This window comes from Apium graveolens, chromosome 8, assembly GCF_009905375.1.
Source record: "Apium graveolens cultivar Ventura chromosome 8, ASM990537v1, whole genome shotgun sequence".
In the NCBI taxonomy this organism is placed as follows: Eukaryota; Viridiplantae; Streptophyta; class Magnoliopsida; order Apiales; family Apiaceae; genus Apium; species Apium graveolens.
In genome coordinates, this window is record NC_133654.1 from 30124043 (window position 1) to 30196131 (window position 72089).

The 72089-nt window shown below is 37.2% G+C and overlaps 2 long non-coding RNA genes and 1 other non-coding gene across 5 annotated transcripts; 2 read left to right on the forward strand and 1 right to left on the reverse strand.

The window, feature by feature from the left end:
* Window positions 1-11678: 11678 nt before the first annotated feature.
* Window positions 11679-41635, forward strand: LOC141676611 (uncharacterized). Of its 3 annotated transcripts, none has more exons than XR_012557091.1 (8): window positions 11679-12128; window positions 19678-20197; window positions 20270-22206; window positions 28149-28220; window positions 40717-40821; window positions 40915-41032; window positions 41121-41198; window positions 41546-41635. It is a non-coding gene; the product is annotated as an uncharacterized LOC141676611 (long non-coding RNA). The 3 variants fall into 3 exon arrangements; XR_012557092.1 differs by lacking the exon at window positions 11679-12128 and having other exon boundaries at window positions 19112-20197; window positions 20270-20318; window positions 20577-22206; XR_012557090.1 differs by lacking the exon at window positions 11679-12128 and having other exon boundaries at window positions 19112-20197.
* A 2119-nt stretch (window positions 41636-43754) lies between these two features.
* On the reverse strand, window positions 43755-43861 carry LOC141681144 (small nucleolar RNA R71). The gene has a single exon (XR_012558586.1). It is a non-coding gene; the product is annotated as a small nucleolar RNA R71 (small nucleolar RNA).
* Window positions 43862-48036: 4175 nt separating this feature from the next.
* Window positions 48037-49919, forward strand: LOC141678762 (uncharacterized). The gene is made up of 4 exons (XR_012557901.1): window positions 48037-48106; window positions 48201-48335; window positions 48446-49431; window positions 49572-49919. It is a non-coding gene; the product is annotated as an uncharacterized LOC141678762 (long non-coding RNA).
* Window positions 49920-72089: the final 22170 nt, after the last annotated feature.

A 72089-nucleotide genomic window follows, 5' to 3' on the forward strand; every position in this document is an offset into this window, starting at 1 on the left:
TAAGTCCTCGAATGAATATTCAAAATAATATTCATTAAATAGAATAAACAGAGTCGTAAGTCCTCGAATGAATATTCAAAGTAATATTCATTAAATAAAATAAACGGAGTCATAAGTCCTCGAATGAATATTCAAAATAATATTCATTAAATAAAATAAACAGAGTCGTAAGTGCTCAAATGAATATTCAAGTAATATTCATTAAATAAAATAAACGGAGTCATAAGTCCTCGAATGAATATTCTAAATAATATTCATTAAATAAAATAAACGGAGTCATAAGTCCTCGAATGAATATTCAACTAATAATATTCATTAAATGAAATAAACGGAGTCATAAGTCCTCGAATGAATATTCAACTAATATTCATTAAATGAAATAAACGGAGTCATAAGTCCTCGAATGAATATTCAACTAATATTCATTAAATGAAATAAATGGAGTCATAAGTCCTCGAATGAATATTCAACTAATATTCATTAAATGAAATAAACGGAGTCATAAGTCCTCGAATGAATATTCAACTAATATTCATTATTTAAAATAAAGTTATCGAATAAACCTTATTCGATTAATATTTTTGAAAACTATATCTATATATATATATAAATAAATAAATATATATATATATATATATAATATACTCGGGAACATCGACTCCTGGTTTAGAAAATATCCACATTTGGGTCCCCTATACTAAGGGTATACGCAACTACTGCTTATCTTTAGCATAGGTATTATGCAGTTTATAAGCAATGAATCAACAATTAGATATCAAGATTATGAAACAGGCATGCATATAAATATCATATCACATGCTCCAATATATCGCAAGACTTTGCTAATAATAATCATGCACTTATCACAAGATAATGCATATACATATATACATCACAACAACAGTATAACGGGTAGAAAACTTGCCTGAGTGCTCCGGGGTAGACTTAAGCTTAGAGTGGGTCCGGTAACCTATGAACAACAACATTAGCCGGAATTAAACCACGGTCACTTAAGAAACTAGACTTTAACCAATTGAACCCTAACGTTTGCTTATGGTCATTTCTAAGCTTAACAAATCACATAAGTCATTTGAGTCACTCGGCTCCACCATTTTTAATAAATTAACCGTTACGAATTTTAAGGCGACGCTTTCGCGAATACCCTACCAACTGCCTAGTCCACTTTACATAATTGTTTCATACTCCAATTAGTCATTTAAGGGTCTTAACCAAGGTTTCAAAGTAAGGCGAGGAGTAATGGTTCGTTCGTGAAACGCCGTTACTTAAAACGGTCGTTTCTCCTAAACCGTACATCGGATTCAAGCGAACCACATATCAAAACGAAGCTCGTAACATGAACTATCTAAACATGGCAAAGGTTAGAATCTTTCAGCGAGTTCAAAGGTCCTAAAGTTAAGAACAGAACAGTTAAGGAAAATCGGGCATTATGACGTTTATGTTTACGCGATTTCCAATGTTTAAACCACTCCAAACAACCACCATTCAACTCACAACCAACAATACAACCAACCCTCATCCAAACCTTACTACATCAGTCCCCAAACCTCAAGATTTTCCAATTTATACAACCCCACACATGAACTACTATCTATACTTAAGTTTCATTAACTATAAATAAGATTTCAACATCCAAATCACTACAAATCCAATCCAAACTCTAAACACACAAGCATCATGCTTCTCATTTACTGTAACCATCAAAACCATCATAATACTCAAAGTAAAGTTAGGGTTTGGAGGTGTTATACCTTCCTTGGAGTGATTAGAGTAGCTAGGAAGTCTTAGGGAGCCTCCTACAAGCTTGATCTTTCCAAAAGAAATCAAGAACACAAAGTTAGGTTTTGAAGTTTCTAAAAGTCAGATTGAAAGAACTGTCAAAACGAGGGTCTTACCATGCTTATTTGGACGAGACTTGTGAACAAGAGTTGTAGGCAATCTCAATACCTTTCCAAAGAGCTATAGAACATACTATTTGAGTGAGTATTGAAGGAGATATGGTAGTTTGAAGTTGCTGCTCTGGTTTTGGCCGAGAGCTTTTTGAAGGAAATGAAAGTCAACTTGTATTTTGTGTTTTTGATTTGTTTTGGCTTGGTTACTTTGTTTTCTTTTGTTAATTATCCTTTTACCATGGTAAAAAATGAATGGCTTAAAATCAACCAACCAATCCCTCCATTTGTCATGCTTATGTCACCATGCCTATGTCATCCATTTGCCACATGTCTCTTCCTTGTGGTTTAATGATGTCACAATCCTTGGCTTCTTGTACAAACTTGTCTCTTGGTCGCTTATTTGTTTTACCAGTTCGCTTAACTTTCATTCTCGTTCGTCGTTTGAGGGATCATATCCGGGATCTTATTACTTGGGTTCCCCTAAACCTTTCTCAATATTTTGTATTCCTTTTATGATCCTCTCTTATAATCCTTGAATTTAAATCTTTTTAATCATGTTACCTTATACTCAATTCTTTCGGTATCTGGTGGATTTTCGGGAAAAATCAAAGTGTTCGAATTTGGATTCTGACAATCTTTACATACACTTATTTACTTTATGGAGTACTAATACGATCTTAGAATTTCCATAACAGTACTCCTATATAGCGTGTTCTGATAATTTTCCTTAATCAGCATCATCAGCAAAAGTTACTATTCATCCGTGTTTTAAAAATTTCCAAAAATTGGGGTTATTACAATCATGAAAAATCTAGCATAGTAAATATTTTTACCCCTCTTATTTAACTCACCTAACTTAAACCCCAACTCAAATAAAACAAGATCACTAAAGTTAAAGAACTTATCAGTTACAAGCATGTAAAGCATGTTAAGCATAGAGATATTGACAGAATCAAAATTACTGATTTTACCAGAAAAGACCTTGGTAACTACATCACACAGATAACTCCATTCCTTTCTAAGACCCAACCTCCTAATTTCACTTAATTTAGAAGTAGAGAGTGCATATTTCATGGAGTTAAGCATGTTAACAATGTCAGTGTCTGTGTATGGTGAAGTTACAGTGTTATCAGGAATTTTGAAACATGTTTTAACAACATCACTATTAATACAGAATTCCTTAATCTGCTCTGCGGAGGGACAGGTTATCTCGTTGGCAGAGGGACCAGCATATGACTACTCTGAGACAGTATCGGGATGAGTGGTATGCTTTTCTTGATGCCTAGATAGAGCCCGTTGGAGAGGGGCAATACTTGAGCATTAACTAGTATATGTACTGGTATAGGACCCCTAGTAAGCTGAGGATTGCTCGTTTTGTGGGTGGGGATCCCCGCGAGATAGTACCGCTGGACTGGTATTCTCTGTAGGACATGGTTGATGCGGTATGTTTTAGAGTTTAGTTTAATATTTGAATTATGTATCCATTTATTTCATTGTTGCATTTTTATAGGGTGTTTAGGTAGATGATTAATAGTTGTTAATGATTTGTGTAGCTTGACTATTGTATGAGGACATTGCATGCTATTCACAACCATGATCCCCCTAACTGGTTCTATGAGTGTATTCCTGAGTTTCTGATTCATTATGATTGAGTCAACACTAAGTGGACGGGTCCTGCATTCAGTAGACCCAGTTTTGATAAACCCTCACGTGCACATGATATGCATATTGATCCAAGTGCTCCTCCTTCACCTGAGAAACGTACACGTGAGGTGCGTTTCATTTATGTCATTCCAAAATCCAGTCTACTATATTGAATATGAATGTGTGTATGATCGTTATCTTATCATATTATTGCAGGAGTTTGCTTCTGATTCTCATGATTCACCTACACAGGCAGCCAGTAAACGTCCTCATCCGGTACTTACTCGAGTAAGTTATTCGAGTAGTCTACTACACCGAATGATATGTAGTTTGATCGAGTTATTGACATCTAATGTAGGATGAGACTGTAGTCCCTAACGCCGCGGCTATCCCTGTACATGTCTCTCATCCTGTTCAGATTGAGGTACTTATTCATATTCGAGCATGTTATTCGTGTAGTCTAACTCTTTAGTTTAGAGATGTATATAATGTTTGATACTCAATGCATTTGTAGGTTGCTACTACTGTTCTCCCTGCTTCACAGTCGACCCCCCATCCTCTCCCCCCTGTTGTTCAGTCTGAGGTACTACTCTTTAGTTTTAGAACTTTCCTTTTTCTTACTATTATGTGTCTTATACATATTCGAGTAGTCTACTCTTTAGTTAGCATAGTTAAGTAGTTAGCATAGTTGAGTAGTTAGCATATTCGAGTAGTCTACTCTTTAGTTTTAGAAATGTATGTAATGTTTGATACTCAGTACATTTGTAGGTTGATGCTACTACTGCTACCCATGTTACTCCTACTACCGAGCGCACTTTTGGGAGTTCTCCTGTTACTCCTGCTACTGAGTTGACTCCACTTGCAGGTGGCATGGTGAAATTCGGTAGTCGTAGTGGTGTTATTCCTGATAGTTTGAGGATGATTCTTTATGTACATATGTTGAATCATTCCATTTTTTATGTTTGATTCTTGTAGTACATATTTTGATACATTTTAATAGGCTTAAAGTTTTTTTGTCATGAATATGTGTTTGATTTGATGCTTTTGAAATGTATTTACAGATGGACACTGATGAAGACAAGTTGAAGGATAAACTGAGGCGGGGTGGTCCTGGGAGGCGTGCTGATATGACGAGGCCATTAAAAAATAAGAAGGTTTTTTGGCTATACAAGCACTAGTGGGGTAATAAGAATGATTTTATTTGGAGAGATCACAGAGGCACTGCTGAGCTTACTTGGGATTTTGTCCAGACCTTAAAGCCGAAATGTGATGTAGACAACAATGTTGTGGATGCCTATATAGAGTTGTTGAAGGTTAGGGAGTCCATCTCGGGTCTGGAGCCCATGGCTAAGAAGTTCTTCTTTAACTTCATCTTTTTCATGCAACTGCTGTTAAAAGATTATTACAAGAACTTGAAGGTAAAACAAAAAGTACTTTTTAGTTCATGCGTTAGTAAGTTAATGATAATTGATAACTAAAAAGTAAGTTAACTCTTTATTGATAAAGCGAGTTATTAAGTTAATGATAATTCATAACTTTAAAAAGTAAGAAATGATAATCGATGATAATTGATAACTCTTTGATTTTATATTTCATTTGATCTTTTATAATTGTTTCAATGTTGCAGGCCCATCCCGAAGCTGAACTCTCAGATGTGCAGTTGGGCGGTCTGCATAGTTTATATGATTCATATGCAGTCCAGCGCATTGGGCCACGATTATTGGATTATGACTTTGCTTTCTACCCTTGCTGCAATGATGCTCACTGGTTTTTGTTCATTCTGAACATTTAACAACAGAATCTCCTTTTAATTGATCCTCTAGCTGAATGGGGGGATAGTCATAAGAGTATTTACTCTCGCTATATATATGCCATGGTATTCTATGTTCTTCGTAATTACTTTGCTATTCAATTTACATACACTTGTCATTGTTGGTTACTAATTATATGAAACCTTTGTAGGAGTGCATAATGCCAGCTATGTTGCATTACTTGGATCCTTCCAGATTTGATGGACATAAGATGAAGGTTCATTTCATACAGGAACGGCCGAGGCAGACCAATACCCATGATTGTGGTGTGTACGTGTGCAAGTACATGGATGCTATACTTAATGGCATATCGTTGAGAGATGCTGTTTGTGAGCCTGGATTGGGTATTTGGACATTCCGGTATCGCATAGCTTGGGAGCTTTCAAAAGGGCTCACTAGACGGATAAGTGACTATGGGATTTCGCAGAGGAATAGGGGACTATAGTTTATGTTGGATTGTACATATTTTGGATTTGTTTCAGTGTTTTCTTTGTTATTAATTAACATTGTGTTTACTGGATTGATGTTGCGTTTAGATTTGATGTTGATTGGTTGAGTTTGATTTACATCATGATTGTGGTTGCTTTGATTGGTTGTTGGTTGGTTGATTTAGATTTAGTTGAAACAGGTTGGTAAGTTATAAAATTAAACGGAATCATGCCATTTTTTTCTTAAACTATGTAAATCACCCGTAATGTCGATGTTAGCAGTATAAAGGTCTGTGACCAGCTTTCTGCAGACGACACCTTTCGATCAATAAACAATTTTAACAATACTACATTCATACATTTCAGTTACCATATTCGGTTTTTTATTTTTTTCATTAAAACTAATATTTTATTTATTTTTCCGATTATATATATAATTTATTTTAAAAAAATTTAACGCATTATACAATTGATAATAAATGGAAAAATTATTTATAAAAAAATATTTAATTCATCATAACTTTATTAAACAGTACAAATGTGTTATTATACATAATTTTGACATATTTAAAATTTAAATTAAAAATTTTGATTAGAATTCACTCAAGAAAGGTTTAGAAAAATAAGTATGATTGTTTATTGATCGAAAGGTGTCATCTTCGAAAGACGACACCTTTCGATCAATAAATAATTTTAACAATACTACATTCATAAAATAAATGGTTTCTAACTCCGTTATTATCGAAACAAAATTAATTCATAAAGATCTTGACGCATGTAAGCATTGCGGCAGTCACCTCCAACAATGTTTTAATGCATGTGGTCTCACGCAATGAATTAATGTGCACCCCGCAATGAACTAATGCAGGGTATCGGGTGGTTACTACAAGCATCCGGGGTTGGTACCAAAACCCTAATAGTAATAATTGAATAAAACATATACTTGCTGATATTGCTGAGAGACAAAACAGATAGTATGGGGTTGGGGATATACACAAAGGACAGTAAATATACACACAGCACACAGAAATCAGCTTAAATAGTATTCTCGGCTCTTTGGCCCTTGCTGCAATAACAGAATTAACGGCCAAAGTAATGGGGCAGCAGGCCAGCAGCACAGCATGAGCAGAGCAGCATTCCACTCTTTATGCAGTTTATTATTTTTTTTGCAACTTTTGACATTTTCTTTGAAATTCGATTTTAAATTCCGATTTCCGGTTAACCGAATTATTTATTTCGGTTTAAAACCGAATGCATTTCGGTTCGGTTTTTGGTAGGATTTTTTCCACTATTTCGGTTTTGGTTAACCGAAAAAAAAATCGGTTTCGGTTAACCGAATGCACACCCTTAATTAAGTGGATTGATTTTTTATTTTCTATACATTTTATTTATAATTTATATTTTTTAAGCGATAATTTGTAAATTTTAGTTGCAAAAATCAAAATATGCATCTTTTAGGATAAATGAAGATCATTATCTATATTTTAGAATAATTCGTAATTTGTAAATTTTTTGTTTGCTTAGTACGTAATAGTTCTTAAGAATGTGTAGTAGTTTTTAGGAATGAAGCTTGATTTATGTAATGGGTCACAATTAATTATGAATGAAGCTAACTTATTTAGTAGAGTAGTAAACTTAATTGGGAGTGGAGATGCTTAGTACGTAGTAGTTCTTAAACATGTGTAGTAGTTCTTAGGAATGAAACTTGATTTATGTAATGGTTCTTAATTAATTATGAATGAAGATAACTTATTTAGTACGTAAATCTAAAATTATGTTCGATGCGTTACTGTAATTGTAATTATATAAATTTTCATATATCAAGATTTAACGATCTAAGGCCTATACGAACGCTTTTGTTTTAAGGTGTTAGAATTGAGCAAGGGAGTGAAGGTTATGGCTTCAAATTTTGTTTGGGTAAATATTATTTACAACAAATTCTCATCCGCGCAATTGTTTTGATGGAAGCTTTCAGTGCTGGCAATCGTTGGTTCATCTCCTCTAGTCTGCAGCCTCTTTCGTCGATATATAGCATAAGCCATGTTTCTTGATTTCCTTTAGAATGTCTCTAGCAGCAATAAGTTTGTCCAACTCAAATCCCCTTGTCATAATAAAATCGATATAATTATTTTTCCTTAGATAATGGTATGGACTTGTAGAACTAGAGTATAAAATTCTTACAGTCACTCAACTTTTATGTTATTAATTTCATAATATTTTACCATGTGAATGATTTAGACATGACTTTTTATTAATTTTACATTTAAATAATTTAAATTTAAGGTTAAGTAAAACGATACATAAAAGAGAAGAGTCCACCATAAAACAATACACGAAATAAGGCACCATTGTTTGGTCTTAACCTTACACTTACGCATATAAATCATGGGTAGGCCTTTTATATCTAATAATAATGGATGGGGCATCTATCGCTAGGGGACAATTTTTTTAAAATAATGTTAAGGAATAACTTAGAAATGAAAATAATGTTGAGGAATAACTTTAAAAAAATCAAAAACTAATCTTTTTATTTGAAGTAAAAAATGAAATAAAAATAGGCATAATTTAATTAGCAAATAAAAAAAGAAGAAGCATAATTAGTAAATAGAAAAAGGAAATTGATATGTTGAACTCTTTGAAGAACATAAAGTTGTTATCCGACTATAACAATTACTTATCGAATATCGTTAACTATTATGGATAAGTTATAGTGAATTATGCAAAACAGAGTGTTTCAAAATTGAAGTTGAACGATTGAATATTTTGGTTATATTATCAATTAACAAGAAAATGCTAAGAAATTCTAATATTGAAGGCTTGGTTAATGATTTTGCTAGCAGATATGCGAGGAAACTAATTTTTAAGTTATGAAAAATTAGTATTTAATGAAAGCAAAGTTCTTAATTTTATTATGAATATCATTTAACAGGGCAAAAAAAATTAATGGGGCATGGGGTATCTTAAAATTCAAGGCCGATCATGTGGGGGAGCATATTAAATTGTGTGTATGTGGTGTTGATTAGAGAAAATGGAGAAATATAAGCAATGTCATGAATTTCAATAGCAATATGTTTCACCACAATTCACAAACCCTCAAAGAATAATGTATAAATACATGTATTACAATTAATCGCATGCATTTAGATTTAAGATTAAGAAATATTAAATTGGTGAGGGATCGATCGATCAAGATGGGTTCGAATAATAAGACAATTGTTGTTGGGGGTGCTAGTAATATTTTATTTTATTTTATTATTTTTTTTTTATCGTAGGTAAACCGCAGCCGCTATCCTTCGGGTGCGTACTGGGTAAACCCTACGGGCTCACGTAATAGCCTGCAAACCACGTGAACCAAGGTAAACCGCATTTAAGCGACATGCTGTGACTCAGGAGGTATAATCATAAATTCTCCTCCCGTGGGATTCGAACCGAACCTGTGACCAAGAGGATATTTTTCCTCTCTTTAACCAGCTGAGTCAACCCTTGCGGGCGGGTTCCAGTAATATTGTGTCTAGTTACGATGGGATCATTTGTTAGTGTCGTGAATGCTAAATTTGACTGCATGCAAGTGTGCCATGATGCCTGCCAAGAAGCCAAGAATGCAGGCAAGTACAAGGCTAATCCTGCCTTATTCGATACTTGTAATAATGCCTGTTCTCTTAGGGATGAGCAAAACCGAACCGAAAACCGAAACCGAACCGAAAACCGCACAAAATTGAATCGAAAAAAAATGAAATTGATTAAAAACCGAACCGAATAAAAAACCGCACCGATATTTTGGTTGTGGTTCGGTTTTTAAATTTTTACGAACCGAATAGAAACCGAACCAAACCGTACTAATATTTATAATATATATTATTATATATATAATAATATAATATATTTATATTTGAATTTAAATATTTTTAACTAATTATACAATGTAAATGCTAAAAATATAATATTATAGTACATCAATACATAATAGACAAACATAATTGAATCGTATTAGTACTGAATACTAATCAATTATATGTTTTGTTTTTATGATAAAGTGAATAAATTGAATGTACTTTCTTTTCATTTTCGTGTTCTTTTTACATACTCACGAGTCATGTATAATCATGTGTACTTGCAACTATAATAAAACATGTGAGTAATTTTAAGTGACCACTAATTTATTTTTAGTTCCTTGTTTTATAAATCTGCGATTGAATTTGATGATAAATATATTCAATTTTCAATTTATGTAAGACGACGAGTATAATAAAATAATAATAATTTTAAAACCGAAACCAAACCATTAAAAAACCGAACCACACTTTTTAAAACCGAACTGAACCGATTAATTTTGGTTCGGTTTTGATTTCTATTTTTTAAAACTGCACACAAGTGGTTATGGTGCGGTTTGGGGCTCAAACCGCACCAAACCGCACCATACTCATGCCTGGTCCTGCTGAGTGCGCAGAGGCCATAGAAAGTAAATACCTGCATGCTACATGCACCTCCTAAATTTTAAATTTGTTTATGTATATCATATTTAGATTTTTGAACTGAAATGTCTTGTTTGAGAATTTTAGTCGCTCCATAATTTTTTTTATAATAAAGTTTAGTATTTTTATTCATGCAATTTAGATTTTATTCGAATACAATTTTTAATTTGTATAATATTGTTAGCAGTAGAATAAAATATTTTTAAAATAGGAAGTTTAAAAACTAGTATTGCTTAAATTTTAATCTTTACTAAATTTAAATATCTAAATTAAATTGATCATAAATATTTGTGTAAATAATATTGGAAGAATAATAAATGCAGACATAAAAAATTGATGGATGTCATAACTAAAGAGAGAGACCGAGAGACTAAAATAAGTTAGAGAAGAAAATATATTAGTAAAAGATAATGTAAAAAATTTAATAAGAATATGAGAAATAAGTAATGTTGATGTTGTCTTTAGAATTTGATACTAAATTATTCATGATATTAACCTTACCTTAATTATATTAAGGTTTGGAGAGCTTGACAAATGATCGTTATATTTGTTAATTAATAATGTTGTATGATAAAATGTTTATAAAAATAATTATAGGAATCTATATATTCTTAAAGTTTGCTACCACTCAGTCGGCCAAATTTAGTTTTCCCACAGGTCAACCCTTTTACTCATTTTTAATTTATTTTAATTAGCTTTAAAGCATTTTTAGCAATATTACAAATTAAAAAATATTGAAAAACATAACCAAATCACAATCATATCAGTAACTGATCCATGATTAACGTTAATTATCCCAACAATATTTCAAAATCACGTGTACTAGTTATTTTCTCTCTGATGAGCCCTACTTCCACGGATCCTTTGTTTGCTCCTCTCTGACGAAGAACCTATTCTCATGTAAATCAGAAAATCACTGCTCATCTTCTTTGATCGATCCGATATCATTATGGATTTAAACAATGGCTTGCCTTCGAATAAAGAACGTGTCTTATTCTGCACAGAAGCGGATGCATAGTCCAGAACATAGTCCTAGCCATGATAACACTACTAGAAAAAGTAGAATAGACATCGCCTCAAAGACATCGATTGTTTTTTGCGCCGATGTAAAAGGTGTTTTAGACATCGGTTTTGAGCAACCGATGTCTTTTCATTTTATAAACATCAGTGTTTTAGCTGAACCGATGTTATATGTCTGTTTTAAAAATATTTATCAGCGCACCTTCCCCGTTTCCCCTCTTAGCAAATATTTCATTCCCTCCATGTTTCCCCTATGTTTTTTGCCTTGGCCAAATTCCCCCCCCCCCCTCTTTTTTCACACACATTTCCCCCTCTTTTCAATTAAAAATAAAACAAAAAATATAAAAAAAACAAAAACAAAAACAAAAAACTCAAAAACATCTCTCTTCACTCTATCCTCTCTCTGAAGAACACCCACAACACCTCTTTTCTCTCTAATCCTGATTACGCTCTCTCTTTCTTCGCTCTCACCTCTCTCTGAAGAACACCCACAGTAATTTCGTTAATCTCTACCCAGTTTCACTCCCCAAATCTGCATCGTAATTTTTATCCGATTTCGTCCTCTTGCCGGAATTTCATTACAATGTTCATTTGGAATGATATTGTCCATCTCTACTCTTTTATAATTACGATCTCTCTCTCTCCCTTGATGTTATATTAATGTTTATATGTTTGTGCGTGCGCGTATTTGATTTCGATATTGTTGATTTTGCAAGATTTTCGTGACGTTGATGGCAAATAAGAAAGTAATATAGAGGAAAAGAGCCTCTGGATCTGTATTTGTTGTTGCGATTCTTGTACCTTTTTCGATATTAGCTAAGTTGAAGTTAAAGATTGAATTTGGTAAGTTTTGAACCATAATTTTAGAATTGGGGGTTTCAGTTTGAAACCCTAAGTTGTACGCTCTTTAATTTAGAATTGTAAATTGTTGATTTTTCAGTTGGATTAATGTTCAATTTATTCGATGATTTGACTTTTGTATTGGGTATTGAATGACATGATCATACATCTCTGTTAGAAAAAATGGATTTTTAGATCATAGTTTTATTATGTTCTTGATAATAATCCTAAAATCTAATGATTGGAAGTTGTTCCATGATATTTGCATTTATACTTTCATGTATGGTTTTAAGAATTTTTTTTAATGAAATTCATAGAGAAATAGAGTTGAAACTAGTAGCTTGTAAAAGCTTGAAATGGAGAATGTGTCATTTGTCCCACATTGAAAATAAATAAAGTGAAGATTTTATTTATTTGTGATTTAATTTTTTAATTAGAATTAATTTATCAGTCGGGCTGGGTTATTGTCTCTGTTGGGCTTGGACACTTTGTAAGTGGGCTGAGTCAGATTCAATGAATCTGGACATGTAACTGATAAATAAAGATTCATAATTAAAAAAAATTAAAACTGATTTAATGTGTGGATTAAATACAAAAGCTGTTACATTTTATTTAAATTCAAAATCAGCAGTTTTGATTTATGTATTAAATGAGCAGTTTTGATTTCTGATATTAATGTATATTAAAGTCTATTAATGTCAAGGTTGTAAGTTATACTTAGCCTCTACTATAAATAGAGGGCCTAAGTTGTTGATGAAATACACCACACAACATTCTCCTCTTTTCTCCTTCTCTGCATTTTCTCTCCCAGAAACACAAGTTCGAAGTGCTGTAGGTTGGTTTTTCCGGCGACTGAGGTGCTGGTCGAGGTGGAGGTTTTGTTGCTGCTGTTAACATCAACTCCGAGTTGTTTTATCCAGGTGGAGATATTGCACGCATCCCAAACGCAGTAGGTAGGGGGAAATATTCTCTTCAAGAGCAGCCAGGACTTCGAGGAAGGCCTGGTGACTCAGCTGTGATCATATTTTCTTGATTTTTTGTATTTGTGTACCATTATTTTCAGACACTGTTGAAAGCTATGGTTTCGGGTACATCTTCTTTTCTCTCTTCGTTATTTCAGTTACTGATTTTGTTTACATGCATGCTTTATTTTGTTGACTATGGTCTTGGCCTGAACTTGCTAAATTCTTTATACACTTGCCTCTATGTTGCAATATTTGTTAGTGAAATTTTACAACATTCTTGAAGAGAATATTAGTTATTTAGAATTTAGCATAATGGTTAACGAAAGTGAGGTTATCGTTGGTGGTGGTAGCAGTTCGGGTGCAACTGCTGGGGCCATTGATTGGACCACCTATAGTTTCCCACAAGTTGTTGAACTAACCGGTTTATCGGAGAAATTCAACGGTGGCATTGGCTTTTCTCGCTGGCAGAAAAGGATGAAGTTGTGGCTGACTATAAAGGGTCTGTGGCCGGTTGTGGAATATGAGAAACCATTAGTGGATCAAGAGAAGGCTGACAGAGTTAAGGCTTTTGCGAAGTGGTCTGAGAAGGATGGAGTGGCTAGGGCGGCCATTCTGGCGGCACTAACAAACACTTTGTTTGATGTTTATTCTTCTAATGCCTACTCTGCAAAACTCTTATGGGAGAAGCTGGACCAGACACATAATACTGACTCACAAGGTCTAGAAAAGTATTTTGTGGCAAGGTTTCTCGAGTTCAAGCTGGTGGACAATAAGTCCATGACTGAGCAGGTGCATGAGTTCGAGATGATAGTGCATGCTTTGAAGGAGTCTGGAATGAATCTCCCGGAGAAGTTCAAGGTGATGAGTGTGATTGAAAAGCTCCCGAAGTCTTGGGAAGAGTTCTCTCTCTCCCTGAAAAGACAGAAAGGAGAAATCACCTGGACCAACCTTATGCTGGACATCTCGGTGCAAGAACAACACAAGTCCAAACAGGGACATGTGATGCCAACTGAACACGGTACCTCGAAGGTAAACATAGCAACTGTAGGACAGAAGAGGAAGGCTTTTGCTAAGAAAGCTAATAGTAATAAACCTAAGAGTGAAAAGGACAAGGCCAAGAAACCCAAGGCAAACAAACCATGCTGGTCTTGTGGGCAGGTTGGGAACTGGAGTAAGGACTGCCCTACGAAGAAAGCGAAGAAAACCGAGGTAGCACAAGCAAATGTTGTGATTGGAACCGCAAGTGGGCCTGTAGTGAACATGGTCGTTGGTGAGGCTACGGCTTCTGAAACCGACGTTGACCGGTATGTATCCTACAACCCTGTGATATTTTCTACCTATCTGTCAAATGAATGGTTGATAGATACTGGAGCTAATGTGCATATTTGTGCTGATATTAGTTTATTTGTATCTTATGAACAGAGTCATAGCTTGACTGTGAAGATGGGGAATGCTAGTGCTGCTCAAGTACATGGAGTTAGAAACGTGGATCTGAAGTTCCCTTCAGGACGTATTCTATCTCTGACGAGAGTGCATCATGTTCCCGACATGCGTAGAAATATAATAAGTGGAAGCTGTTTAGTTTCTAGTGGTTTTGAAATTTCGTTCAAATGTAATAAAGTAGTTCTTATTCACACCGGTACATTCTTTGGTAAGGGTTACTTGTCAAATGGTTTATTTGTTATTAATGCGGATCTCGTTTTGGGAAATTTGAATAATAATGTTATTCCTTCTGTTAACTGTATTGAATCCTCGAATATATGGCATGCTAGACTAGGTCATTTAAACTTTGGTGCTCTTAAGAACATGATGAACTTAGAGTTGATACCAAAACATACCATAGAAAAGAATTCTAAATGTCAAGTATGTGTGTCTACTAAACAAATAAGGAAACCTTTTCATAACGTTGTTAGGGATTCAGACTTGTTAGATTTAGTACACACTGATATTTGTGAATTTGGTGGTGTGTTGACCAAGGACTAGTTTAGATACTTCATTACTTTTATAGATGATAGTAGTAGATACTGTTATGTTTATTTACTTAGACATAAGGATGAAGCACTTAGTAAATTCATTATATATAAAACTGAAGTAGAAAAATAAACTAGTAAGTTACTTAAAAGGTTGAGATCTGATAGAGGTGGTGAGTATACGAGTAATGCTTTTAATGAATTTTGTGCAAACAATGGTATAATTCATGAAGTTACTCCACCATACATACCTGAGTCTAATGGGGTTGCTGAGCGAAAGAACAGAACATTTAAAGATATGATTAATAGTATGCTTTTTAACTCTGGGTTGCCTAAATACATGTGGGGAGAGGCTCTAAATACGGCTTGCCATATTTTGAATAGAGTCCCTCTGAAACACATGGATAAAACACCCTTAGAGTTATGGAAAGGCAGGATGACTAGTCTTAAGTATCTTCGTGTGTGGGGGTGCCTTGCTAAGGTGCTTGTTCCTGAACACAAGAGAAAGAAACTAGGTCCAAAGACTGTTGACTGTATCTTTCTGGGCTATCTTGAAACCACTACAACTATGAGATTTTTAGTGTTAAAATCTGACATAGATGGTATAGTGGCAAACATGATAGTTGAATTTCGAGATGCGACATTCTTTGAGGATGTCTACCCTATGAAGACTGGAATACCTGAAATGACTTCTGAGGAAGATCCTACTCACACATCAAGTTCTATTCCTGATCATGTGGAAAAGATGACAAATGTGGGGGCGGAACCTAGTAGTAGCTCTATTCCTAAGGAACTAGAGGAACCAAGGAGAAGTAAGCGTGTAAAGGTAGTCAAGGATTTTGGAGGTGATTTCATCACTTACAATATCGAGGACGAACCTTTAACTTTCCGACAAGCTATGGATTCTTCTGAGTCAAGGCACTGGAAGGGCGCTGTGAAGAGTGAAATTGACTCTATTGTTTCTAATGGAACATGGGAGTTGGTTGATCTCCCTCCTAGATGTTCTACTATTGGGTGCAAATGGATCTTTAAAAGGAAGTTGAACCCTGACGGCTCAATAGACAAGTACAAAGCTAGACTGGTAGCTAAGGGTTTTAAACAAAAGGAAGGAATTGATTACTTTGATACATACTCTCCGGTTGCAAGAATGGTTACAATCCGAATGCCTATAGCATTGGCTTCAGTCCATGGTCTTATCGTCCATCAGATGGATGTAAAGACGGCTTTTCTTCATGGTGAACTTGAAGAAGAGATTTATATGGTTCAGCCTGAAGGATTTATTGCATCAGGCAATAAAAGGAAAGTATGTAAGTTGATCAAATCCATCTATGGCTTGAAACAAGCTCCCAGAGATTGGCATAAAAAGTTTGATGAAACTGAATTGCCTTTCAGTTATAAGATTAATGAAAGTGATAAGTGTGTCTACACTAAAGTTAAAGGTAATGAGTGTGTTATTTTGTGCCTATATATGGATGACATTTTACTGTTGGAACCAATATTGAGATTATTAACGAGACTAAAGAGTTCTTGAAAAGGCATTTTGAAATGAAGGATATGGGTGAGGCAAGTGTGATTCTTGGAATTAAACTGATTCATTCCACTGAAGGAATAACCTTGACTCAATCTCATTATATAGAGAAATCTATACTTGAGAAATATGGTTATTCACAGTGTAGAATCGCTAGTACACCCTATGATTCGAAAGTTGCCCTTGTCAAGAATACTTCAGGAGTGCCTGTGTCTCAGTTAAGGTATTCTCAGATTATTGGGAGCTTGCAGTATCTTGCTAACTGTACTAGACCAGATATTTCATATTTTGTGTCTAAATTGGCTAGATATACAAGCTGTCCAAACAGAACTCATTGGGATGCTCTCGATAGAGTACTTAGATATCTAAAAGGCACAATGTACCTTATTTTACACTACAGGAGATTTCCTGGTGTGCCTGAAGGGTACAGTGATGCAAGTTGGATAGCTAAGAAGTCTGGTTCCAATGGAGTGACTGTATACGTGTTCACCTTGGCTAGTGGAGCAATATCCTGGAAGTCAAGCAGACAGACTATAGTTACTTGGTCTACTTTTGATGCTGAGTTGTGTGCACTTGATGCCACAGAGACGGAGGCTGAATGGTTACACGGACTTATGTCTGCAATACCTGTAGTAAGCAGACCGCTTCCTGCTATTGCTATTCACTGTGATAGCCGAACAACTATCGACAAGATTAGCAGTAAAAAGCATAATGCTAAAACTAAGAGACACATCCAAGTTAGACTCAAGTCTATAAGGGGTTTAGTGACTGATAGGATCATAGCTATAGAGTTCATAGGAACTCAGAATAATATAGCTGATCCTCTTACTAAAGGACTGGAACCTGCAGTGGTCCTTAAGTCAAGATTGGGGATGGGACTGTCAACCCATCATAATTCATCAACAGTGGGAACCCAATACACATGAGATGAGATCCCTCGAAGTGTATTCAATGGGTAATAACAAGCTGTAAGGATGAATTGGTAGTACCTTTGCTACATAGTTGATACTATAGTATCTGAGTCTATCCCCTGTAAACCTAGAAGGTACTGACACTGCTAGAAAAACAAGAGTGTTAAAACTCTGAATGGGGTCAAGTTATTTGACGAGATAGAGGCAGTATATCTCTGGAGATGCCCAGCTAAGCGAATGTAATTGTGTGGTCGCAATTAGAGGAAAGGGTTATTCCTTGAAACGTTCAACGAACAGGATCGAGACAAGACCATTAATGTCTCAAAGCCGTAGATTGGCACCATAGCCGTTGACTTTTCGTCGTCTATGGAACATGGTTATACTAAACGGATTAAGATTCAAGGTGAAACATTCCATCCGAATCCGGTAGCCATTGAAGTAGAGGACTTAGGAGGGTTCAAACCCGGAAGGGTACCTACTCTGAAAAACAGGTCATGATGAAAAACCTGATCGTATTTCTGTATGGATTTGTGGGGGATTGTTAGAAAAATTGGATTTTTAGATCATAGTTTTATTATGTTCTTGATAATAATCCTAAAATCTAATGATTGGAAGTTGTTCCATGATATTTGAACTTATACTTTCATGTATGGTTTTAAGAATTTTTCTTAATGAAATCCATAGAGAAATAGAGTTGAAACTAGTAGCTTGTAAAAGCTTGAAATGGAGAATGTGTCATTTGTCCCACATTGAAAATAAATAAAGTGAGGATTTTATTTATTTGTGATTTAATTTTTTAATTAGAATTAATTTATCAGTCGAGCTGGGTTATTGTCTCTGTTGGGCTTGGACACTTTGTAAGTGGGCTGAGTCAGATTCAATGAATCTGGACATGTAACTGATAAATAAAGATTCATAATTAAAAAACATTAAAACTGATTTAATGTGTGGATTAAATACAAAAGCTTTTACATTTTATTTAAATTCAAAATCAGCAGTTTTGATTTATGTATTAAATGAGCAGTTTTGATTTCTGATATTAATGTATATTAAAGTCTATTAATGTCAAGGTTGTAAGTTACACTTAGCCTCTACTATAAATAGAGGGCCTAAGTTGTTGATGAAATACACCACACAACATTCTCCTCTTTTCTCCCTCTCTGCATTTTCTCTCCCAGAAACACAAGTTCGAAGTGCTGTAGGTTGGTTTTTCCGGCGACTGAGGTGCTGGTCGAGGTGGAGGTTTTGTTGCTGCTGTTAACATCAACTCCGAGCTGTTTTATCCTGGTGGAGATATTGCACGCATCCCAAACGCAGCAGGTAGGGGGCAATATTCTCTTCAAGAGCAGCCAGGACTTTGAGCAAGGCCTGGTGACTCAGCTGTGATCATATTTTCTTGGTTTTTTGTATCTGTATACCATTATTTTCAGACTCTGTTGAAAGCTATGGTTTCAGGTACATCTTCTTTTCTCTCTTCGTTATTTTAGTTACTGATTTTGTTTACATGCATGCTTTGTTTTGTTGACTGTGGTCTTGGCCTGAACTTGCTAAATTCTTTATACACTTGCCTCTATGTTGCAATATTTGTTAGTGAAATTTTACAACAATCTCTCTGGTGTCAATGCTGTTCTTGTTCCTTATATTTGTTAGGGGTTGAAATTTAGTGAACACTCCCCCTTTGCCTTAACACTTGTTTCTGTCTTTAGTGATTTGAAAAATATTGGGATGATAATAGCGCAATTTCTATTCCTCTGTTGTCTTCCTGTTCCTCTAATATTTGTGTTGCATATATGCTTGTGATATGCATTGGAAGCTAGCATTTCAGGTAATAGTTGTTTGAAGTGTTGCTTAGCAGTTGGTATGACAGTTAAATTTGAAGTAAATAAAAGGCCCCTACATGAATCACAATATATACTTTGAATTAACAAATTATACTTTTGCTATTTACCATAAAAATGATAGCAAAATATACAATTTCAATCTTCTTGTGTTGTATAAATGAAAACTAGGACTCATGTTAAATTTTAAAATGACTTTGAGCCACAGGTAGGTTGCTCCGATGGTGTATGAACTGGAGGAATGATTGTGGTGTTTTTTAATCTTCTACTAAAATACCCTGTGAAAATCCATACATGAGTGATTTTTATGGTGGTATGATCTGTATTTTTGGTTTTCCAGTTAAAGTCCAGTTCAACTATCATGTCAAGAAATTCCCATTGGTTTACACTATAAGGTTTTGGGCAAAAATGGTAAGCCATTTTAGGTTTTCAGAACAAGTGTTAATTGATATTCCTTAATTTACTGAACTTGAAGCTGAGACCTCAGCGAGGTTGCTATGAGAGAAAAGAGGTCTGAAGCGTCTTTACATGCTGTGTTAAGCGCCTAACTTATAGTAATTTAAAGTCTTTAAGAGAGTCCATAACCTATGTTGTGTTAATTTTATATTCTTTTTCTCAATTTAACTTGTGTTATTCATGACTTTCTCATATATTCCAATTCTTCTCCTGATTAATATTAATGTGTTTTCTACATTTAGCAATGCTGCTGGTCATCATATTAGGCCACCATCCCCTGGCTACTGGCCCAGTTCAAAGTTCAGGTCTATGAGCTTTTATAAAGGGTTATCGAAACCTCTGGGGTGCTAATCATCAAAGGGTTGATAACAAAGCTCTCACCATTTGGCTCGATAGAACCTCGGGTACCAGACTGTACATCATATGTAAAATGTGCCTGAATTTAGTATGATCTTAATATAAATTTGTACATGCAGGGAGTGGATTGAAGTCTGTGACAAAGCGTTATAAGGGCAAGCAAGATAAGTACATATTATATAATTTATCTCTGTATTTTATGTACTAGTTATATTTGAAACTGTAACAAAAGCCAGGGTCTGTGGAATATAATGTGATCTTTCGGTGGTATATTGTAATATAAATTCAGCGGTCTGACATATATAGCTTTGTAAAGCAAGCATAAATAATTACATATCTTTTAAGATATCTCTATAATTTGTGCATGATGCAAGTACAGCAACTCTGAGTTATCATGTTTGACATAGTGCCTAATTTTTTTGACAGCCAAATGGGGCACTTCAAAGGAATGTCATTTAACCGTGTAAGGAAAAACTTTGTAATTCAAGGAGGTGACTTTGAAAGTGGAGTTACAGAAGACTAGACATCAAAAGGAAAGCATTACGGTCATCTTGATGAAAGGTTTACCCTTCGTATACATCTGCATAATTTTTAAAATAGTATTGAGGAGTCTTGATGGTTTTGATTTCATGCTTTGTTTCTATGATATGTACTTATTATATGTACCAGACTGTACATCATATGTAAAATGTGCCTGAATTGATTTGCTTGATCCAATGTCTCATTTCCTCGCAATGTATCAAGATAACATTTTAGAAGCTCCAGTATGGTAGTTCCATGGTAAAAGTTAAAAAAGGATCGGCAAGTTTTAATGTTTATACAACTTGATGCCTTATTCTAATTAGAATCTGTAGTTATTATGGACATTAGGACTATAGGAGTTCTCAACCATTGAGTTCAGGGCTTGTACAAAGTTTGTTATAGGTTGACGGTCTGCCTGATCAAAGTTCTTAACCAAACAAACGTTATAGGCTGAAACTGATGATAAAATTTGTTCTATTTTATGGTCAATGAAGAATATGACACAAAAGAAATAAGTGAGATGAAGTAAGTTCTTACAATCTGTCTGTGTTGGACGCATGGAGGATGATTTTGTAGAGTTCTTACAGATTAGTTTGTATTTTATACATTATTTTCTGGAATATTTTTTTGATTATATTTTATTGCTATTTTCCACAGATAAGAAATGTATGTGCGGGTTAATTGTCGACTAAAAAGCTTTCAGCAGAAAAAGCAAATTGCTATATTTTTTGTGAGGTAACATTACAAAAATATTTTTAGAATATGGGGTTTAGTTTTTTTTCCTTTTTTAATTTCTCTTTCTTTGATAGGCATGTATGTTTTTTACTACAAGTAACATTACCACCGTATCAAGGATCTATCCGACTAATTTGTGCATCATTCTGATATAAGCTGCTGATCAAACTTAAATGTGATCATTTATCCTCTGAATTAGTTAACTTGTAATTATTGATGATGCCCAACATTACACCTATCACAGAATCACCCATGCTCTGCTAGTAGGATGATGCATGTTTATCTTAAAATAGGTGTGTGCATGTATGTGCAGACTTTGCGTGTGTAGATATATCATATATTTACTTTGTTTGGATGGATTGAATACTGGGTTTTGGCTGTGTTTCTATGGCTTGGTTTTTCTTGAAGGAATGAAGCCGCTACATCATTTAAATCTTGTAATTACACTATATTATATAGTGTAAAGTTGAACAATATACTCATCCTAGATATTTTTGGCAACTACCTGATTCTAAGGTAGTTGTCCAAACTTTCTGTTTTATTGCACTTCTTTACGGTTGGCGTAGTCCTATATAATTTAGTCATATACATTCCATACTCTGAGTTTTTGGTTGATTGACAAATTGCAACTTTTTGGTGGGAGTGCATTGACATTGCAATCTGGGGCTAGCTTTCAAGGAGATATCAACATCTTTCTTCTTGGCGATCCTCGAACCAGCAAGTCACAGTTGCTGACTTACATACATAAGCTACCCCTTGCGGAATTCACACAAGTGGACGAGGGAGCTCTGGTGATATAGTATGTTTGCAAACAGTATGCTACATAAATATGTGTAGTACTTGATGTTTGGATTAGATGAAAGTGTTGTGCCTGATGTTTGGATATTGTTATTGGATATATAAATAATTGGTATTATTCAGTAATATCAAATAAAACCAATGTTAAATACTACAATAAAAAAAATCTTAAAACACAAAATTGATGTTATTAAGCTTTATAGACATCTGTTTGTCACCAATAGATATCGGTTTGAAATAAAGAACTTATGTCAAAAGTTATGTTTACATCGGTTTATTTTGAAACCATTGTTATTAGTAACATCAGTTTAATGGGTAAATGGAAATATTTTGCTTATCTCACATATGTTTAAATTGATAAAAATATCATATTATGATAATATATTAAGATTAGACATGCATTAGAAATTTAACATCTTTAAAAAACTGATGTTTATGTCTTCTTTAACATCAGTTTAAAATCGATGTTAAATGGGGGGTCTTTAATATCACCCACAAAGACATCGGATTTTTTTGTTCATAGACATCGGTTTTTAGCCGATGTCTATTCTACTTTTTCTAGTAGTGTAATACTTATATATGTTACGTAATTCTCACATGCCAACATGAATGATATCGAGTTTGTTATGTTGTTGCGTTTATAATCTAACTAGCATGAAAACCCGTGCAAGGCACGGTTCATGCTCTAGTATATCTATTAAAGTTTTGTATGTAACATAGGTTGCATTGTCAAAGAAGTTTGGTAATCCAGTTGCATGGCAGCCATGTAATTTCCTAGTTAGTGTTTGAGATAATAATAATAATAATGAAGTGATAACACATATTTCACCTTTTTTGTATATTCCATCTTCCAAATTAGTCTTAAACTAACATTTAAAAGCAAGCCTTTCTGTGGGACCATTGGTTTTGCTGTTGAAACTTTTAAATTTTAAACAACTACGAATATGGTAGTCATTTAATAAGCAACATAGAGCAAGTCCTTGAACAATGTCGCAGTAAAGATCACCTTGTGCTGAGGATGCATCTAAATTAAGGGGAAATGTCTGAGTTGATGTTGCGGAACCATCTGCATAAATGATTACTTAGTGGAAAACGTAGGTTAAAGCGCAGGGAACAACTCAAATTTACAAGTATATTAGAATTAATATCTTTCTTGCAGGACTCACATTGGTGCCTGTGGTATTAATCGGCGTACTTGATAAATCCTCGCCTTGGACAATTGCTGGCACGCCACGCTTGGGCCTGCCTCTTTTTCTCGAAGGCCCTTCCCCTTGTTTAAAATGACGATATTGTTGAATGTTGGCTAAAGGGTGATTACAAAAACAGACTAAATATACATGAGCATACTGATACTGGATATCAGTATTCTCTTTTTGGTTTCAACTATCGCCCCTCTATTTATATTTTGCCCAATATTTTTTTAACATTTAATGTAACAACTGAATCACTGGAATTGCATACATTAGGAAGATTTTGGGCTTCCAAAGATATACTATGTTTGGCTGTGTAGAAGTGAAGCAAGTTAATTCAGTATTATTGGGCAATGATACATGAGCGTTAAGTCAGCTACCAGGAATGTGGGGTAATTGATTTGTTATAAGATCACTATCATGTTCCTCCAGTTGTCTTATAAGCCATAACTAATAGATATGCGACCCGAATTATGAGCCAGGCACATCACAATAATTTTTTAACGAAATCATAACGTCATTTAATAACTCTCCTCAATTTTGCTCAGGCATTCATCTCAATATGGTGTGAGAAAATACATTAAATCATAAAAATAAACAGTTTCAACTCCACATCGCCTTTTATACGGGAAGTACTACTAATGACATGCATCCTATCAACAACTGGCATCCTTTCGTGGCAACAGAGTAGGGCTGAGCAAAACCGAACCGAAACCGAAAAACCGAACCGAACCGTGCTAATTCGGTTCGGTCCTAAATTTTTCAGAAATTCGGTCTATTCAGTCCGGACCGAATAGACCGAATTAAAATTTGGTTCGGTTCGGTTCTTTTCACAAATATTTCGGTCCGGACCAAATAGACCAAATAGACCAAATCATAAATACTATAATTTTGTATTATATATATTTTACATATATCTTAAAAATTATAATCAAAATTTTTAATTTGTAATTATATTTATGGAATATTAGAACTCTACATATCACATTACTTTAATTATATTTTAAAATTTATAATTTGTGATTTAATTTATAATGCAATTTTATTTTTGAAAAAAATTTCGGTCTATTCGGTCCAAAACCGGATCGAACCGAATTATTTCGGTTCGGTTCGGTCCGGTCCATAATATAACTTCGGTCCGGTTCGGTCCAAGAAAAAATGACTATTCGGTTTTTTGGTCTATTCGGTTCGGTCCGGTTTTGGACCGAACCGACCGAATGCTCAGCCCTACAACAGAGCAACACCCAACCCGCTTTTATTTTTTCTCTATTTTACCAGGTTTCCAACAAAAATTAGACCACAAAATAGGCATTGAACAGATCAGAGAGGAATACGCTTGTGTTGGTTCAAATCTTATACAGCTATTTCATGTATAATACCATATCACCCTTCAATGTAATAACAAAAGAGTCGGAATCACAAAACAGTTGTAATTCCCTTATTATAATCACATAATCGCCTTTGGCATGACATGATAAAATTAATAATAATTTGAATTAAGCTATTTGGATTGTATTACAATTTGAACTTACATCTCGGGCGGGAAGCTTTAGCCTGCTATTTTGAGAGCCTTCTGCGTTCCAGTACCTCTTCGGTCACGGGTTTTGGAGGGCGGCCCCTGCCCCTTGGGGGCACTTCACCTTCATTGACGGTCATGCATAAAAAATGGTTATGAGTACATTCTAAACTTGTAACCTCCAATTGCATAAAATTAATGCATATGATGCTGGCAATATACATTCACTAAATCACAACCCCATTAAACAAATAATGAGCGGAAGGTGGAGTAAAAATTATACACAGCTACAGACACTAACATGTCTGGGTCAACTAAGTAATCTGATGCACGACCTACCTCTGTGGCCTGAGCCGTGGTCTGCCGGACCTGATAAACTCTGGCTGCCTTGGAAAGCCTCTGCTACGTCACGCTCGATTCTGCAACCTTTTCTCATTTGCCCTGCTCCTGGTTACAAATAAAGACAGAGCCAATGAATGTTGGAGGTATGGTAAGTCACGTGAAAGACATTCTCACAATGTTTTACCCTGATATATGCATCCCATCGATATTTTAAAATTACCTTGGAATGTAACAATGTAATCACAACATACTTCTATTATCACTACTTGGCCATTATAATTATAGTGACTTTACCTGTTATTAATGTAATAACGGCCAAACCACATAATACAAGAGCAACTTCAAATACACCCCAAGACACCAATGTAAATAGCAGCCATGACATGTTTTCGCTGCACTGTAAACAGGGGTGTGAATCATAATATCCTTTCAGACATTCAACCTTGCACTGTTTTAAGTTGCTATAATTTAATTTCAACACAGATTAACTCTCACATCCCTATGTACGACTGGGGGTCAATATATTCATACCATGTAGAGATTTATTCCAGGCTTGTTTTTGGATGACAACAAACACGACACTAACCCTCCAATCACAATCTTTCCTCTAGTTCCAAATAATTATATTAATATCCTAGTTTATTTAATACCAAAGAGGTGTTAAATTTATTTGTTTATCGTTTGATTTAAAACTGTACTAATAATATTTTGGTGGGCATTTATTTGTTTTGGGCGGCTAAGTTCTGAGATACTGGTTAATTATCTAACCTCAGACTATAGTTCTCGGTACCTCACAAGGTAGCCAAATAGATGTATCTGCAAAAGAACCAAGATTCATTGCAAGCAAATAAAGGGCTAGTTTCCATAAATGATCACTGAATTTATTTTTAAGCCATTTTTCGTAGCGCCTGAAAGATTTTCACACTCCCAACTATTATGTCTAAACGTTTTCTGTAATCAAACAAATTATTTTCAATAAATTTTGGGAATAAATTTATTCAGGAGCTTGATAATGTTATGCCATTTCAAAATCCTTTGAATTCTTGGACACAGTTTACATTTTAGGAGCATGACCGAATCTCTCCAAACTCCTAACAGCCAACATAAATAAATTGATTTAACAACATACTTGGACAACATAAACCAGGTAAAAGCCCTGAGAAATAATTTCCACCTAATAAATCTCACAGTTGACTAATAATTTCCACATAAACCAGGTGCAGCTGTGCAGGGATGACGCACTTCAAGCTTAAGATTGGTTATCCAGTGATACAAGCAGTCTAACAAATTAGTTGCCTAAGCTTTAGCAAGTCAAGATTATATATTTAAAATCTCTAATTTGAGGCATGCATGATTTTACCGATCAAATACCTCCAGTTAGGCAATCCCCTTTTTCCTGCTAATTTTTTTTTTATGTATTTTTCATTTCTACGAATTACTTATTTGTGATGTCACTGTTTTGTTACTAAAAACAGAAATTTCAAATCCAGAACTTCAGTAATACAATATTTTTGTATTCTAGATTAACCACATGCGTAGAAAATTGAGCAAAAGATAAAAGACTAAAGAGATAATATATTGGATGCTTCCTTTTCGCTAATGTCCTCTCTGCATCTGTTATTTTTACTTATTGTGTCCTTACTGTATTGTTACAGAAGACTTCCCTCCGGGGCTCAGTAAGCTAACTTTTTGTAATATAGTTCAACAATTCAATACCTTTTTAATTTTTCTATCAAAAGTAAAATCAGTTTAGAAAATGAACAAATACATGGGATTGAATACTACTAAAATATATATATCTTGCCTAACAATTCACTTGATTCTATAAAAGTCATAAAGTTTTAAACTGAAATATAAGACCTAATATGGATGCATTATACCCACATATATTATAGCGATCATACGGGCCACGTAACAATTTTTTGTGAACCAGGTTGTGTAATGCAAGAAAGAATTTTAATTAGCCTAAAATCTGCATGACCCATATTATAAATGTCACCAATTTTATAAGTTTTAACTTTGTAGTTTTCGTCGTACACCAAACAAAAATGTTAATGAAAGTGTTGGGAGATTTCACACATTTGGATATAATTCTATCTTTTAAATGGTGCTTGAAAGTGAATGAGAGAATTGTACCCGTCCAATCTTGATCAGAATCTGGAAAAGTTACCCTGCAATCTACATTCATAAGAATATATTGCAAGTATGATAGCACATTTAGAATCCTAGTTCAAATAAGTTTTTAGTTACTTACACTATGTCCATTTATATTACCAGGTTAGTTATATTATGAGGAAATTAAATTATAATTTATTCTATTGACTGAACTAAAGGTAGACACCATACCATCTCCAAATGATATTTCTCACAATGGGTTACAAATATACCTATTAATATCTTCCATGAATAGTTCAGACAAAGAATAAATTAAAGGTGGACACCATACCTCTTATAGTCTGTAGGATCCCCAGTTGTAAAAATAACACAGATTACCGACTCGCTAAAACCTAAACCTCAAGTTCGATGAAATTGAAAATCCTAAGCAATTCAACTCCAAAAAAATATTTCACACCAAGGGTCAAAACTCTGTATAAACTCATACACACGAGCACGGCTCATCCACTATACGAGAAGCACATACACGGCCAAACACAAAAGCTCAAATTAAACAATCAAAACTGATAGAATCTTATAGCCGAGGTCTCACTGATAGCACCGCTCCAGAAGCTAAAAGGCCAATTTGGTTGTTTTACTACAAAATAATAAAATTACTCACCATTTTACAAGGCATTAAAATGACTCAGGAATTTTGAGTCTAATTAAATGTCTCACTAATATTGCCCCTTGTTGGGCTATTAATAATAAGATAGATATTATTAACCACCATTTATTCAGTTGTGAAGCGTCGAGGCCTTGAAGAATCATGTGTTTCATTGTCTTCTCTGAACACATATCCCGTCAATGCAAGTACTTATTCTTAGCTGTGTATTTTTTACATTTCATGCCATACCATGTGGTTAATGAGTTCTATAATGTATTGTTATTCAGGTGTTATAGGGAGAATTTCGTATAACAATGTTGTGGAGGTTAATGGGCGGAACAAAGATCAAGGACAGTGTTTGAGGGCGGAGGAAGGTTGTTTGGTGGTGGCTGAGCTTGTATGTGGACTCCTTAAGAAAGAATAGGGTTTGTTATTCTCTATCAAGTGTCGACTCATCCCTCATACAAGTGCCTACGTACCCTATTTATAGGGATCAAGCCTTACGTAGTTCTTGGGGAACAAATCACGTAGGCTAGGGTTAGGACTCTTCAGCCCGTGCAGCCCAAGCCCACAATAAAGTCAGGCCTTCAGCCAATTAGTCACGTAAATCTCGATCGGCTCCACACGCTTCCTACAATCTCGCGGCATCTCCGCAATCCTTCCCGTGATCGTAGGAACAACCCGTGTCGACCCCGAAATCTACGAGCAACTCAGTCATCTATGAGTCACTTTCCATGTTGCACACAAAGTCTTTCGATGCGGCCCGGCCTGGTCACCTCGGCCCGCACCGCCTTCAAATAATAAATATAATGTTTCCTCTGTTTCTATAAGATGTGGGCTCATGAGCTCAGCCCGCGTATGGGCAGCTAAGCCCACCTCGCATGAAGGCACCTGAGCCCACCTCGCGTGGGCACAACCGAGCTCAGCTCGCATATGAGAGCCCAAATGACAAATATGAGCTCACCTTACATGTGTGAGCCCAGCTCGCATGTCCTCACTTGAGCCCAGCTCGCATGTTTGAGCCCAGCTCTCATGTCATGAGCCCAGCTCGCATGTAAACTCAGCTCGCATGTTACGAGCCCAGCCCGCATGTGAACCCAGCTCGCATGTTGCGAGCCCAGCCCGCATGTGCTGGCCCAAGTCATATAAATCTATGGTTCTAGCCCACACACAAGAGTCCAGCTATTTAGTGCACCCACAGGGACCTGTTTAGGGCCCATGGCCGAAAGCGGGCATAACAACTACCCCCCAAAATTCCTGGTCGCATCTTGAGGCTAGGTATTTTCTAATCTTTTTATGGCCTCGCAAGTGTGAGCCCACCAGGCCGCACCAAGCCGTCTCGCGTGTCTCGCCTCGCATGCCTTTCATCTTTGCATTCATTTTGACAGCCGTTGGACAGCTGGCGTGGGGATTCGTGTCATCTTATGAGATAACGACACGTGTCGCCTCCTCCTTTCTCTCTCCTATCCCCTATAAATATGTGAGATTTCAATTCATTTCTCACATTTCCAAGAACACTTCCTGAATTGCTGCTCAATTTGCTCAAGGATCTACCACGGCGAAGATTATCATTTCAACAAGAACCGTCTACCGGCGGGGATATTCTCCGGGACCAGATTCATCAGGATCTTCGTACACCTCTCCCACAGGTACTCTTCGATTCGAGCCCGTTTTTTATTCATGCTTTATTCACGCACACCATGCGAGCACACACCACCTGTTCGATGCGAGTTCACACACAACCACAACGCGCGATGCGAGTTCTTTTGCTCGTTTAGATACTTAGGTGCGATCCCGTGTGAGATGTGAGGACACTTAGGTGCGATCCCATACTTGTTTTTTTTTTGTTTTCTTTTTTAGGGCCACACACTAATTTTCACCATCTTTTACAGATGTCGAGTGCGTCTTCAGCCCGCTCCTATGGATCATCTCGCTCTTCCTCAAGCCCGGCTCGCACCTCTGCTAGCCCGGCTTGCTCTTCAGCTACTCCATCTCCATTAAACCAATACCCTCCTGAGCAGCGAGGCTCCAAGGACTTCCAACGCGAGCTGACCTCTCTTTCTGGTCGTCTTAGCCAACCTATCTCTCCCGGCTCGGCTATCACCCCTCAAGGGGCTTTGAACATTGCCAGAGTTGAGAACTCGATGCGAGCAGCTGGATCCGGCTCGCTTGATATTCACCTCGACCCGAACCCCGAGGATTTTACCAGGGAGAAGAATATATATAATTGGAGAAATAGGCCCGTGGACCTCTCTCATATTCCAGCCTCCCTTGGGGTAGAAGAGCTGCTAAACCGCGAGCCTGCTCCCTTGGATAAAGACCGAGCCGAGGAGATTTTAAGAGAAATGGCTGAAGAGAGGGCGGCCCGTCTGAGGCAAGCAGCAGCTAACCACCTCGACCCCATTCACCTTGACTCAGAATCAACTGACAGCGACCTGGGGAGTGCATACTATGACACCAGGAAGAAAGGAAAAGAGCCTGTAGCTGCTGAATATCCTATCCTGGGACTCGAGGGTGAAGAGGACGGCTCGCATTGGTCCTATGACTCTCCTCAGAGCGAGGAGGTGGCAGATGTTATAAGTCAGTACAAGATTTGAAACTATAATTATGCCCCCGCGGCCTCTCCTGAGCCTTATGTGCCTCCTGCCCAGCCCGAGCTCGAGGGTGAGATTGTTTTCAAAAGGCAGATCATTCCTGATGGGGAGGAGAGCTCAACTGCAAACGAGGAGGTTAAGGTGCTCGCTTGCCGCGACCTTCCTACCTCGCTGACTCAGAAACATCTGGCCGAGCACATTAAGCAGTTTCAGCTCGAGGGCCATATTGTCTTGCCCCTACCTCATATGAGATGCTATAGATTCAATCACTCGGAGAATGGAGGCAGGGTGCCTCGCATGGTCTTGTCCACCTTCCTATTAAGGCTGGGAATCTCCTCTCCTCTTCATCCCTTCATCAAAGATGTTTGCGAGTACTTCCAGCTCGCACCCCTTCAGATCAATCCAAACGGATACCGGGCCGCCCTCGCATTGTACATCATGTACCACAAATGCGGGTACCCTTCTCTAACCGCGAGGCAGCTGGGTTACTTCCTCCATTTGAAGCATTCTCCTAACGACTTTGGATATATCTACTTCTCTGTCTGGCCGTGCTTCAACAAGAAGAACCTCATCCACAACGGACCGAGCAACTCAGGGAAGTGGAAAAGCCCTTACTTCTATATCCACGAGGTGCCTCGAGTCCAGACTCATTTTTATTATAATCCATGTAAGTTTTCTCCTGCCCGCTCTCGTCTCTTCTACCATAGCTCTTTCCTTTTAACAAGAATTTCTTTCATCTCCAGCCACCCCGCCTCGCACTGTCCTTGTGGGACAGGAAAAGATAAACGCGGACAGTCTTCTAAACCTTCCTAAGGCGGACCGGGACATCCGAAAACTCATAACGACCTCCAATCTGGTCGCATGTGGGTTTTTGAAGGAAGGAGTGAGGCTGACTCCTCAGAAGAAATCTAGGAAGAGATCCAGAAAAGGTAAGAATATCGGGCCCGCACGTCCGGGCCTGGATGCTCGCATGCGCGAGCTCGTGTGCTCACTTTTCCTGCATGCATCTTGTTTCACATCGCACTTTAATTCTCCGTATTTTTCACCTGCTCGCATTACTTCTTTCCTTTGCATCATGCTGTGACTAATCTATTGCTTTGTTGTTTTCTTTTTCAGAAATGGCCATCTCCCCTATCCCCTTCATGGAAGAGGCTGAGCAGGCTGCGGCCTCGGGCCCAGTTCAGCCCGCAGCTGCGAGCACAAGGGCTCGATCTCAGGCCAATCCTCCGGCCCGCATGACTACTCTCTCCGAGCATCTCAAGGATTCAGGGCCCTCTCCTCGACTAAAGAGGCATAGAGGTAAAGAAGGAAAAACTGGCGAGCCTGAGCCAAAGAAAGCGGCTCCCTCTGATGCTCCTCTTCCCTCTTCTTCTTCTGCCAATGCGGTTGCGACCACATTCGGCCGGCTCGCCCAAGGTCACATCAGCGAGCAGGATTTAAAGGATTGGTCTTCTTCTGCTCTCGAGGTTAACCAGGATGCACTCTCCCGAGCCGCGGCCGAAGTATACTATCGTCAGTTATCTAAGGCTCGAGAGATGCGAGCCCTCAGCCAGACCAACACAAAGCTCGAGGCTAAAGTCAAGTCCCTTCAGAGTAAGGTCGCTGAGCACGGGCAAGAGAAAGTTACGCTGGTGAACAACTATAATCAGAAGATAGTTAATCTGAACGCTGCTCACGACAAGGCCCTAAGGGAGCAGAAGGAGGCTCATGACCTGGCCGCTGAGGCATGTAAGAAGGAGAAGGATGCCCTCGAGGAGAGGGTGCTTGAGCTGGAGGGATCAGTTTCTGCCCTGACCGAGGGCCATGAGGCCGCCCTCGCTGATGCTAGGAACCTGGGGGCCAGGAATTTCATGAAAGTCTTTATGAAGAAGGTTCCTGACTTCGATTGGGCGGCTCTGGGTGCGAGCACAGCGAGGCATGCTGACAAGTTGAAGCTGGAGATGGAGAGGGATGCCCAAATTGCTGAGGAGACTAGGCTCGCGGCCGAGAAGGCCCAGGTCGCTGGTGAAAATCGTGAGGGAGCAGAGGCTGATAACCCTTAATGTAATTTTGATTAGAACTAGACTTTTGACTGGGTAAGCGGGCACCCCTCTCGCCTCGCGTTTGTATTTGAAATATTCTGCCTCGGGGCATAACTTATTTAACTTTTGTTTGTATAAAATGTCTAAGTTTTTTGTGCCCGCGTATGTCTTTACGGTGCTAGCTATTTTTTTTTTTTTTTTTACCATGCTTCAAAAAGTAATCATAACTCTGGCCGCTTATGGCGAGCGTTACCCCTTCATTACGAGCCCAATTTATTCAGCTCGTGTCATTTGTTCAATCAAACAACCATTGAAAGAGAATGCCAAGTGGAACAAGCCCGCATCGACTCGCAGGTGTTGTAGGTGTGCTCGCACTAGGAGCTCGTATGTGTCTTCTCCTCGCATCATGCGACTTTGAGTATGTTTGATGGAGGGCTGGGCCCCCTGGGTCGCATTTATGGTTTTGAGGGCCAGGGTATGGGCTCGCATCGCGGGCCTATATCTCTATCCACATCTTTTATCTACTATGTGTTCGTATTTGCCTAAGCGGGCCGTGGCCCGGCTCGTTTCATGTTCTTGGCATCAAGCGGGTCGGGGCCCAGCTTGATTTAACATGTTAATAAAACAACTGTTCTGTCCTCGCATGGGTTCCCAAGGATGGGGTCCCCTGCTGGGTATTTAATCTATTAACAGAAGTTAAAATATCAAGTGCACAAATAGAGATCAATCGTTTATTCATAGATAATGGGAAGTGAAAGGAATACATGCTTGTGGTCTCAGGGAGGCACCTATATGGCACTACCCCCCGAGACTTAGGAATATTTGAAGATAATACTAAGTCTGAAAAGAATAATATTACTGATAATACTTGCGAAGGTGTTCCGCGTTCCAGGCTCTTGGGATCAGCTTGTCTTGCATATCATTGAGGTGGTAGGTTCCCTCCCAGAGCACCGATTTTATCTTATAAGGGCCTTCCCAATTTGCTCCCAAGACTCCGTGACTCACCACCTTGGTATTTGGCATGACCCGGCGCAGAACTAAATCTCCCACCTTGAAAGTTCGGGCTCGAACCTTACTGTTGTAATGCCTAGCTATCCTCTGCTGATATGCCGCAATCCTGATCTGAGCCTCTTCTCGAGTTTCTTCGATCATATCCAAATAGAGCCGATGATTGACCTCGTTTGCCTCTGAGTCATAGTTGTCCCTTCGAAAAGATCCTGCTCCCACTTCAACGGGCACCATAGCTTCACACCCATACACCAGAGAGAAAGGGGTCTCTCCAGTTGTGGTTCGGGGTGTAGTGTTGTAAGACCATAGGACCTGGGCGAGTTCTTCTGGCCATGCTCCTTTCTTCTCTTCAAGCTTTGCCTTTAAGGTATGCTTAATGATTTTATTAACCGCCTCTGTCTGCCCGTTACTCTGGGGGTGGCAGACTGCGCTAAAGCTCTTCTGAATCCCCAGCTGCTCACAAAACTCTCGCATCTCCTTGCTATCAAATTGTTTCCCATTGTCAGATATCAGCTTGTAAGGGATGCCATAGCGACATACAATAGCCCTGTATACAAACTCCCTGAGCTTTCTCGATGTGATAGTGGCTAGGGGCTCAGCCTCTGCCCACTTAGTGAAATAGTCTACCGCAACTACCGCATACTTGACGCCTCCCCTGGCCTTCGGGAGTTCCCCAATCAGATCAATTCCCCACATGGAGAAGGGCCAGGGGCTCATGAGGGATGTGAGAGAGGCCACGGGGTTGTTGTAATAATTGGCATATCGCTGACACTTATCACAAGCTCGGGAGAATTCAAAGGCGTCTTTTTTCAGCGTTGGCCAGTAGTAGCCTTGACGGAGGATTTTCTGAGCTAGAGAGCTACCCCCCGAGTGATTGCCACAAATACCCTCGTGTACTTCCCTTAGGATGTAGTTGCATTCCTCCCCATGTATGCATTTGAGAAGAGGAACACTGAACCCTCTTCTGTATAGAATCTCGTCGTATATCACATAGCGGGCTGCTTTGTATTTTATTCTCCTTGCCTCGTTCTTTTCGTCCGAAAGTGAACCTTCTCTTATGTATGCTAGAATAGATGTCATCCACGTGGGGCCGAGCTCATTATTGAGGCTGCTCACCTCGTGCTCGGGCACACTAGGTTGCCTCTGTATATCAAAGGGCACGGTCCCTAGCAAAGTGCTCTCGCGGCGTGAGCCGAGCTTAGCTAGCTCGTCCGCGCCTTCATTCAGTCCACGCGGGATTAGTTCCAGCCTCACCTCGTTGAATCTTGCGATTATCCTCTGTGCGCACTTCAGGTAAAGCTCTGTTCTCGGCCCCTTAGCTTGATACCCCCCATTTATCTGATAGACCACAATCATGGAGTCACTAAATACATTCAAATTCTCGACCTTCATTTCCAAAGCTAGCTTGAGACCGTTGATCAGAGCCTCATACTCAGCATCATTGTTGGTTGCATGAAAGGCCAGATGGGTCGCATGTCTGATTTTGTGAGCCTCTGGGCTGATTAGCTCGATTCCAGCTCCTGCTCCATCACCGTTAGATGCACCATCCACATATAGGCTCCACCATGGGGCACTATTTTGTCTTTCCAGTCCAACTTCTTCTGTGCTAGGTATAACAATAAGGGCTCCCGGCTCCACTTCTTGATGAGGGGGAAATTCTAGCACAAAATCGGCCAGGGCTTGGCCTTTGATCGCAGTCCTTGGCTTATAATCCACCTCGAATTGGCCGAGCTCAACCGTCCACTTCAACATTCGACCAGAAGATTCTGGTCTATGCATCACTTGTCTGAGGGGGTAGGAGGTTCGCACTTCTATCTTATGTGCCTGAAAATAGGGCCTGAGTTTTCGGGAGGCCAGAATCAGAGCATACGCTAGCTTTTCGAGGCTTGTGTATCGAGTCTCGGCATCGGCTAGCCTTTTACTCACATAATATACCGGGAGCTGGACACCATCCTCCTCTCGGACTAATACTGCACTTATTGCAAAGTCGGAGACGGCCAAGTATAGGATCAACGTTTCTCCTGCTTTTGGTTTGGACAACATGGGAGGGCTACTGAGATGCTTCTTTATGTTCTGAAAGGCTTCCTCACATTCTTCGGTCCACTTAAAGTTCCTCCCCACTCCATTGATTGCTTTGAAGAACTCTTGGCATTTATCGGAGGATTTTGAGACGAAGCGGTTTAAAGCAGCCACTCGTCCCGTTAAGCTTTGAACATCCTTCACCCGTCGAGGGGATCTCATCTCGAGTAGGGCTTGTATCTTGGCTGGGTTGGCCTCAATGCCTCTATGGTTGACAATAAATCCCAAAAACTTCCCCGATTCAACCCCAAACACGCATTTCTGGGGGTTGAGTTTCATTCTGTACTCCCTTAGTATCTGGAACATTTCTGCCAGGTGGCGGACATGATCCCTCGCTTCTTTCGATTTCACCAGCATGTCGTCTACATAGGCCTCCATAGTCTTCCCCAATTGATGTTTGAACATCTTATTCACCAGCCTCTGATAGGTTGCCCCCGCATTAAGGAGCCCAAAGGGCATCCCGATGTAACAGTAAAGGCCCCGATCAGTAATAAAGGAGGTGTGCTCCTGATCTGGCCCATACATAGGGATTTGGTTATATCCCGAATAAGCATCCATAAAACTAAGCAGCGCGTGCCCAGCCGTGGAATCAACCAGCTGGTCGATTCGAGGTAGAGGAAAGCTGTCCTTCGGGCAAGCTTTGTTCAGGTCGGTGAAGTCTACACATGTCCTCCACTTGCCATTGGGCTTCTTGACAAGCACATGGTTGGCCAGCCACACGGGGTAGAAGGCTTCTCTTACAAGTCCTGCCTCCATTAATCTATCCACTTCTTCTCTGAGGGCCTCTGCCCTCTCTCCACTAATCGGCCGTCTCTTTTGCCTAACCCCCTTCTTTTTTGGGTCCAAGTTGAGCCGGTGGCACATGACATTTGGGTCAATCCCTATCATATCGGAGTGTGACCATGCAAAGACATCCAAATTCTCCCTTAGGAAGCGGGCTAGATCCTCTCTCAAGTCAGGACCTAGGTTAGAGCCTATTCTGAGTACCTTGGAGGGATCATTTGAGTCTACCAAGATCGGCATTGTGTCCTCTGCGGCCCCGGCCCTCTCGACCATTGAGGGCATTCTCGGGTCTAGATCTGCTCGAGCCTCACTAGTTTTTTCCATTTCCGTGATTGCCAAACCTTCCGCATCCTTGAGCTCGGTTTGGTGAGCTTGGGTCGGGTTTATCAAGCGTTCAGAGGTCGCAGTTACAGTTCGAGTGATTCCGTCGGGTGGGTCCATAGTGATTGTCGTTTCTTTGTGCGCCCACTTCCCTCTCCTAAGTGTTGCAGTAATTTGTTCTGGGCTCTCTTCTTCATCACTTGCTTCCTCTACAATCCCCTCTTGTATCAACATGATGGGCTGAGATGCTTCCATTAGTAAGGCCCCTGGGCGTGGTTCCACATGAATTCCCATGTGCTCGAAGTAGTTCTCGGGCAACTCCTCAATTGAAATCAAATTACAAGTCTCGTGGCCCTTAGAACGTATTCTTTTCCTGCCCTCTGCCTCTTCCATGGGGATGTCGCACTCACCTGCTTCAGCTATCTCCCTTGAGGCATTTCTTGACTCGGCCGCTTTGAGTGCCTGGTTGTAGCAGACCCTGGATTCGTATTGACAGCTCTTCAAGATGCCTACCCCCGTGGGGGTTGGGAATTTTATCGTCATATGATGGATCGAGGTCACCATCCTCATTGCCCTCATAAGGGGTCTGCCTACTATAACATTGTAGGCACAAGGCTGGTCTACGACTGTAAACATAGCGATCTGGGTGGCCGCATGAGGCTCCTCTCCTATGGTCACCGGGAGCCGAATTGTCCCTTTCACTCCGATCGAGTCTCCCGTGAACCCGTACAGGTGCCCACCTGTTGAGGTTAATTCTCTATCCAATAATCCCAGTTTTTTGTAGGCATCATAAGTCAAAACATCAGCCGAGCTTCCGGTGTCCACCATTGCTCGGTGAACATTCACCATCCCAATCTTCATTTTTATGACTAGGGCATCGGTATGAGGGTAATGCACCCATTTTGCATCATTCTCTTTAAACACGATATCATCGACCTCCCTTTCAAAGAGCTCCGGGGGCCTTTGGCTTAGATGATTGACGTTGGTGAGCGGCTTGTCCTTTGCTTCCCGGGCATATCTGTCCATCGCCTTCCGGCTGTCTCCACCAATGTGAGACCCGCCTAGAATAATATGAATACTACCAGCCCGAGGGATCCTTTATTTGTCTTCTGGGGGTGGAGGAGGGACGGTATGATAATCCGTCCTGTGTCTTCGAACCTCCTTGACAAACCACTCCGTAAGCTTCCCTTGTCTAATCAAAGTCTCGATCTCATCCTTTAGTTGTCTACAATCAGCTGTATCGTGTCCGGTGGCCTCATGGTATGCACAATACTTCGAAGTGTCTCTTTTATTGTAGTCTGTGAGAGGAGTTGCCTTCCTGAATACCCCCTTCCCCACATATGTAGCATATATGTGGTCGATAGAGGCTACCAGAGGGGTGTGTGTCTGCCATTTGCTTGTATAAGGTCTTCCCGAATCTTTAGTGGTCTCTTTGCCACGGGCAGACTTTTTCGGGCTCGAACTACGCCGATATGTCTTCCTCCTTTCGTCAGGGCTTGAGGATCGGTCCCTCTTGTCTCGATAGCTTTCGCTGATTTTCAGCTCTCTCATCGATTTCTCTACCCTCTTGAAGGGTTCGGCTTGCTCATAGAACTCGGCCAAGGTCCTCGGCTCACTCGCTTGGAGGCTCTTCCAAAATTTCGATCCTTCTTTCAGCCCTGCTATCAAGAAATTTTTGATGGTCTCCTCACTGGCTCCTCTCACCTTGGGGACCTCGGCGTTGAACCGACGAAAGTATTCTGCCAAGGGCTCCCCCTCCCTTTGCTTGATGTTGGCTAACGTGGCCACAGGAGGCGAATAGTGGAGGGTCGACTGAAATTGTCTGACGAACAAGTCCTCTAATTGCCTCCACGTTCTTATGCTAGCCGGTCCCAACTTGGAGAACCATTGTTGGGCACTACCTCTGAGTGATGCCGCGAAGAGTCTGCAACGGGTCATCTCCGGCACCTGATAGACTTCCATCTCAGTGTTAAATTGAATAAGGTACTCCGCCGGGTCGGCTTCGCCGTTGAATAGAAGGTCGGGGTTGTGCCTAAACACCCGAGGTAGGGGGGATGATCGGATAGCAGCCGTAAATGGAGAGGGGGCAGCAGAAGCAGGGGGCCCTCTCTTCTCTTGCTCCATCTCATCTAAGATCCTTCTCAGGTCCCTTACTCTAACAACTTCTCCTTCTCTGTCACCTCCCGTATTACTCGAATGATGTGAGCCCTGAGGTCGTTCGCGGCGTCCCCCTCCTCCAGCTCGGTCCTGCGACTCCTCTTCACGATTGTATCTGTGTCTATGTCGCTCCTCCCTCCTGGGTGAGGTGTGTTGACGTCTTTCCGGAGGGGTCGTTGCCCGTTCCCTTTTCGAGCCTCTTTTATCCACGGGTTCTTTCTCTTCTCTCTCCTTCTTACAATTCTCCAATTTGAGCCTGAGGTCATGTTCGCTTAGTTTTCTACCCACTCGGTCTAGCACGCTAGTTGACCTTGCCTCAGATGAAGCTGGCTTCGGCCCCGATCTCGTAGAGATCTGGCTGCCCCGCTCATCATGGCCTCGGGGTATATCTTCCTTTTCGCGCGATGTTTCTTTCTTCTGTTTGGTCTCGGTTGCCACGTCATCAAAATCGTGGATCAGCTTCTTCTGAGGGCCTTTGCCCTTCCAGCTACGCTGTGAGACCTTGAGGCGGCGCGCCTTACGCTTGGCGTTTCGGACCGAGCTTCTTTCTACCTTTGACATTCGGGCGTTGATCTGATTCATCTGATCGGCCAGCCCTTCGAGATACGTCATCACAGCCTGCCCGTCCACGGTTGCAATTGGTGGAGGTGGCGCCTGATTCTCTGGGGGCGTGTGTTCGAAAGTAGGGTCCTTCTTGCCTCCGCTCCCTGGTGTCGTCGCTTGCTTGCTTTCTTTGGTCATCTTTCTCCCTAAGATGAACAACCCCCTCCTTCTAGCGCCAAATGTTATAGGGAGAATTTCGTATAACAATGTTGTGGAGGTTAATGGGCGGAACAAAGATCAAGGACAGTGTTTGAGGGCGGAGGAAGGTTGTTTGGTGGTGGCTGAGCTTGTATGTGGACTCCTTAAGAAAGAATAGGGTTTGTTATTCTCTATCAAGTGTCGACTCATCCCTCATACAAGTGCCTACGTACCCTATTTATAGGGATCAAGCCTTACGTAGTTCTTGGGGAACAAATCACGTAGGCTAGGGTTAGGACTCTTCAGCCCGTGCAGCCCAAGCCCACAATAAAGTCAGGCCTTCAGCCAATTAGTCACGTAAATCTCGATCGGCTCCACACGCTTCCTACAATCTCGCGGCATCTCCGCAATCCTTCCCGTGATCGTAGGAACAACCCGTGTCGACCCCGAAATCTACGAGCAACTCAGTCATCTATGAGTCACTTTCCATGTTGCACACAAAGTCTTTCGATGCGGCCCGGCCTGGTCACCTCGGCCCGCACCGCCTTCAAATAATAAATATAATGTTTCCTCTGTTTCTATAAGATGTGGGCTCATGAGCTCAGCCCGCGTATGGGCAGCTAAGCCCACCTCGCATGAAGGCACCTGAGCCCACCTCGCGTGGGCACAACCGAGCTTAGCTCGCATATGAGAGCCCAAATGACAAATATGAGCTCACCTTACATGTGTGAGCCCAGCTCGCATGTCCTCACTTGAGCCCAGCTCGCATGTTTGAGCCCAGCTCTCATGTCATGAGCCCAGCTCGCATGTAAACTCAGCTCGCATGTTACGAGCCCAGCCCGCATGTGAACCCAGCTCGCATGTTGCGAGCCCAGCCCGCATGTGCTGGCCCAAGTCATATAAATCTATGGTTCTAGCCCACACACAAGAGTCCAGCTATTTAGTGCACCCACAGGGACCTGTTTAGGGCCCATGGCCGAAAGCGGGCATAACATCAGGGTTCGACTGTTGTAACCGTGTCAATGCTCTTGATAAATTTTTACATAACAGGATGCTTACTTTGCAGTGCCATAATAAGGGAAAGGAGAATACTATTCCACATGGTTTTGTTTGTCATTCCTTATTTATTAATTATTCGATACATTACTGACCATTCCATATAATGAATGTGAATTTGTTTATGCTACATGTTCCAGGTCGCCATAGTGATCCTTGTAGTGCATTGTATGTTTCTGACAAAATTTGGATCATATTCATTCCACTGTTGGTTGCGATCTCACTACGTCAAACACCCCTCAATCATGTATTCAGATGGTACAGTCTGATCATATTGTCTAATGGCCACTTTTATTTAAAATACTCATATGCATTTTAACTTTGACATTGGAACACTTGACAATAGGTAATACAAGGACTCCGTTTTTACAAAAAAAAGAAACTTAGATCATTACAAGCAGCCATTGTCATTTCAGCACTCTGAGTAATGTTCTCATTCATGTTACAATTTATGTTTTTAAGTTATTACTTCATTGTAATCACTCTTTAAATTTAATAAATAACTAATTATTTACCCGGTGAATGTGTATTACTATTTTTATAGCACCTACGAAAGTTTCAAGATTTAAAGAAGGGGATGAGGTTATCAATCTAGAAACAACTTATCAAAATCGACTTTTTAATGATTGTGGTCCAAATAATAGTCACAAGAGGAGTGCTTTATCTAATATCTCCAATTTTAAGAGTGAAACATAATTACATTTTTTAATTTTGTGGAGACTCAATTGTTATTGATAAAGAAACTTGGTGTGTAATTTTGCATCAATGTAGTGAAACAGACGAGACCCGCTTCCAACTTATATGCCAATACCAGAGTGTCTACTCATCTGAGAGGAACCTCAAACAAAGTATTTGGTAAGCATTCTTCTTTATCTTTATAATGTTATTGTTGATCATTTATGACACTTTATTACTCTCCATAAACCTTTGAATTGATGCGTTTGTACTCAAGTTGTTAAGTGTTTTAACGTATTTTCGAGTGTTTTTGCATTTCAGGCATTATCCAGATAATCAGGTGAATTAGCATTGTTTTGGTGCTAATTTGGTGTCAAGGTGGTGTTGGAATAAAAGCTCGTTGAAAGCCGGCTCAAATCTGCAAGAAAAATGAAGAAGACAAGTTCTGGCAAAAGCCCAGCGCACCCGCGCTGATCAAGCGCGCGGCCGCGCCCAAAGTACAGAAAGCCAGCATGCCCGCGCTGATCAAGCGCGTGGCCACGCCGTGTCAGGATGGCAGAATCCTGTTTCTACTTGGTTTCTGAGAGAAAGAATTCTACACTGTATGGGGCTTCTATATAAGCAACTTTAGGTCATTTTTAATAATATATCAAGCCAGAGACATATCAAAGAGAGCCGTACGAAGACCGTTTAGCACGCTTCAACGAAGACGAAGAAGATCTTGTTTTAAGTTGTAACTTGGATGTTAGTTTTCTTACTTGTGAACCTTACTCTTGTTTCGTACTTGGTTTTATTTATTCATTATAAAGACTACATTTGTTATACCATGTTTTCATCGGAATCCACGTTGATGATGAGTCCGATCATGGGCTAATCGTTATCGTGGGATTCTAGCGGATTTATTTATGGATTTTTTTAGTTAATTGTTTGATGCCTTAGTATGTGGTGATTGTATGATATCCTAGTATTGGTTATAAGTATTCATCTTATGAGCGTCGCGAACTTATAAGATAGTGTGTTAATTCTTAATGAAGCGAAAGTGAATTTAAGGATTTAGAATTTGCCATGCTAGCATAGGTTCATGTTATTGTTATGCATGATTCGTGGGTAATTTTAACCATCTTACTTGCCCTATGTAATCAAGATAGATAACTTGTGCTTAAACCGTTATGTTGTCAAATTCTATAGACATATAGGGTCTCAATATAATCGGTGTCTATTTAGCTTCTATCTCTTTTGTGGATGTCTGGTAGTATGGTACTCGTGCAACGAAAGTTGGCGTTTATCAGTTTCGTGTTATATGATTAGTGTCATCACCATTGCATGCTAAGGTTAAGAACAATAAGGCTATTGAATGAAGTATTTAATGAAGTTAGAATTCCATGTTTGCCATATATATTAATTCAGTCAATCTTATTCTCGTAGTTATAATTGATAGTTTAATTCTTAGTTATAAACATCCTCAATTTGTTATCGTCTTAGCATTGAATAATAACCATATATTGTTGTTTAAGTGCGTAGATTAATTAGTTAACCAAAGTCAGTCTCTGTAGGAACGAACTAGAAAAGATTCTATACTACTTGTGAACTCGTATACTTGCGTGTATTATTAGCGCGTGTTTAGCGACTAACAAGGTTTTGGCATCGCAACCGGGGACTGCAGTGTTAATTTTTAGTTTATGTATTTTCCATCAGTGGTCGTTAAAGTTCATTGACTCGGACATTGTTACTTATTCATTTCCTTGCATTATTTCAGGTACTCTAGCGTGGGTGTATGCATACGCATTCCTGTACTCGTAAGAGAACACTGGATAAAGCCGAGGAAGAAGTGGTAGTAGTCCGTAAGGAAGTTTTTGAAGAAGAAAAGAAGGTAGAAGAAGAAGAAGAGAAAGTCGAGGAACCAGCTTTAGTAGAGATGGGTGATCAAGCAAAAAATCCTAAGGCTTTGATGGACTATTCTCAACCTAAGATCAATGACATTCAGTCAAGCATCATCAGACTAGCCATCAGGGCTAACACTTTTAAGATCAAGTCAAGCACGATTCTGATGATACAGAACTCAGTTCAGTTTGGGGGTTCTCCTACTGAAGACCCCAACATGCACATCAGGGATTTCATCGAGATCTGTGGCACTTTCAAGTTCAATGATGTGACTGAAGATGCTATCAACCTGCAACTCTTCCTGTTCTATTTGAGGGACAAAGCTAAGTGCTGGTTATATTCTCTACCAACAGGGTCTATCACCACTTGGGAAGGTCTTGCTCAAAAGTTTCTCACCAAATTCTTCCCTATGGCGAAGAGTGCTGCAATCAGGAATGCTCTTACTTAGTTTGCTCAGCAAACAGGAGAATCTCTGTGTGAGGCTTAGGATTGATATAAGGAGATGCTGAGGAAGTGCCCACACCGTGGCATGCCTGAATGGATGATTATCAATTACTTCTACAATGGATTGGGTGCTACTTCTAGACCCATGCTTGATGCAGCATCAGGAGGAGCCTTGTGGGCTAAGAGCTACGATGAAGCTTATGAACTTATTGAACTGATGGCTACTAATGAGTACCAGAATCCTTCTCAGAGACTGACTCAGGAAAAGGTAGCAGGAATTCTAGAGTTGGATGCAGCAACTGCTATAGCTGCCCAACTTAAGGCTTTGACGATGAAGGTGGACACTTTGGCTAATTATGAAGTTAATCAAATCACTAGTGTCTGTGAGCTTTGCGATGATGACCATGAGACTGATCAGTGCACAATTTCTAGTGAATCAGCTCAGTTCGTGAGTAACTTTCAGCGCTCACAGCAACCTGTGCCGGCCACTTATCATCCCAACAACCGCAATCATCTTAATTTCAGTTGAAGCAACACTCAGAATGCGGTTCAACAGGCTTATCAGCAGTATCCAACTAAGCAGTACAACCCCCCTGGTTTTTAGAAACCGCAATATGCACCAAGGCAACAACTCCAGCTGCAACAGGCTAATGAAAAATCTGAATTAGAGGAGTTGAAGCTTATATGGAAGAGTCAAGTTGTTTCCATTAAGACCTTGGAAAATCAAATTGGGAAAATTGCCAATGCCTTGCTTAATCGTCAGCCTGGTACACTACCTAGTGATACTGAAGTACAAGGAAAGAAGGAAACTAAGGAGCATGTAAAGGCAATCACCTTAAGGTCTGGAAAGGTTGCGAATCCCGAACAAACTCAAGTGTTGATTGACGAAGCTGAGGCTGATAAAGAAGTAGAGCAGCAGGAGGTAGAAGTGGAACCAAGGAAGACTACTGTTGAGCACACTCCTCCTGAGGGTAATACAGGGGAGAAATAGATCTATATCCTCCACCGCCCTTTCCTAAGCGGCTGTAGAAGAAAAAGCTGGACAAGCAATTTGAGAAGTTTTTGGAGATGTTCAAGAAACTTCATATCAACATAACTTTCACTGAGGCTCTTGAGCAGATGCCTAGTTATGCAAAGTTTATGAAAGGTATTCTCTCTCGGAAAGTAAAGCTAGATGATTTAGAGACTATCGCTCTCACGGAGGAATGCAGTGTTGTGCTACAACAGAAGTTGCCTCCGAAGCTTAAAGACCCAGGAAGTTTCACTATTCCGTGTACTATTGGAAAATTATCTTTTGACAAATGCTTATGTGACTTGGGAGCTAGCATCAATCTGATGCCTTTGTCAATCTTCAAGCAGTTAGACTTGCCTGATCCAAAACCGACTTATATGACCTTGTACTTGGCCGACCGTTCTATTACATATCCACGAGGTATTGTGGAGGATGTCTTGGTCAAGGTGGATAAACTCATCTTCCCTGCTGATTTCGTGATTCTTGATTTCGAGGAGGATAAGAAGATTCCCATAATCTTGGGAAGACCTTTCTTGGCAACTGGCCGAACCTTGATAGATGTGTAGAAGGGTGAGCTCACAATACGAGTGTTGGATCAGGATGTAACTTTTAATGTGTTCAATGCTATGAAATTTCCTACGAAAAATGAGGAGTGCTTAAAGATGGAATTGGTCGATTCTGTGGTTACTTCAGAACTTGATCAATTTCTAAGGTCTGATGCCTTAGAAAAAGCCTTGTTGGGGAATTCAGATAGTGAAGATGACGAAGGTGAAGAACAATTATAATATTTGAATGCTTCTCCCTGGAAAAGGAAGATTGATATGCCTTTTGAATCTCTTGGAATGGAGGAATTGAACAAAGCTCCTAAACGCCTCAAGCCATCTATTGAGGAAGCTCCCACTCTTGAGATTAAGCCTTTACCTGAGCATTTGAGGTATGCGTTTTTAGGTGATGCATCTACTCTGCCTGTTATTATTGTATCTGACCTTTCAGGTAGTGATGAGGAAAAGCTTCCGAGGATTCTAAGAGAGTTCAAATCGGCAATTGGCAGGACTATAGCAGATATCAAGGAAATCTGCCCTTCTTATTGCATGCATAAAATTCTGCTAGAGGAAGGTAGCAAGCCTACGGTCGAGCAGCAAAGACAACTTAATCCGATCATGAAGGAAGTAGTGAAGAAGAAAATTCTTAAGTGGCTAGATGCAGGTATCATCTATCCTATATCTGACAGTTCATGGGTAAACCCGGTTCAATGTGTGCCAAAGAAAGGTGGAATTATCCTATATCTGACAGTTCATGGGTAAACCCGGTTCAATGTGTGCCAAAGAAAGGTGGAATTACTGTGGTAGCAAATGAGAAGACGAGTTTCTTTTGGTCTGTATGGTGCGCCAGCCACATTTCAAAGATGCATCATGGCCATCTTTTCTGATATGATTTGCCAGAATGTGGAGGTGTTCATGGACGACTTCTCTGTGTTTGGCGATTCTTTTGATGAATGCTTGCAAAATCTTGGACACATTCTCAAGAGGTGTGTTGAGACCAATCTGGTTCTCAATTGGGAGAAATGTCACTTTATGGTGTGACAAGGCATTATTCTTGGGCACAAGGTTTCTAGTAAGGGACAAGGAGAGTCGTAAGAAGACCGTTTAGCACAATTCAACAAAGACGAAGAAGATCTTATTTTACTTGTGAATCTTTATTTTAAGTTGTAACTTGAATGCTAGTTTTCTTACTTGTGAACCTTACTCTTGTTTTGTACTTGGTTTTATATATTCGTTATAAAGACTGCATTTGTTATACCATGCTTTCATCGGAATACACGTTGATGATGAGTCCGATCATGGGCTAATCGTTATCGTGGGGTTCTAGCGGATTTATTTATGGATTTAGTTAGTTAATTATTTGATGCCTTAGTATGTGGTGATTGTATGATATCCTAGTATTGGTTGTGCGTATTCGTCTTATGAGCGTCGTGAACTTATAAGATAGCGTGTTAATTCTTAATTAAGCGAAAGTGAATTTAAGGATTTAGAACTTGCCATGCTAGCATAGGTTCATGTTATTGTTATGCATGATTCGTGGGTAATTTTAACCATCTTACTTTCCCAATGTAATCAAGATAGATAACTTGTGCTTAAACCGTTACATTGTCAAATTCTATAGACATATAGGGTCTCAATATAATTGGTGTCTATTCAGCTTCTATCTCTTTTGTGGATGTCTGGTAGTATGGTGCTCGTGCAACGAAAGTTGGTGTTTATCACTTTCGTGTTATCTGAATAATGTCATCACCATTGTATGCTAAGGTTAAGAATTATAAGGCTATTGAATGAAATATTTAATGAAGTTAGAATTCCATGTTTGTCATATATATTAATTCAGTCAATCTTATTCTTCTAGTTATAATTGATAGTTTAATTCTTAGTTATAAACATCCTCAATTTGTTATCGTCTTAGCATTGAATAATAACCATACATTGTTGTTTAAGTGTGTAGATTAATTAGTTAACCAAAGTTAGTCTCTGTGGGAACGAACTAGAAAATATTCTATACTACTTGCGAACTCATATACTTGTGTATATTATTAGTGCGTGTTTAGCGACTAACAGTTATGACCACATATGTCATGTATGTTAAAAAAATAAATTGTTGATGTTATTTTTCCAAGGAAGCGGAAAGAGATTCAAAGGTCCATCTATGGAACATATATTGTGGGATAATCAAGCTAACAGATATAAAGATACCATATTTCACCATATATCTTCCTCTATTAATTTATAAGTGTCAACTCAGCTTTACTGCAAATGGTCTGAGATTTCAATATTTTCAGAAAGCATGAGAGTAAAAAACAAAGCATCAGGTGATGTGCAGAATAATAAAAAAACTGAAGGCGTTGTAAACATAATGGATAGCTTCAACAAAGCTGATGACTCGATGCAATTCGAGGAAGAAATTATTAATGAAAGTAATTTATCTCATTTCACATTGCTAAACGCCTATTTTAGATTATAAATTTCGGTTATAGCTCCATCACGATCTTAACCAATTATGTTATTTTGTGTATATTGTTTGAACGCAGTGAACCGGATGACACCGCTTCAAATTCAATTGCTAATATAAGGGTAACTACTCAATTGAAAGGAACCTCAAACAAATCCTCTTGGTAAACAGCCTTCTTTACCTTTATAATGTTAGCAGTGCATATGTCATACATGTCAATATTATAGTTTTTGATTTTATTATTTCATGAAGCGGAAAGAGAATCAGAGGTCCATCTATGAAACACATACTACGGGATAATCTAGCTAACAGACATAAAGGTACCATATGATACCATGAATCTTCTTTTGTTAATTTAATTATAAGTGCTAACTCAGCTCTACTGCAAATGCTCTGAGATTTCGTGTTTTTCAGAAAGTATGACAGTCAATAATAAAGTATCCCGTGATGTGCTGAAAAATAATAAAACTTCAGACGGTGAAAACTTAATAGATAGCTTCAATGAAACAGACGTCTCAATGCATTTTGAGGAAGAAATCATTGATGAAAGTAATTTATCTCATTTAACATTGCTAAACACTGCTTTTAGCTTATAAATTTCGGCTGTAATTTCATCATAATCTTAACTAATTATGTTATTTATTGTATTTTTATTTCAGCTTTGAATGATGGCTTTACGATAAACATTGATTTATGGGAAGGTTACATGATTAGTCTAGGAGGACCTACATCTATTTGCCAGAATTGCAATGCTATTATGTGGAAAATGGAACAGAATAACAAAACTTGCAAGCATGGCAAACCTACATTTTCTTTATGTAGCATGAATGGGATGGTCCATATTCCGTTTGAGAAACCATCACCTGAACCTCTTTTGAGTCTTCTCGGCAACAGCCCGCGTTCCAATCATTTCAAGGAAAATATATGTGTATATAATTCTATGTTTGCCATGTGTTCTAGTGGCAGAAAAACCGATCATCTTATAAACAATGGAGGTGCTCCTTATTGTTTCAAAGTAAGGGGACAAAATCTTCACTTAATAGGTAGCATGCTTCCATAAAATGGTGATTCCCCCAAATTTTGTCAGCTATGTATATATATGACACGGACAATGAAATTGAGAATTGAATGAACATCGTTGAAAATGCTAGAGACAATGTTGATCAGGGTATTGTGGAAGATTTGTCCCGCATGCTATATCGTCATAATTAATTGGCTGGTTATTTCCTTCAAGCTCAATAACGGTTACAACAAAATGATCAAGAAGAGTTCAAACTGGTATTGTTATCTTCTTATTCTCAAAGTGGTCGTCCTAATATTGTTGGACCAACCGATGAGGTTGGAGGCCTCATCGTGATCAAAGATGCAGACAATATGGGACATAAAGATACTTTTGTGCAATATAGACAAGGAAGACTTCTTAAAATAGTATGGGAAATTAATACATTCTTCATGTAATTTCAATATCCTTTGTTATTTCCTCATGCCGAAGATGGTTTTCACATAGAAATGTCTTTGAAAAAAGTCGGTAAGCGTGTGATAAAATATCCTAATGAAGAAGAAGAATCATTTGAAAGGAGGCACAGGGAATTTGTAACCATAAAAGAATACTATTGTTTCAAGTTAATGATACGTCTGTGTGAAGGTATATCTTTAAAGAATAATCATACTTATTATAATTATATTTTTAAGTTCTCCTTTCACGTGTTAGTGGTGTACCACTTTGATTTCACATGTTCTAGCCTATTGCAAAATGCTAATCAAACTATATTTTATTCCTTATAGGGCTTACCCTTCATCTTGGTGGTCGTCTTTGACAGCAATACGTTGTAGATGCTTTTTGTGCCATTGAATAATATTGTCTCGATTGGATAAGTACACATCAACAATACGTTCTGAACTATATCATTCAGTACGTGATGCCCTACGTAAAGGTGATCATGACCCAGGATTTATTGGCAAAGTTGTTGTGTTGCCTGCTTCTTTCGTTGGATCGCAACGATGTATGTCTCAGTATTTTACGGATGCCCTTGCATTATGTAGAGTCATTGGACATCCTTCATTATTTCTTACCATGACGTGCAATACCAAATGACATGAGATCTAAGAAATAATGAAAATGTTACTAGGTGTTGACGCGTGTAATTTCATGATGCATGGTCCGTGTGGTTCTAATTCAACATAGTCTCCCTGTATGGTTCAAAGAGAAATGTATGCGGAACTTTCTTAAAAGGTTAAAATATGAACATTTGAACTATCATTGTGGCGCCCTCCAAACCCGGGTCAGAAGTTTGGGGTCCACAACACATTCAAAATATCTAAACCTGTACATAAAATATTAATTGCAATGACCCTGATTCACATAACCACGGATCACAACAGGTTAAAGTATGAAAACAAGCCACAATCATAACCTTTATTACAACGTACCAAATCCCAACTAATTTAACTTACAATTGATAATAAAATCATTCTTACAGTCTGACTATCTTTCTATCGCATGAAGCTTCTGCTAGCTCGATTCAACTCAACTGGAACCTTAGCCCGCACTTTGGACTGAGGAACTTCACTATCGTCCATATTCTTTTCAACTGTAAAATATATAAAAGAATTGCAGGGGTGAACTAACTAGCTCAGCAAGTCATAATAGTGATAACTGAGGTTAAACAATGATCAAATGAGATGATTCAAAGGAATCAAGTTTCTTTTTAACTCATCATTAGAATTGGATATTCATTTTAAGTTTTTTTTTAAAACAATCAAGGTTAGGCTGCTGATCAGTCACGCACTAACCCCGAGCAAGCACACAACACTACTCTGATTACTGGATCCAAGGCACACATTGGCCTAACTTGACCATTGGTATGGTCTGACCACGAATCTGGTCCACATATATAAAAACTATTCAATCCTAAAGCAGTTCAATATGATAACAATATGATTCAATAACACAAGATCATAATCGATGATGTTAAACATTTGCATAAAAACGTAAGAAAACTCATGGATATCTCAAGGGTATATCAGGGTATGTATAAGAAACGGTTTTCAGTTTGCACCAGGGTCAGGTATCAAATCAGTAATGATTTTTCAGGATATGGTTCTTTGATGTTACTAAGAATGATTGAAGTATAAAAGTTTCTGTATTTTCAAACCATTTTCTTCTGGTGTTTGGTGTTTGGTAGTTAAACATTTGGGAAATAGTAGCATATTTGTGTGGTTTAGTGTCTGAGGATCAACAAAGGATGGTTTATAAAGAACAAGGCTTACGGCTCAAGATCAAGAAAAAAATCAGGAATTCAAGGGTAAATAGTTTAATGCACTTGCAATGTAAACAAGAGTTATTATGGATGAGAGCGACATTTTATGAAACAGTTCGAAAATAATTGCGATATGTCTTGAGGAAAAGTTTGGAAGTACTTGCCTTACAAGGCTTTACAACTACTACTGATCAATTCTGGGCCAACTATGCCGTTTAGGCTTTTACGTCCAACCACTAGATCCCATTGGATTCGACTTCGACACTCAGGTCTTTCTGTTGAAACTCTACTGAGCTCGTCGACTGACCACTATGTTAACTTTAGTTCATCGTCCACTTTCAGGTTCCCGACTATAACCTACAGGGTCGAAATACCCTATGTTAGACGTCTAGGTATGCTTGACATATCCTCGATACTAATTCTTACCCAACGATATTCAAATCTGACTCATAATTATGAATATTGTAATAATATACGCAACAAATAGGGTTCACATCTTAAAGATTGGTTTGGTGTTCGTTTTTAGAAAATACATATACTCTTTATTTTATGAAATCAGGGTTATCGATTAGGCGAAATATTTCATCACATCATGTAAAAAAATTCGTATAAACACATACACATACATATATATAGTCACTCGACGTCCCGATAATCATCGGATACGTTCCCTTATTTACGTAATTTAGTTTCCCGGAAATCGGGCAGCGCCTCCTTTATTTATTGGGCTACCCGTCGAACACAATATCGACGTCAAATCAATTCACAACAACTATAATGACAATCCAAATCACAATCCAATTGCACGAATCCCAATCACCGATATTATTTAACTATTACTCTTATTCGCATTTTATATTTTTATTCGTACTAGGACTCAGAATAAATTCATCACCGTCCACCGTCGGCTCGCCGAGGCTCATCGCCAACGGTGGTAAAATTTACGGGTACCCGATTAATTCTGGGTTTCCAACGTAGATTCTACCGATTAAATTAATAATAATTCCTATATGATCTTATTATTTATTTCACAAAGGCCGTCAAAATTCGATCCTGCAAAACATAAGAATTCAACTTAACATAATAACGAACCGAGAACCCCACACGTTCCTTTCAACAACAAGATTACAGAGACAATACAGCAGCCGAATATATACCCACATCAACGCGCGGCACAAGCAGATGCTTGCACACACACACACACACACACACACAGTCACGCTTGCACATGTATACACACACAAAACACACACTTAAGCACATATAGATACACAGGATATACATACATATAAAACGGAAATGGTAGGAACAGCAATGGCCGGAAAAGCGGCGATGTGAGCCGGGAAACAAGAGTCCGGCGACGGAAATCACCACGAACAGGAAAGGGAAAAGGGGAAAGATGATTGAAAGAAAGAAAATAGAGGATGAAATGAAGATTAGACGAATAACCGAGAGGGAGAGATCGAAGGAGATTGAGAGAGTCGAGAGATGTAGAGAGATTGATGTTGTTGAATAAATAGGGGTGGGTTAATTGATTGTTATTTCTTTTTCCTTTTAACTAACACGTGTAACAACCAAAAACGCAACCCACTCCTAGACTGTCACGTGTTAAAACAGATACAAATGAATTTTGAGGCCCGGTTTATCTACGAATCCAGTAATTAACGAACCGGGTCGAAATTTAAACAAATTCAGAAAATTAAAAAAATAGTCTTAAAATGTTACAAAAATCCCGAAGTTTATAAAAACATTATTTTTGTAATTTTAAAATAAATTTTGAAACACAATTTATACCCGCTTTTATCAATTAAACGAATCAACGTGCAGGTGAAATTAATCCCAAAAATTTCCAAAATAATTTTAAAATTCTCGAAATATTCCCAACTTAAATAAATATGAGTTTCATAATTTTTGAGGAATTTTGGAATTAAATACAGATTTTACAAGTAAATATAATCAGAAAATCACACAGGGTTAAATAATTAATTAAATATTGATTTCTAAATTTTATAAAATCCCAAAAATAAATATTGTAATTGTAAAATCATAAAAACAATTTTAGAGACATTCTAAATATTTATGCAAATAAATTTGCAATAAATTCACTTTTAAAAGTGCAAATAATTCAATATACTCAATAATTAACTACACGAACCACCTTGTACACCATAAATCACACATAAATAATAATAAAACAACATCGAGCTGACAAAAACTATACACATACTTTATTTATTTAACACTTTCACAATTACATATTTAAATTATTTTAAAAAAATACACGGGCCGTTATATCCTTCCCCCCTTAAAAAGATTATGTCCTCAATATCTGGTCTAATTACACAAGTGAGGATATTTGTCAAGCATATCTGACTCTAGTTTCCAAGTAGATTCTTCTACTTGAGGATTCAAACATACTCACTATAGATATATGTTCATTTGCAAGGACTTGCCTTTAACGATCAAGAGTTTAGATCGATCACTATATACAGAATAAATTTGGACAAGAGCCTCTTTGGCTCCTAATTCATTACTTAATTTGAATCAAATACTTATCATCTTAACCCTGACACACAGGCTACATCATATGTATATACTGTTGTAACGGTAATATCAACTCATAAACAACTCTATCTATATTTATCCATACCTTTGAATGGTTCACTAATTTAGGACTTAACCTGTCCCTTCTTCTCAAACTCATCCATCCTCTTTCAAGGTGAAACTTGTACTGACACTACTGGTCCTATTTCTATACTCATATGTTCTCTCGATACCATTTCGCCTTCTTTCTTTGTTTACTCCGAGCTGATGCAATCAATATCACTACATTCTTGGTGTGCCAATTTAACTTAGAATTTGACAACTTTCTTTCTCCCACTTTATCTTAATAAAAATGGGAACCTATACTCGCGTCCATATGAAGCTTGATACATGGGCATTCCAAAGCTGACATTGCTGATACATGATCGTTCCAGTGTTTCCTTAAAACTCCACCTTTTAACATATTTTACCTTTCCTGAATCACTTTCGTACTTTGACTCTCTATTCAAGGATGATAGGCGGTACTCGTTTTCAACTTGGTTTCCAAACATTTAAACATCTCTTACTCTTTCCAATTCGTTTACTAACTCCTCGGTGGTCTTATTTACATCCAATCCTTTCTGTCGACATAAGACATCTGTTACCATACAGCTTTGTTTAGGTAGTCGTTAATAGATTAATTCATAATCTTTTGTTAACCTCGGTTAAAATTTTAGTCTTGAAGACTTAACGTATAGTTGCTTTCCTTCTGATCTTCGGAGAAAATCTTTGGGCATTCCATGCAGGCTTTCTTATTCTTTGAGTAACTGAGGATGTTATCAATAAATTCAATTTGCTTACCCAAGTACTCCTTATACACCACGTTCCTTAATTCCTTGTAGCCACCTGATACACTTGTCATTTCACATAATATCATCAAAGCTTGCTATGCTCTTAACTCACTTCAATCGTAATTTCTGATATGTTCTCAGGTCGGATCTTAAGTTAATCCCCGAGATCTAACACACTTCTTGGATTAGGTTTCATAGGCAATCCATTCTTTATAGAGTCTCACTTCTCCATATTCGTTGTTTTGTTAAACTCCCGATAATCAGTACATATTCTTATAATTCCATTCCTTTTCTCCATGAACATTACTGGTACCTTTCACGATTCACTTCTTGTAAAACCATTCCCTGGGTCTGCCTTATCCATTAGGCCTTCAATAGTTCACCTTAATTCTTTGACGTGTCCACCACTTTCTAATCCATTTTGAAATACCCTTCTTATACCTGGTTATCGTTGTTTTTATTTTATTTGCATATATTTTGGCATCACTTCAGTAGAGTATATACTTTATACTATGAATTCCCTGTGGCATCTCATTTCCCAATTCTCTTACTTGTAACTTCCAAGTGCTGGAAGAGAACCTGGGGATATCGTGATCGTTCTCCTGGACGTATAAATTTCCTCTCACTACTGCTAACATCGTGATCCATTATCTTCTCTCGATATCTCCTTATCCTTCCCTTAACAACTTTGATTGAAAGGTCATATTATCCGTCCTTGCTCTTTTTGGATTATAAATTCTGACTTCCAATTCCAACTTTTAAAATTCCATAGATAATTCTTTCGGTATAGTCTCTATGTCCGTTATTGCTTTCCTCTATCTTTGCTTTTCCTCGTGAATATATATTTCAACCTCTTATAGCCCATATAGATCTTACACCTTTCTCCATACATATCATGTTTCCCAAATCTTTCTAAACGAATATTATTACTGTTAATTCCCAAATTATGGGTAGGATACTTCTGCTCATAAGGTTTCGGTTGTCTGGATGCATATACAATAACTCTATTGTGCTGCATCACACACATCCTATTCCCTAATGAGAAGCATCACTATCAACTACCAAACCTCCTTGATACTTTTAAATTGATAAAACAGGTGCTGAAACCATTCTTTCATTTAACTCCACAAAACTTTCCCTTCATCCTTCTCCACTTCACAAAACTTCTTGCTTTTCCTGGTTAGCTTCGTCCAAGATATTGCAACTTTCACGAAATCCTGCACCAATTTCCAATAGTAACCGACCCATGATAAAACTTCTTACTTTTGTTGGTGTCTCTGGTCTCTTTTCATTCATAGTAATTTTAACTTCTGCTGAATCTCTTTTAATCTTCTCTACATTGACTATCTATGCTAAGAACTATATTTCATACATCTTCTTTCTTCTCCAACTTCCCAGTCATCATAAACGCTTTGCATGGTCCTCCATTAACTTTAAGTATCACAACTATAGCTTACTCGGATATTTCTTAAAGGTATTGTCCATCCAGTTCAAATATTGCTGGTATATTGGTTAATATAGATGACAATATGAGAACAGTACTTAGTTCTGAAAATTATCCTTGATACAACCATAGGTTTAGTCTTCAATTGGTGAAATATCAAATCTTAAATCAGTCTTATAAATGTACTTTGCTTCCTTCGTTTGATCAAGCAAATCATTGGGTCAAGGTAACAGATACTTGTTCTTGATAGTAAACTTATTGAGCTCTTGCTAGTCGACGCATAATCACATACTTCCATCTTTCTTATTAACATTTAATATCGGTGCACCTTATGGGGTACCCTAGGTCTAATCGCTTATTCTTCTAGCATTTCTTACATTCACTTTGCTAACTTCTTCACTTTAACTGGCGCCATTCTGTGCGGGGCCTTGGACACTGGCTTCATTTCAGGTGCCAAATCAGTCACGAACTCAATTTCTATATCTGAAGGAAACGTTGGTAACTCATCCAAAAACATATCTTGAAACTCCTTAATTACTATAAAATCTTCATACTTTGTTTGCTTCCGATTTTTTTTTTCATAATCACCATAATGCTCATATCTTGATCACCGTAATCATTATTAACAAATTCATTACCTTCTTTCATCTTCTGAACCTCCTCACCTTCCCATTTGGCATTCTCAGAATTATCTTTTCGTCATGACGGTCTGTCTGGACATCACACTTTAGTAGTCAACCCATTCCTTAGAACAATATCAAATCTTCTTATCTTTCAGGATACCGATTCTGTACAACTTATTGCAAGGAATCTCAATTTCAGCATTGGTATTTACTTATTTAAAAATTACACGTTCTTGACTTGCTAATCCTTTAATCACAATCTTGTCAACAAAACTTTGAGATAAATAATTAAGTGTCTCTCGCATCTTTTAATCTTTTAATGCATAAGGTATTCACCCTAATCATCCATGTCATCACGTACGTATTCTGAATAACATATTTCATAAGAAAATCGCATATTCTTGTTCTCGAAAACGCATTCCTTATTGGAGTAGATTTCCTTGACTCTTAGTGGATCCTTCACTGGGCTAGTGATTTGCAATCCTCGTCATGTGCCCGTGTTTCCTTTCCATGCATAAGAGGTAGATGGAACTTCATCCGCTTGGCTCAGGATACGTTGATTTCTACTTGAAAAGCTCTTGCAAAGAACAACAGTACAATGAAATGACTAGAAGGATTCAAAATTCACAGAAATTAGGGTTGAAAAGAAAGAAGAAGTAAGGATTTGAATATGAATGAGACAACCACATTGGTACTTAAGATGGTCAGTCTTTCGTACCATATGGCACACAGCACATGATTAGGTGGCGTCCCACCCGACTCTTCGTCATTCTGACAAAGTGTATCACCATAACACTGTTTGTCCCAATCAGAAAGCAAAACTTGAGGGAAGCAAATAAATTTAAAAGGAATGGAATATCTTTCTTTTTGATATCATCATAAGGAATTAAGAAAAGAAGTTTATACATTTTTAGGAATTGAATAGGAATATATGCTGTAATATTGAAGGCAAAAACGATACCATTGGTCACCATCCACATTTCATTTGTATTCATTCTTTCGAGTTCGTTCAATCATATCCCAATTATGTTATATAACCACTTTAGAAAGTCCGCTGAAATGTCGTTGCAAACCAAGCATTATAATGAATTCTTACTTGCTAAGCTTCGCATCTTTAACATCGCACTTACACGTATAATATCTTAACAATTCGATCATAACGGCGTTCCTATCAGGTAATTTCGAGATTCCTCTTTTAATTTAGAATAACCACGTACCATTCGATATAACGATCTTTTTGCTAATAATATTCTGCTTTTAGAGAGGTCTGGAAATCTTTCCAATCTTCTTCGATCACGACCCGACTTCTGTTAAATCAATGAGTTCTTCGAACTCTGATAGTCCTAGTAATTGAATGTATAGTTACTCCGTATGCTGATTCTGTTGTAAATTTTATCGAACAATACTTGCACTTTACTGTTAGGAATAAACAACTTCTTCATAATCATAGGTTACTTCGTTCTCGATATTAGTAATACTAAGTCTGAAACAGCATCCTTCCAGGTAATCCGGGCTTTCTAACAAACAAGAAACTCAAATAGTAACTTAACAACCAATATTAAAAAATCATTTTATTCAAAAAGGCTTTTAGAAATTTGTAAAGGAAAATCTTTTTCGAAAACTTATTTAAAAGTTTGGAAAATCACAAACCTGGTTGTCCTTACTATATGAGTTGGTTGTTGTCCTTCCAACCTATAGCAAGATACCATATTAAAGAAATAATTACATAAAAATTCATTCACTCCAATCTACCCTTTCTCCTTCATCGGGTCCATTTGCCTTCCTTAATCGACAACACTTCAATTGTCGTTGCATGATATCTTATTCGTAGCTTTATGCCAAAGCTTCCATACTGGTAATACTCCCGACATTACCGTTGCAATAGTTAAGTAAAACAGGCTATCCAATAGTCAATAAGTCTATTTCATAGAACAAAGTTTGCTCGTATCACATCACATTACTACTTTACATATCGCATTTATCATATCATCATCATTTAATTTTACAAAAATCCCAGGTTTATACTTTTCTCTCTTACTCTTTCAAAATTCATCTAGTTCATCCCATACTTATTCACGGGTGGCTTAGTCACTAAGGGCTTCTTTTAACCCGATAACATCTATCCTCTGAAACACTTAAATCTCCTCTCTAAACTTTGTCTCACCTCTATTTATAACTCAAGCGCTCACCATTTACTGTAGCTCTCGAATCCATCCTCGTAGATACAATCGCTTCATAGGACAAGTTCTAAACTGGGGGTATGGAACAGGATGTAGGGTAAACTAAAAAGATACACTCACAGCCGAATGTCCAATGAAACAAGAATAAACAGATAGAAGTTCTTGAATAGGTAATCTCGCATCAAGAGGTGGAAAATTAGTGTAGAATAGCTTGAAGAAGTGCAATCGTTATACTAGAAGGTAGTACCATTAATGCTGGTGAAGGAACAAGGTGCAAATCCAATATGGGAGAAGGTGACGATCCTCGAACGGAAAGCTCCAAATGATCCAATAACACCGGGGAATCAAGATCTGCCATTTCCGTTGTCTGGAAATCACGTCGCAAGCTGAGAATTCCGAATCGCAATACGAATTGTGCCGGAGACCTACTATACCATCGCACTCAACCTCACAATGTCTTATCTTTCTATTTCCTATTCCTAATCCTAACCCTCTACCCAATCCCGATAATCTAGGCTTGTTCAGTGACTTATAACCTGTAGCTCTGATACCAACCTGTGGCGCCCTCCAAACCCGGGTCAGAAGTTTGGGGTCCACAACACATTCACAATATCTAAACCTGTACATAAAATATTAAATGCAATGACCCTGATTCACATAACCACGGATCACAACAGGTTAAAGTATGAAAATAAGCCACAATCATAACCTTTATTACAACGTACCAAATCCCAACTAATTTAACTTACAATTGATAATAAAATCATTCTTACAGTCTGACTATCTTTCTACCGCATGAAGCTTCTGCTAGCTCGATTCAACTCAACTGGAACCTTAGCCCGCACTTTGGACTGAGGAACTTCACTATCGTCCATATTTTTTTTAACTGTAAAATATATTAAAGAATTGCATGGGTGAGCTAACTAGCTCAGCAAGTCATAATAGTGATAACTGAGGTTAAACAATGATCAAATGAGATGATTCAAAGGAATCAAGTTTCTTTTTAACTCATCATTAGAATTGGATATTCATTTTAAGTTTTTTTTAAAAAATAATCAAGGTTAGGCTGTTGATCAGTCACGCACTAACCCCGAGCAAGCACACAGCACTGCTCTGATTACTGGATCCAAGGCACACATTGGCCTAACTTGACCATTGGTATGGTCTGACCACGAATCTGGTCCACATATATAAAAACTATCCAATCCTAAAGCAGTTCAATATGATAACAATATGATTCAATAACACAAGAGCATAATCGATGATGTTAAACATTTGCATAAAAATGTAAGAAAACTCATGGATATCTCAAGGGTATATCAGGGTATGTATAAGAAACGGTTTTCAGTTTGCACCAGGGTCAGGTATCAAACCAGTAATGATTTTTCAGGATATGGTTCTTTGATGTTACTAAGAATGATTGGAGTATAAAAGTTTCTGTGTTTTTAAACCATTTTCTTCTGGTGTTTGGTGTTTGGTAGTTAAACATTTGGGAAATAGTATCATATTTGTGTGGTTTAGTGTCTGAGGATCAACAAAGGATGGTTTATAAAGAACAAGGCTTACGACTCAAGATCAAGAAAAAAATTAGGAATTCAAGGGTAAATAGTTTAATGCACTTGCAATGTAAACAAGAGTTATTATGGATGAGAGCGACATTTTATGAAACAGTTCGAAAATAATTATGATATATCTTGAGGAAAAGTTTGGAAGTACTTGCCTTACAAGGCTTTACAACTACTACTGATCAATTCTGGGCCAACTATGCCGTTTAGGCTTTTACGTCCAACCACTAGATCCCATTAAATTCGACTTCGACACTCAGGTCTTTCTGTTGAAACTCTACTGAGCTCGTCGACTGACCACTATGTTAACTTTAGTCCATCGTCCACTTTCAGGTTCCCGACTATAACCTACAGGGTCGAAATACCCTATTTTAGACGTCTAGGTATGCTTGACATATCCTCGATACTAATTCTTACCCAACGATATTCAAATCCGACTCATAATTATGAATATTGTAATAACATACGCAACAAATAGGGTTCACATCTTAAAGATTGGTTTGGTGTTCGTTTTCGGAAAATACATATACTCTTTATTTTATGAAATCAGGGTTATCGATTAGGCGAAATATTTCATCACATCATGTAACAAAATTTGTATAAACACATACACATATATATATATATAGTCACTCGACATCCCGATAATCATCGGATACGTTCCCTTATTTACGTAATTTAGCTTCCCGGAAATCGGGCAGCGCCTCCTTTGTTTATTGGGTTACCCGTCGAACACAATATCGACGTCAAATCAATTCACAACAACTATAATGACAATCCAAATCACAATTCAATTGGACGAATTCCAATCACCGATATTATTTAACTATTACTCTTATTCGCATTTTATATTTTTATTCGTACTAGGACTCGCCGAGGCTCGCCGAGGCTCATCGTCGACGGCGGTAAAATTTACGGGTACCCGATTAATTCCGGGTTTCCAACGTAGATTCTACCGATTAAATTTATAATAATTCCTGTATGATCTTATTATTTATTTCACAAAGGCCGTCAAAATTCGATCCTGCAAAACATAAGAATTCAACTTAACATAATAACGAACCGAGAACCCCACACGTTCCTTTCAACAACAAGATTACAGAGACAATACAGCAGCCGAATACACACCCACATCAACGCGCGGCACAAGCAGATGCTTGCACGCACACACACACAGTCACGCTTGCACATGTATACACACATAAAACACACACTTAAGCACATATAGATACACAGGATATACATACATATAAAACGGAAATGGTAGGAACAGCAATGGCCGGAAAAGCGGCGATGTCAGCCGGGAAACAAGAGTCCGGCGACGGAAATCACCACGAACAGGAAAGGGAAAAGGGGAAAGATGATTGAAAGAAAGAAAATAGAGGATGACATGAAGATTAGACGAATAACCGAGAGGGAGAGATCAAAGGAGATTGAGAGAGTCGAGAGATGTAGAGAGATTGATGTTGCTGAATAAATAGGGGTGGGTTAATTGATTGTTATTTCTTTTTCCTTTTAACTAACACGTGTAACAACCAAAAACGCAGCCCACTCCTAGACTGTCACGTGTTTAAACAGATAAAAATGAATTTTGAGGCCTGGTTTATCTACGAATCCAGTAATTAACGAACCGGGTCGAACTTTAAACAAATTCAGAAAATTAAAAAAATAGTCTTAAAATATTACAAATATCCCGAAGTTTATAAAAACATTATTTTTGTAATTTTAAAATAAATTTTGAAACACAATTTATACCCGCTTTTATTAATTAAACGAATCAACGTGCAGGTGAAATTAATCCCAAAAATTCCCAAAATAATTTTAAAATTCTCGAAATATTCCCAACTTCAATAAATATGAGTTTCATAATTTTTGAGGAATTATGGAATTAAATACAAATTTTACAAGTAAATATAATCAGAAAATCACACAGGGTTAAATAATTAATAAAATATTGATTTCTAAATTTTATAAAATCCCAAAAATAAATATTGTAATTGTAAAATCACAAAAACAATTTTAGAGACATTCCAAATATTTATGCAAATAAATTTGCACTAAATTCACTTTTAAAAGTGCAAATAATTCAATATACTAAATAATTAACTACACGAACCACCTTGTACACCATAAATCACACATAAATAATAATAAAACAACATCGAGCTGACAAAAACTATACACATACTTTATTTATTTAACACTTTCACAATTACATATTTAAATAATTTTAAAAAAATACACGGGTCGTTGTAATCATGATATAATTTATAATTGCATTATATTTCATCCGAGTAATATAATTAACCTCTGATCTTATATATACATGTTTAATGCAAATACTTTCATAGATGAACACGGTTTTCCAAAGTACAAGAGGTGAGACAGTGGTAGAACTATTACAAAAAAGGTGTTGATTTACACAATGGCTTTGTTGTTCCATATAACAGAGATTTATTGGTGCGTTTCCAGTGCCATATAAATCTGGAGATTTGTAACAATTCTCGGTCTTTGAACTACCTTTTCAAATATTGTTTAAAAGGTCATGACAATGCCATAATGTTGCTCCAAAGAAATAAAGTTACTACACCTTCTGAATCAGAAAGGAAAAAGACTGATAAATACAACGAAGTCAAGAAATTTCCCGATGGACGTTATGTTTGCGCATCAGAGGCGTGTTGGAGGATTTTTGGGTTTGATGTCCACGCATAGTGGATAGCTGTTGAACGGTTGCCTGTTCACTTTCCAGGCAAAAACATGTTAATTTTAAGACCAGAGCATCCTTACAAGACGTCTGTGATAAAGCTGAGTCGGAGAGAAGTAAACTGGAGGCTTGGTTCATAGCAAATCAAGAGCTACCTATAGCTAGAGATTTCACATATGTTGAATTTCCAAGCAATTTTACATGGTTGTCTAAATAGTGCAAGTGGAAACTAAGGCAAAAGGGTGAGGTAGTTGGTAGACTCACTGAGGTACACGCTACTACTGGTGATTTATTATTCTTAAGGATGTTTCCAATGAGAAAGAAAAGATGCACCTCATTTGAAGAGCTTCGTACAGTCGAAGGTCTTATATATGGGAGCTTTAAAGAAGCATGTGCAACACTTGGGTTACTTGAGAATGACAATCAGTGGCATGATGCAATCGTAGAGAATGCTCACTCTTCACTTGCTAAATAGTTTCGTGAGATATTTGTAAATATTTTGCCATACTTCCAGGTGTCAGATCCTCTTAAGTTATGGAATTGTCATTGGAGATGGATTTCTGATGATATTACTCTTTCACGTCGAAGGATAACACAAAATGTAAATATCAACCTCTCGGATTCCGAAATTCAAAATTATGCACTTGTAGGTAAATTAATGATGATACAGTTAAACGTTGGTTTGCTATTTAAATACTTTTGAATATGAAGTATATTCAATGATTAAAGGACTACAAATCTCATGTATAAATTCTAATTCCTGATATTGTAAAACTTTTTACACAAAAATTGAAAAAATATTCAATGGTATTGGCAAAAGCTTGTGAGATTTTCTATCAAAGCCTTTTCCTTCAGACAGTTTTTTCTAGTGGAGATGTAAACCGTTTAATTCTCGAGGAAATAGGGTATGACGTAGAAGAGATGAAACAAATGTATGATCATAATCATGCTAAATTAAACAGTGAGCAAAAGGAAGTATATAATAATATCATTCAAAGTGTACAACGGAGAACTGGTGGTGTTTTTTTGTCCAAGGTAGCGGAGGTTGTGGCAAAACCTTCTTCTGGAAAACTCTGTGTTGTTGTTTATGTTCTGAACGCAAGATTGTTCTACCTGTTACCTCATCAGGCATTGCAGTTGTACTACTTCCTGGCGGTAGGACTGCTCATTCACGGTTCCATATCCCACTTCAGCTAGACTAGTATTCCGTGGCAGGTATCAAGCATGGTACAAATATAGCTGAGTTGATACAGAAGACGAGTCTAATAATTTGAGATGAGGCCCTAATGTAGCACATGTATGGTTTTGAATCTATTGACTACTCTCTACGTGACATAATGGGTGCAGTTGATTCTAACCTATTGAGTAAACCGTTTGGTGGGATAACTGTTGTCTTTGGTTGAGATTTTCATCAAATTCTTCCTGTAATACCACACGCTACCTGTGGCCAGGCTGTAGGTGCAGCTCTGAATCGATCAAGATTGTGGAAACTTTGCAAAGTCTGTCTTCTACGTAAGAACATGAGACTTCATGGTGGTAATTCACAAGAGCGGAATAAGGACATCGCCGAGTTCAGTAAATGGCAGATTTCTATAGGAGACAAAAAAGATGGGAAAACTAATTTTGGTGACGATCATGAAGATGTTAAAATTCAGATTCCCAACCAATATATTGTCCATCCATCTGACGATCTCGTTCAAACTCTTGACATCACGTATCCTGATTTCATGAATAATTTGTCTTTGCTTGAATATTTGAGATCAAGAGCTATTCTCACACTAACGAATCAGTTGGTAGATGACATCAACTACAGAGTGCTGGAAAAGATTCCAAGTGAAGAATATATCTAATTAAGTCAGGACTCAATTGATCATAGTGTAGACGAGGAAAACGATTTTGATACTACCTTTCCTGTAGAGTACCTAAATTTCATTAACATGCCATATATTCCAAAATATGAGCTCAAAATCAAAGTTGGCGCAACGGTCATGCTCATGAGGAACTTGAATCAGATTTTAGGACTCTATAATGGTACCCGCATGATTGTGACGCGTTGTAAAAAAAATAGCATTGAATATCAGATTCTATGTTGCTCTCACATTGGTTCAAAACATCTCATTCCTCGAATTGACATGGTTCCAACTGATACAAAGTGACCATTTGAATTTAAAAGGACCCAATTTCCACTTCAAATATGTTTTTCCATGACCATCAACAAGATTCAGGGTTAGTCACTTGATACAGTTGGTTTTTACTTGCCGAGATCTGTATTTTCACATAATCAACTCTACATGGCAATTTCAAGAGTAACTTCCCCCAAAGGCCTGTACATATTGATTATAGATGACACCGGAGAATGCACAAATACTACGTCCAATGTTGTTAATGAAAAAGTTTTTTACAATTTGCCCACCGTGATTAGTGAATGCAACTTTATTTAATAAATTTATTTCCATGGTTGTTGGAGAAATTTTTGGCTTTAAATGTGTGTTTCTTTATATTGGTTACTATAATATATATCTACATTTTCTCATAAATGTAAACTTTGTTACCATAATTCATATCCACATTTTTCCTAATTTGTAGGGGTTGTTAAGTTATTGATCAATGTAGTCCTTTAACATAGGCACTAAATATGATATCAATGTAGTCCTTTAATATAGACAGTTATTAATATCTATCCTAAAATAATTGTGTACATAAGTATATTATTAAATCTCCTAGGCAAAATAACCAAACATTTGTCTAATTAAACTGTACAATATATTATATAAAAGAGAATCAGTTAGAAATAAAGTATATGAGAATTTAATAATAAATATAGAATCATTGTTCAATTTTGAAAATAAAAACAATTTGAATTGAGAGCCCATCCCGCCGTCTTTAATTAACTGTTCTAATTAATTTTAATACTATCAAATTGAATAATATTTTATTAATTATTATAAAAATATTAAAAAATTAAAGAATAAGAAGTTTTACATAATATTGAAAACTATATATACATATTTATAGTTTTCAATTTCACAAATTATATATAATTCATATTATTTTTTACTTTGTCATTACATCTGAAAACTTACGGACACAGCATATATGTCAAAATAAAATTCTGAAAAGTCAGGGACAACTGTACTGTATATGTCAAAATACCAAATAGATATCATTTTAATATTGTGTATATGATCAATAAAGTATTGAATAAGAAGATTATATAATATTTCAGAATTACCATGGTTGTATAACAAATGTAAATTATTCTCAATGAATTTGTTTTGAAAAGTATATATTCATAAAACTCAAATTTAATTAAAGCTCATGTCCAATTGTTATGAATTTCTAAAAACCAAATTTATTTTTATTTAGAAATAATTAATGTATTATTTTAATTTTTTAAAAGTTTTTTGAATTTATACATTTAAAAAATTTATGGAAATTGTAAAGTTTTGGAAATACACATTAGACGATTCATGATTGTTTATGGAAATTATTAGTATATAGTAATATTAGACATACAATACATGTATAGTCTATTTAAATTAATATTTAAATAATAGTTTGAGATAGTAGAGTTAAAAAATAGTACAGTAGTAATTTTTAGTCTTAAAAAAGTAGGCAATTCAAATACTTCTATTATATTTTAGACAATGTTAATATTTTATTATATAACATTGTTGACTTTTAATAAATTTATTATGTCAACTACATGTCTGTTGTCTATATTAAATATTATTAGGGTTAAGGCACTACACATTTTTTAAAACTTATAATTTAATTAAGTCATTGATTGTTGGTGTGTTAAAACTCTATATCACTTTTGCCTAAGCCCTTCTCTTTATCAATTCTCCAAGATTCACTGAAGTTCAAGATCAATGGAGGTTAGTAAAATATAAGATCATTAAGCTTTCCATGTCAATTTATATATGAATACAGATGTTTTATATTTAATCATTTATTTCATATCAAAATCCAATATTGTTGTTTATACTGAGATCATTATGCATGCAATTCCTATTTAAAAGGTTAATGGCTGATTTCGTTTATTTTCTGTATATAGTATAAACTATAGTTTATACTAAGATTTATGTCAAACACTAGATATGATCTTATATTTTACTATTTCGATTTCTAAATCAGGGTATATATCAGTTTTTAGTATCAGTAATATATAGATTGTTCTTTATTGATATAGTAATGTTTAATTTCATTATTGATTTGCTCATAGTAGACAATATTACATGACATATTCGAACAGCACCAATAGGCCTTAATTGAAAAATAATCTTCATTATTGTTTTATACATTATGAAACAGAACAACATGAGTTTTAACTTATGTTTAGTACTAAAGTAGAGATCATAAATTTATGAATACATTTTACTGTCAATATAACTTTGAAACTGATTAGGTATTGATCATTATTTTGTATGCATAAGCATACCCTGTTTAGTAGGCACATGTTTAATTTAGTATAAACATGACTAAAACTTACAGAATATATCACCTAAAATATAATGACTTTTACCAAAATTTTATCACAAACATATTTTCTGTATAACTTGTTATTAGTGTAATTTGTCGTTTTGATATCTTTAATGCATTATAGTAAGCCTTTAGTCCAATTTATTTGTATGTTTGGTTTTGTTCATAGAAATCCATTAAACATATAGTGTATTTACTCTAATATATGCTCACCATTGTGCTTAAACTTTTTCCAAGTATCCAAAATGTCCTTACTTACATTATTATATATTATTATTCATGATCGTTCTCAGGCGCACGTGCACCCCAAATTTTTGATCTGGCTGTCTAATGAAGACCTTTCCAAGCCTTCCATGGTTAGTAGCAATACCAATACACACCACAAATGTTGTTATATATAAGATTATCTATTTATTATTTCATATTTTTCACGTCAAATTATTTGATTCCCTGATTTGATGATATATGTAGAGACTACCATCAACATTTGTGAGAAAATGTAAGTACCATGTACCCTAGAAAATCACACTACGTATAGCCAACGAATACGAGTACCGTGTTCGTTCTAACAGGAAAAGAACCAAACTTAAGAACCTGGTGTTATTTTATCATGAGTTTCGTACTCCCCATGGCTTTTATGTTCTGGCATGCTACAAAGGTGATGGACTTTTCCATGTATCCATACTTGATCATTTTGGTATGGAAACAGAGTATCCAGAGACCATCAATACTTACTTTGCTCTGACTTATGTTGAAGGTACATATTACACCTTTGATCTGAATATAATGCAGCAATGACCTTTTCCATCATGTCATAATTTTAGTTGACCTCTGGATACTTTATATCTTATATCGATTACAGATTCCAATGGCATTGGTAAGCAGTTCATTGTGCGCACCACTCAAAGGCAGTTTCTTAAGGTAAAGTTTCATTCTCAAAACCCATTCTTCATAGTGATCTCGGTTGAACATTGGAATCTTGAATAAATTTTTAGGTGCCATCTTAATGTAGATTTAAATTAGATAATAAACTTTTCTTATTATTTGAGTAGTTATTAAAATAAATTCGAATTATCTCCAAATAAATCAAGGTTCAACTTCTGGTCACCAAAAATTTCTAAGTACCCAAGACTAGGCTATGTAGAAAATCTATGTAGAACTTTTGTTTAAGTCAAAATTTCAGTAAGTAGAAATTTTATAGAAGTCAAAATTTTCACTAAGTAGAAACTTTGTCCAAGTCGAAATTTCTAAGTAGAAATTCTGTACGTAGAAATTTCTAAGTAGAAATTTTGTAAGCAGAACTTTTTGTCCTTGGTGAAAATTTGTTGCAGGTCACTTAATATTAATATTGAATAAACAATATTATCTTTCACACTTTTTGTCTTTTGTGCCTTATCTCACCTAACTCACCTAACACTCACGTGATGGGTATAGACAATTTTCTGTATCTTCTTTTTACAGTGATTAAGTTGTCCAATCAAAAGCTAATAACACCTTTTTCACTTTTTGTCTTTTGAAAAGTATACCAAAAGTTGTTGGGTTTGTCTTTTTTATCAAAAAATGTGATGACTTCGTGAAGAACACCAAAAATCAAAGTACCCAGAATAATTCACAAAAATTATCTAAAATCCACCCAAGCTAAATAATCACACCTGGAGTATTTAAATAATTTTTAGGATGAGTTTTCGCTGAGAAACGAATTAAAGCTCACTTTTTGAAAAAGAAATCGAAGAGTGGAAAACTCACAAATCTTCTACCAAACACAAGGATCTATGTTTTGTATGTCAAACATGAAGCTCTGTTACCAATTGTTAGGTCCAAATATGTTGTAGAGGGGGGTGAATACAACTTTTTAGATTTATGAAGCAATAAATACTATGTAATAAATGAACACAAAGATTCAAGGAATATATTTCTTATATATAACTTGAAAGGGTTGCTACAACATTCATTACATAAGTACAACAGAAGTAAAGAGGGTAGTAAATGATACTAAGCTCTGTGAATATTCTCTCTCTCTCTCTCTCTCTTTTACAAGTATTTTTCTCAATATTGCTCTTTTTTAAATATTACACAAGTACTTCTATTTATACTAGTTGTAATCTATGACCTGTAGTCTTCAAAGAATAAGATATACGTGGCCCAATGTTGTCCACGTGAATCTTATCTTATCTTGAAAGCTTGGAAATCAGCCACCTAGAAGATGCTGTTTGTCATGTTGAAACTGCCCTCTATGTAGAACTTCTACTTAGCTTCCACAGTATGGGACTTAGAAATATTCGGCAGTCCTTGGAATTTGTGCTTAGACTCTATCTCGAAATTTTAAGTACGACTTCTACATAGGAATTTCTACATAGGAAATTCTAGATAGCTTCCCTCTTTGTGTACTTAGAAAATATTTCCACTTCCAGAATTTCTACTTGGCTCTAAGTAGAAACTCATCTAGAATTTCTAGATTGGAATTTCTACATAGGTTCCTTAGTAAGTACTTAGAGAAATTCTGGGCTTCAACTTGAAACTTCAATGCACATCTTGAACTTGTGATTTCGTCTCGTCTTTTCTATTCTTCAACAAGCTCTTGAACATGGATCTCTACTACTGACATAAACTTGCTATCAATGTCCTGACATTTGATGTAATGGTCGGGTTCTTAAGTGACTAGTCTTGATAGGGTTCTTGCTTCTGGGTATATTACCGTATTCAGTTAGTAATGTGGCTTTCCAACTAACGCTTTCCTGCTTATTCACTTGAAATCAATTAGCTTTATTGATACTGATAGTTATGATCTTGATTCTTTATGTTATAAATCACTGAGGCATGAACATATGTTTTGGCCATGCCTATTTCAATGGTAGCTTCGAAATCGGCTTTTACACATGTGGGAGAATTATTAGTGATTTTAGGAGTTCTTTAACTCCTAGAATGGTTCAAAGTCTTTTACGTGCTCAAGATTGGATGCGAAAAATGACAAAAGCTATCAATATTGAGGAGACACATGATGATATGATAGAGTTTGAAAAAGGTATATTAATTTCCATTTAAAACAATGGTACATTTAATTATTTTAGTACTAACTTGTTTTCTAATTTTTTTTGGTAGATATAAGTAAATTGGATATTCACGGTGGATAAACTTCTCCCGCAACTACTAATTCTATAATGCCCTGTTTCACCATATTATTCTATTTTTCTGTTTTGTTGAGTGCAGAGTTTATATGTACTGCCTACTGCTAGTCTGCTACAGTCTGCATTTTTCTGCAGTCCCCTACTTGTATTTACTTAATTCTGTAGTCTTTTAGTTTTATGTTATTTCTAAGAATTTTTTTAAACTTGCAATTTTCAATTCTGCACTGTTTTTATTCGATACCCTATTTTTATTAATTATGGAGTTTTTTTTATATAAATTTCTACATATTATGGTTGTGTTAGTTCTGATTTATGCATATTGTAAAACTTGTCAGGTATTCTACTTTGCTGAATGAATTGTGGAAGCTAAGTTTTTGTTGGTCTATTGCTGAAGTGCAAATGGCTTGGGTACTGATCTGCATCTACTATACTGTTGCTCTATTCAGTGTTCAGCTAAGTTTTGAGACTTATGTATTTATTTTGGGTTGTCATGTTTTTAATGTAGTCCCATCTACTACTTTTATAAATTATAATTCATATGAATGTCTGATACTATATTGGAGACATGGAATTTATATTGGTAGCAAGTTGCAAAGTAATTCTTAAGATTTTGCAAATGAAGGTGTTTGATTTTGCTACTTCTTGTTTTTATGGTTGTCTAAATGTTTGGGAAGTAGACTTACTAACTTATTGTGACTAAATGATAATGCATTTCTCATTTTTAATTCTTGGAAAGCTTGACAATTAATTAATATTTATTGGTTTCATACTATTTTCAATTTTTTTAAATTTTTTCTAATTCGGTTTTCTGTTTTAACCGAAATAATTATTTCGGTTCGATAAATAACCGAAATTAATTCGGTTCTTAATTCGATAATAGATTTTGCCTCTATTCAGTAATCGCTTCGGTTATTACCGAATACTCACTCTATTGGTAACCACCTCTTTGGACGAGTCTTTATATCCTACCTTGTACCAAACATATTGCTTATATGATTCAATGTCTTGGGTACTATTTCTTAGAGTAGTTGTCTTTTATCAGGACACATATTTATTGATTAATTAGCCGTTTTATTAATTACAAAAATAATAAGTAATTAAGGTCTCAGATCTTATCAATTAAACGTATTTATTGGATTATGCTAGGATTAATTAATGCAATATTTATAGGATATTTTTTAGCCCGTATCATAAATTTAAATAAAAAATTAAATATAAAAGATAATAATTATTTAAATAAAACCATATTTCGTGATCAAACCAATCTATTTTCACGTGGATTGATTTGTCTTAATTTACATATTTATCGATTTGTTTAAATGATTGAGAAATTCAAATTAATTCAGACCACAAACACCCCTATATATATTTATGGGTGCTATGATTTTTGTATACTATAAAATTAAAATAAATAGTATTTAAGTAAAAGATATTTTAATATTGTAATATATGCAATCTGTACTATATTATTATTGCCGAAAGATTAAAAGTTTTGGTCCAAGGTGAACCATAGAAAAGATTGTGACTGTCCAATTTTAGATGAATC